Raw genomic sequence first — 70,832 nt, forward strand, 5'->3', positions numbered from 1 at the left:
TATTTTGCTCCTGCCTCTTCAGTTTATAGGGCAACTGGAGCACAGAGCACCAGAACAAGCTGAGCAAAGCAGCAGTTATGTCATTTTCCTGTAACTCACTTGTAGCCCTTATCACTTCCCCAGATAAACCCAAAGAGCTTCGTTGGAAGCACTGTTTTAGTCTAAGCTCTACCCCACTCTGCCCCCAAAAGAACCAGTTAATTGCTTACTCTGACCCTCTACGCATCCACAGGCATGAGGATGCGATCTGATCTTTTCCCAACAAACTAGCATAGTGTAGGTATTATTATGAGCATTGCCCTACAGCATGAGGAGGACATGGCTCCGAACAGCAGCCCTTTGTACCCAGATCCCCTCCCTTGCAGGAGTCAGTCTGGCTTGCCCTACTCTGGATAATGACAGCTTACACTCATCATGAGCAGATGCATAAGCTGAAGCCTTCAAGGTAGGGCAAGTTTAAAGTGACTCATGTTTAGCACCAGTTCTCAGGTTTACAGCAGCTGCAATCTCTTTTGCCACTGCTATAAGCACATTTCTAACTCCAACAAGTAGACTACACCAGCACAGCCAGGATGATGTGCTAGCAAGCACATCCAAGCAGTTCAGCTAACCAGGCACAGCAAATCACTTAGACCTCAAAAACATTCACATTACATTAACACATCTAAGACAGGTCAGGCCAAAACAACAGTTTATTTCATTTTCAACAACATTTCAGCCATCAAAAAATAAACTCTAACACAGATGGATGGAAGACTTCTCTACAGTGTAACTAAGTGGGCTCTGACCCAAGGGGTTTGAAATTGGAGTGACATTTTATTATTCATCCAATAAGTTAGGAAGCATGAGAATAAAGTGCTTTATTTCTGAGCTGGCATGAGGTCATCAATGGACTGGCCTTTTTCAAGGCGTTTTTCCATTTCAATGAGCAGCTTCACACCATCTACCACCATCTGCACCAGCTCTACCTCAGAGAAGCCAAGGCGATCAGCATTGGAGACATCAAACACCCCTCCGACTGCAGCTGTGTCCACACCACCTGGAGCAAGAGATTTAATGAGTACACTGACCACTGCCTGAACCAGTAAGTCTGCCTTTCTGCCCTCACCAGAAAGAGGTGGGAGCACAGAAAGACAGTTCTCTACAAGTTACCACTACCTCCCCTTCAGGGAGATAAAGCTGAATGCGATGAAACATGAACCACTTTTTAATTTTTAACTCATGAGTAATCTAACTGCACTCAGAAGTACTTGCTGAAGCTATATCCTAGCCAGAAGTTAAAAATCAGAAATCCCATTCCTGATTACAACAGGCCCACTGGGTTCACTTTATCTGGTGCTCACAATACCACATGGAAAGATATGCCTAAGAGTGCTCAGAAGCTGGATATAATAAGGCTTAAGCAAAGTACCAGCATCTCCATCTCTCCAAGCTACACTTTTCATGCTTGGTTGTCCCCTTACGCTTCAGAAAGGTCCCTTCTGGATGGTCTGTCAAGCACTGTCAGCATGAACCAAGAACAGCTTTGGCTGTAGCCAGGCTCTCACTGCTGTCTGGTCACAGGCAGCCTGCTTGGGGCATCACTTTATCACCACCTCTCACCTGTGCCTCGTTTCTGCAGCCGAAGCCTCTTGAGGACTTCTCCAAACTTCTCATGCTTCCCAAGGTTTGGTAGCTTGATGTGCACACCAGCACGGAGCCCTGTTCCAAGGTTGGATGGGCAGGTCAGGATGTAGCCCAAGTGTGGGTTCCACATGAATTCATAGTTTTTGGACTTGAAGAGAGTTTCTATCTATAAATAGAGAGAATGGATGTTTAGAGATTGTTCTCTGTCTCAACGATGTAGGTCATCCATTAAGTGCTCAGTTACAGCTTCAGTTGCATAGCAACAGCCACAACAGTTTGAGCAGCTATTTAAGTCAGTTACATAGGCCCCCTCCATTTGTAGAAGAGGGTCACCAGTGAGGGGCTTTTTAAGGCCTTAATCTTTCTCCCAGCAGCGAGACAGCCTAAGTTCAAGCTATACTACAAAGCCTGAAATTGCTATCTACTGTGAAGCTTGATTTACCAAATGTCAAACTGGTGTGTCTGTTAGGATTAGGGAAGGGGCTGGTAAAGCACAAGCTGATATCAAGACCAGAAGCTGAGAAAAGCATGTAGCCTAGAAACTTCTGTCTAATGTCACCCATCCACATTTAAGCAATTTTTCCTCCCACCCAGGGTCTCTAAATGCTGTGAATTATAGAGACATGTAGAGATCCTTTAAATACAGTTTGATAAAGGTGTCACATTAGGATTTATTCCAGATTTCATAACCATAATGCTTTGCCAGTACAGGCATTTCAGAGCCCTCACAACAGAGGATCTCATCAGGATGTTCCCAGAGACCCAAACTATGAAGCAGCACCTTGCAGACCAAAGGAGAAGGATGTCACCTCCTGTGTGCATGCTCCCAGCCTGGAAAAGCTTGTATAGTCAGCTCTAACCAGACTAATATTTAGACCCAGAGCTCAAGCAGCATTTGATTTACCTGTGTTAGCCCTGTACAGAAGCGAGTAAACACTTCCTTCATGTTGCCACCTTTCTGCATGGAAATAACCCTGAGGTGATCCTCCTCATTGATCCAAACAAGGAAGGTCTTGTTGTCATTGTGCCTAGGAGAAAAGACAAACTTATTGTCTCCTTTGACATTTTCAAGACAGATTTAGTAGCACCAAGTTACTCACTGCTGTAGCTTCCAAGAGGCTCATCTAATTGCTTCAAAGAAATTCATCTTCCTGTTCTCCATCCAAGCACTAACAAAATTAAGCTTGTACTTTTACCCTATTCTTTTCAAGAGGTATTTGGAAGTGGCCTGTATCTATGTCAGAAAGTAATAGCATGACATTAGCCAGTGTTAGAGCATCAAAACTGAGTAATTTTTCACCTCATTTGTGTTCAAATCCACAAATTTAGGAGATTTAATCCGTTCAGAGTTCACAGAAGGGCAATTAATACAGGCACTGAAGCAGACCCATAGACTGATGTTCGCACAGATACCTCGCTGACAGTGAATAACCAGAACTTAATGAGAATTATCATATTGCTAGGCTGCCCTTTGTGCCTTGTAAGAGAGCTAAGGTGAGTTTCCACTACTCATTTAGATCTGGGACTCTTCAGAGATACCATAAAAACCTCTGAATACCAAAGGTCCCTCTGCACTAGCTTGCAGCTGGTCAACATGTATCACACTGATGATTTCTCAGCTAGAATTAGATGAAAGCTATTTACACAGACTGAGACTCTACACTTCAAACCTGTACATTAGCCATGCTCAGATGACAGCGCTATCTAACATCTAACCTGGCAATCTGTAGCTAGATGATGCAATCTTAAAGGTGACCTACAGAAACAAAGCATGTTTCCTCTGCATTTATTGAAACAGCTACAATAGTAAGCTTGATGCATTCCAGCTAAGAACTAACCTTTGGCTTATAGGGGAGCAAGTTAATTATGTGGCAGAAGCTCCTGAGATGCAGTTTTATATAGGTGACCTACATGTGACAAGCAAAATCCTTCTACCCCATGCCCCTGCATCAGTCAACTGATGCCACTGAGTCTCTGGTGGGGGAAAAATACCACTAATAAGGTAACACCATATTAGTCTGGCATCAGTGAGTTTCTGCACACAGAAGCAATGAGATTACAAAGGAACAACTACGCATCTGGTATCAAGACTCAGTTAAGTTCATACCATGGTTTGTTACCTTAGTTACTCTAAACTCATGGTACAAGAGCTGAATATAGCAGAACGTTAACTCTTTTAGAAGTTATCTACTTCCTTAAGTTGCTCCAGTTATTGTTTGGTGCTTTGCAAACCTGTGCTGGATGGACAGGCTCTGGCAATAGGCCAGCCAAGCTGGCTTGTTCCTACCAGCCCAATGCAGTGCACACTAACACTTGGGGGGCAAGTTCTGCTTTCAGATATCACTTCCTCAGGGGATACCACACAGAAGTTCTTCATTAGATTCAGCAGCATAAGCTCACAACGTGCTGTTTTGTCCAACTATATCAGCCACAACCATAATTTCAAGACTTTTTTGCTGCAGGGATTTCATGCAAGTCTCCTTTCTGGGCACATACTCACCAGATACCCCTGGCATCAGGCCAATCTCGTGCCATCCCAGATGCCAACAGAAGAGGAGAAACGGGTTTGTCAAACAAGAAGTGATCATCAATCAGCTGCTGCTGCTCTGCATCGGTCATGTTCCTCAGGGCATAGTACTTCCCCTTGAGATCACCTCCCAGACTGCCCAGAGCTGTAAGAGAGGCACTTTTAGGATGGGAGCAGAGACTACAAACATTCCCAGAACTTGAGAGGTTGCATTCAAACTATCTGCTTTTGTTGGTTCCTCCTCTGCTTTCATCTGTAATGGCAATGACTTTGCGTGGCATTACAGAACTTAGGGCTGTATCAGATGATTTGTGTGCATCTTCCAGGCAGAAACAAGCAGTCTTTGTTCCATACACAGTCTTTGATCCCATACATAAAGTATGGGATCATTACTGCTGCTTAACTGTAGTAGTGAAGTGCTTTCTCCCAAGGAGAATCAAGGTCACAAATACAAGCAGCAGCATTCTCATCAAGGATGATGCCCTTGAGAAGTTTTGGAACAGTGACAGGATAGCACCTTGAGAAAGTATCTTTTCCTCTGGCTTAAACTAAGTGGGAAGCAACAGAAAGAACTGCAGCTGAGGAGTTCCACTGAGAACTAGAGCTCACTCAGAGCTGGACTACACCTCTAAGCAAGTTGAATGTTAATGAAAGTCAATTAAAAGAAGCCACAAAATACTGCAACCATGACTCAAGCCCTAGGGTTGCTCCATACCTATTACTTCTCAGGTTTGAACTGTGATGAACCAACCTCTTTCCCCACACACAGAAAGAAACTTTCAAGATCAGCAAAGGTCAACTTAATACAGTCCAACTTCCCTAACATGTGCTCCTGCTCTGAGCTACAAATTGCAACACTGATGCAACCATGATCCAAGCTGCCTTTTTCAGGGAAGGTTCCACATTCAAGTTAAGCCTTGACGAAGGCAGCTTCTGTCAGCCACCTCTGTTCTCCAACTGCACAGAGCACCTTTTTGCCTAGACAAGGTCAGCTTCCCCTCATCACCTGATTCAACACTTTACCTTCAACAGAGAGCTTTTCAATAGCCCGTCTCTCTCCCCTGCTGCAATGAGGGGGAAGGCAGAATCCACGGATGCTCCTGCCAGTTCTCACACGAGAGCTCAGCACATAATTAGGATCCAAGTCATCACCACCCTACAAGATCAGAAAATTAGTCAGTACTGCCTTGTTGCTAAGATGCTTACGCTAAATACACACAGGTTCTGTGCGCTTATATTTGACACTGACTAGTTGTGCTGTAATATGATGCACTTTAGGACCATTTTTTCCAGCTTTCCAACAGGTATGAGAGTAACAAACTCCTTGTTTTGAGGTTAAGACTAGGGCTACTAAGTATGTGCTAGAAGACAAGGATACCCATCTCAGACCCAGATCTCAGCTTCTGTTACTCCTCTCACTTACAATCTAGAGGTATTAACAGGACAAATCCTTGTTTAGGTAGGTGTTTACTCCTGCAAATGAGAATTATTCATTAATGTCAAAGCATTTTAATTTTTGAGATATAGCAAGATGGCAGCAGGAATTCCCAGAGACTGTAATAACATTTGAAATCTGCAAGATGGGTAGAAGCCTCTACTTCCAGCCATAACGATGGCTGTTCTATAACATGAGACTACTGTCTGATTTTTAGCATACATCATCTTACAGTAGAAAGAGTTGAGGTTTCTAACAGCCCTGGGACTGGGTTGTTTCACACAACTAGCACAGCCCAAAGAAATACATGCTCAACGTGTTTGGCATGACTTACATTGCAGAGCACATGAAGCAAGTCCTGCTTGTCAGCTGCCTGGTTCTACCCAGTTACTAACAACCTACTGCAGCAGGCTCTTGAGTAAGACTGCACTGGGCACAGTGCCTGTCAGCCAGTGCACAGTGAAAGAGAGAGGCCTAAACGGATTGCTCAGGCTCTGTCAACTGCTCACAGCTTTCCCCAGGCCTCAGATCAGTGGCTATCAGTAACTAAACAAGAGTTTATACCTGCAGGTTATCAGCATTCAGGTCGGTCTTGTGCTCATCAGTTGGTTTGTAGCCACCATGCCTGTCTTCAATAACTGGATCAAAGAGTTCCTTAAACACTTCATAGGATTCTTCGTCGCCAGCTACGCATCCTACTGTCATTATGAAGGGATGGCCTGGAGTAGTAACAAAGGCAGAAGAGCTAAGTTGGGTGATGCTCAGCCATACTCCAACACAGCACTAACCAGGCAAGTTTCTTCACAGCAGATCTAGTCACTTAGAAATGCACTCACTTAATAGCAGTTGGGAGACCCTACACTTTACATTTCATCCAGTTAGTCAAATGCAGTGCTATGGGAAACCATAGCAGTTGCCATTAAGCCACACTCTTGTCAAGCTTTGGTTTAGGGCAATTTTGCACAGCACATCCAATTTTACTAGCTAATGCAAACTCGTAGATAGAACTACACTTAAAACAACCATGCTTTGCTGTGAGCAAGCATGCATCGCTTTGTTCGCTCTGCTACAGACAGAACTGCATTTTCAGAGTCGGCTCATAAATACCACCTCCACGAGCTTAGCTTAAGTCACCATACTGAAAAGCACCGGTTACTTCAGCTGGCTCCCACAGAATATCTCAGCGCATTTTACCAGGATTATCAACCCCAGTCTGAATGACATCATCCAGGGTGAAGCCACTGGGCGTGACTCTGTCTCTCAGTTTCTTGTACAAATCCAGGGTTAGCACTTTGGCCATGTGGTTGTTGTGGGTGCTCAGGTCCGGGTACTCCTCATCGGGAGGCAGCCTCTGATTATTTAGTTGGGCCATTTTGATATTGCTAGAGTAAAAATAAATACTGTAATGTTAACACATATATGCATCTGTTCCCCCTTGTTTTCATAGAAGTGCTACAGAACATCACAGAACCTTTGGAATAGGATGAGCTTAGAACAGCCGGGTAAGCCCACACAGCTCAGAGAATTTTTTTTCCCCCCCCGGTTGCGTAAAAATTAGAACACATTTGAGCATTTGCTTTTTTTTTTTTTTTGGTTCGGATTTGAAGTATTTAGCAGAGCAGTTACATAATGGGAGCGCCTGGGAATTGCTGTGTCAGATTGCAGCGAGGAGCACGGCTCGACAAATCGTGGCCTCCTCAGCACAGCCGTCCCTTGGTGCGTGCGGGGTTTGCTGTCAAGGAGCACTTCCAGGAAGGAGGGGGAGCAGACTGCCCTGCAGTCCTAAGGGTGCAGCCGTTACCTGGGTTATCAACCCCGGTCTGAATGACATCATCCAGCGTAAATCCACTGGAAGTCTGCCTGTCCCTCAACTTCTTGTACAGGTCCAGGGTCAGCACCTTGGCCATGTGATTGTTGTGCGCGCTCAGGTCGGGGAACTCATCATCAGCAGAGTGCTTCATCTTCAGGAGGTTGTGGCTGTTTGAGAAGGGCATGGCTGTCCCTACCGCAGTCACTGGGGGAAGAGAGGGAAGCCTATCACCGGGGGAGGCCACCAGGCACCAAGCAAGGTCACCTTGGCTTCGTTTCCACCCCACGCATTCCACACCTTCGTTGCCACAACACCTTCCTCAAGGCCAAGCAGTGAGGAAAAGGCAAAAAAAAAAACAAAACTTTTTCCAGCTCCACAAGCCTTGCCCCATCCTTCAGCACCCCGGTCCGGACGCAGGGCGGCGGCCAAGGCGGCGGGGCAGCCCCAGCCGGAGCGGCCGTTGGGGAGCGCCGCGCCCGGCGCCGGTACCGGCAGCGGCAAGCTGGGGACCGGTGCGAGCGGGCAGCGCTCACCGAGCCGTTACACAACGGACGGCTCCTTCGGGGGACGTGGCTGGGGCGAGCGTATGTAACTACCCTGCTAAATACCGGGGTAAGCTGCTTTCAGAGCGGGGCTCCGGCTCAAGCTCCGGCCGCACCCGGTACGCACCTGGTACGCACCTGTCCCGCACCGCCCCGCCGCATCCCGCTCCCCCCGACGCTTTCCCGGCCGGACCGGCTCCAACCCGCACCATTAAAAAATACGATATTCTCATAAAAGATAAATCGCTTCCTTCTTCTTTTCTTTAAGCTGCAGGCGGCTCGGCTGCCCCGGGACTTACCGAGGGCTCCGCAGCCAATGTAAGGACCTCAGCGCCCGCTCTGCACCCACCCGCTGCCCAAGCCGGAGTGGAGCCCCGACTCAACCGCCGCGCCCATTTTATATAGAGCGCGACCCACCGCCCCATTGGCTGCTATTTATAGCCCATTCATTCCATTGGTCGAGTCGCGAGGGGGCGGAGCCAGCGACTCCTCCTGGCCGGTGAAGGCGTGCCGCCATTTTGCGCGGCGGTTGGGCTGCCGGTGGCGTTGGGCTCACGGCCCGCCTGCCTCGGGCCTGGAGCGGTGAGCGTCGTGACCTCGTGAACGCAGACGTGCGCGTACATCCGTTCCACCGGTCAGCCTGAACATGGCGGCGCCGTTAGGCACCGAGGCGGGAGCGCACGGCTTTTTGCTTTCACCCTTGCTCAGATCTGAACATAAGCTTATTGTGTAACGCACTGAAGGTCTCTTTTTGTCGTGTGCAAAGAAAGTACCTTAATTTTATTGAAGAAAGGCTGATTTTCCTGTGGGGACAGGAGCAGAAGGACACCTGGCCCATCCTAAACTCACATTGAGGCACTGGTGACTGTTGCTGCGCAGGGCTTGTCCCAAAGCTCTAATGCAGCCCAGAGTTCAGTTTTGGAGAAGTGAATGGCAATCTGGAGCTGCCCTTCACATAACAGTCTCTTTATCTTTCTCTGTAGTGCATTTATCTCATACTTCATCCCCACACTCGGCGTGCATTTAACTGCTGTGTTAGAGTTGTGTCAGAGAGACGGAGGAATCTTCCCCACCGTGTTTCTTCCAGCACCACAACCAATGCCCTCAGCACCATGACACCCATGCAGCTTACAGAACTGTCCAGCTTCAGGAAAAAATACACAGGAAACCCTTACAAACGAAAAAGCACAGACTGCCTTGAATAAAAATGCATCTGTGTTTGGCTGCCATCCAGGCTTCCCAGTTATCCCAGGTACAGTGAGAGCAAACGAGCTGCAGAAGTCGGGCTCAGCGTCTGTGCGAGTCTGGTCTCTTATCTCCGGGATCAAAGAACAAATCCTCTCTAAGTCCCCTCTGCCTTTTTAACCTCACAAAATCTTCCCCTACATCTCACTAGTTCCACGCAATGGTCGTTCTTCAGGACAGTGTCAGCTACAGGTAAAGCCCTCCTATGCAAGTATTCAATGAACATAAGCGTAAAATCATTCCCAGAGTTGTCAAAATACGTGTCGTATTCATGGATGATCTGAGTTACAACACTTTTTCTTCTTTTTGCCAAGTTCTAGTTATGTGGTTTTGTTTGTTCTTTTTAATGTAAAACACTCATCAGAGTTATTTTTAATGTAGAACAATACAAATAATACTAAGAACATATTGTAACCTTACGAGCTTATTTTCTGGTGTTTTTCTTCACCCAAAAAAAAGCATACTAAAGAGGTACTGAAGGCTCTGTGTGTTTCGTTCCATAATCTACTGCCACACACACAAGAAGCAACTGCTATTTACTTCTTTTATAGATTTGTGGAGACAAGGTTACCTCAGCAACTCACTTCTATGCACTGGAAACACTCTCCCTCCCCATCCTGCAGAACAGGGAACACCAGTTGTTACAGTTATTATGAGCTGGTTGTGTTCTCAATGTGCCATTCATTATCACACTTCCAACACAGACACCTCTCCTTTACACAGCTTTTGTCTGAAAGAAGACACAAAGAGAGCAGAGCCATGGTAGGACACCATCAAAATATAACTAGCAAACATGTTTAATGAACACTGCCCCCTCTACACCCTTTTCCTCACCGTTATTTGACAAATGTATAATACGCACTTAGGTCATATTTTGAGATCTGCTGAAAGCTGTGTGCAAAATGGATCCTACCTTTGTTACGGCGTCTCATTCCTGCTTCCCTAGTGGCTTAATTATAGATGCTGTGTTGTGTGTCAACAGCCTCTGATCAACTGCTTTATCTAGCTCATCTGCTGAGAGAATACTTTCCTTGGATCAGCCTGTATTGCCTGTTAGACTGTGATAGAGGCATCAGCATGTCCTTTCCATGCTGGGACAATACTGTAGTGCACACTGACTTGTGAACTATGATGCAGTTTGGCATTTTAGGCTGGAAAGGTGGGGTGATTACTCCAGAGATCTCCGTGCTGAACTTCAACAATGAAGAATGAAGGGAAGTTAATCATGGGCCGTGCAGTGAACACTTCCTAAAAGGCTTAATTATAAATGTTGTGCAGTGTACAACTGCAAGGAGATGTGTGTTAGCTAGGGAATGTGTCTTCTGAAATTGCTCACGTGATAGCAAGATGAACCTGAAGAATTTAGTGGAAACATCCTGAAAATCTAGAAGGATATTTCCAAATCAGGAAATAGCAAAAGAAAACATTTTACTATGTATAACTGCATTGTTTCCAATGCCTTACTGAGTAAACAGCACTTGAAAATGAAACGTAACACTCATGCATCAACAGATGAACTGGTTGTAGCTGCATCTGCTTAAATTCCCAAATATTTTCTTCCCATTTATTGCTTTATGTGTATCTGCCTTGTTATTATTCCTTTTCACATTGGTAGAGCGTCCTGTTGAAAATTATTTCAACTCCTACTTGAAGACTAGGTTCGGTCTTGTGTACAATCAGGCTCACAGTGATCTGAACAGCAGTTTTTTAAGGGAAAGAAAGGACACAAGAATATAATCTACAGCAAATGACATGAAAAAATGACACACACAAAAAAAAAAACAAGGTAGGTGCAGATATAAAGGCAGAATAGAGCTGTGACTGCCAGTCAGAAAAACAGCTGAGTAGGAGTCTGCAGTTTAAGAAACCTCTGAAACTGCATACATTATGTTTAGATGAGATGGAGGAGAGTTTCATAACTAAATAACAAAGACTTCTGCAATTATGATACGGGCGGGTCAATAGCATAACATAAAAATGTTCTCACTTAAGATAATGGGCAAATTTTCCCTCATAGCTGATGAAATCACATTGATAAAAAAGACTCACAAATGGTTACCTACACGGCTCTCGGCTAAGCATACGTTGATGGCGTTCTTGATTGTGGAGGAATGACTTTTTCTCCACTCCTGTGCATCTCAAGCCACTGGTGAACGCAGCAGCAGAGTATTATCTGATTTAGACAGAACGTTACCTGCGTGTCCGAGGTGACTCAGATCCTGCTGTGCCCGCACCCTCCCATGCCAGGTGGCCTGGGCTTGTTGGGAGCACAGCAGATGAGGCGATATTCTCCTCCTGGGCATCTCCTGACTCCATCCCCGTGCCACTGGGCACCTCCGGCTCTCCACATCACTGCAATCCTAAACACGAGACACAAGTAGGAGTTAGAGCCGTGCTATTTGGGGTTTCGATAATGATTCCGCTCCTTCTGAGCCCACACTCTGCTGTGGGTTTCTCCTCCAGCCTCCAGAAACCGGCACGAGGAGCCGGTTGGCCTCGAGCTGCCTTTCCCCGGGCTCAGCAGGGGGAATAGCTGGAAAGTTCTGGAAGCCGCCTGCATGGAGGCTCGGGTGGCAAAGGCACGGCCGTTCCTTAGGGAAGGGGCAGAAGTCAGTTGCCCGCGCTTGACGAACGTGAGATCCTCCCCGGGCTCGTAGCTAACCGCGCCCGTGGAGGTGCTCGGAGGAAAGAAGCCGGGAAGGGCCGTCCAGCCTCCCAGCGCCCGTAGGGACCTCTCGTTTCACCGCAGGCAGGGACCGGCCGCACGCCCCTCGCCCCCCACGCGGGAGCCACCGCGCGCGGGGCTCCCTACGCTCGGCCCCACTGAGGGACGGCGGCCGGGGCCGGCAGCGGAGGGCGAGGGAGAGGCGCCGGCTGAGGCGGGTACGGGCCGCGGTGACCGGCCGCTACGGGCAGGGCCGGCGGGGGCGGAGGCGGCGGAGCGTCGTCAGCATCCTGCGACCGGCTCGAGGAGGCGCGGGGCGGGCACCGCGTGTGAGGAGAGTCGCGCCGGGCCTGCTAGCGGTACTCGGCCGCGGGAGGTAACGGCCGTGGGACGGGGAGAGCCGGCGCTGCTGGGGGACCGCGAGCCCCCCGCCCGGGGCGAGGCCCTGCGGGGCGGCGGCGCCGCGTAGAGCCGGGCGCGGCGGTTACCGCGCTGCGCTGCTGCGGGCCGAGCAGCCTCCGCGTGTTATCTTTTGTTTGTGCTCGGCAACGCGCGGCCTTCGGGGAGCTTGGCTGGGGACACTAGGAGAGGGGAGGATCTCAGCCCGGTGCAGGGCCGTGCGTGGGGGACAAGAGAGTGCGGGGCCGGGTTCAAAGGAAGACGTGTAGATGAGATGGAATCAGAGCTGCTTCCAAATGATATTGTTCTAAATACGAGCTGAAAACTACAACTCGTAAATAGTGTCTCTTACAGGAGTGTTAAGAACATCGATATAATCCCATGGTGCAAGCTACAAAACCTCATCACTACAGTCTGACAGTGTCCGGTGTGTGTACATTTCTGAGCTGTTTTGCCATGTGCCCAGACATGCCTGTTGTGCTTTGCTGTACGAGCACCTACACCGCATGCCATATGCTTTGGAGTCATGGCCTACCAGCATGTCTGCTTCTCATTCTCACTACAGCAGCACATTTATAAATCTAGTTGCTGAACAGCAGATTGAACTCAAATTTGGGTCAAGAAAAAACAGGCTACAATTTCAGAACTAAAAGGTTTTTGTTTTTAGTAAAAACAGAGAAGTAGAACAAAACTTTTACACATTCAATATGAAAGCACTGGAATCAAATCATTAACAGGTTGCCCAGAGAGGTGGTGGATGTCCCGTCCTTAAAGACAGCCAGGGTCAGGCTGGATGGGGCTTTGAGCACCTGATGGAGCTGTGGGTGTCCCTGTTCAGTGCAGGGAGTTGGACTGGATGGTCTTTAAGGGTTTATTCCAACTCAAATAATTCCGTGATTCTATTTTTCTGTGAGAAGTAATGCTGCTTTTAATTTTCTTGTCCAGCTACCTGGAATCAAACTCCCAGAACCTTATGTCGTAGACTTTAATCTCTTAACTTGGGATCACCTCATTACACAATTCTTTCCACGAATAGATCAGCCTGCAGCTTAGGTTGTTAGCTGCCTTATCTGAAAAGCAGTGCCAGGTTTTATTGTAAGCTGCCTTCTCATTTCGAGGTTTTCTTCTCCAAGACAACAGCATTTAAGATTGTCGCTCTCAGAACAGGGGGCTAAAACAATACAAAGTGTTTGCATTAGCTGGCAAGTGATTGTTTACATTCAGCTGCAGCATGGATCACTTCCCAGACAATCACTTTATACCCCCCCGATGGCAAATTGAAGGCCACAGTGTTTTTTCTTTGTATTCAGTCAGATTTAAATTAATGTAATGTAATAAATTAATGTAACGTAAATTAATGCAGATACTACCTTTATCTTATCTCTGAAGCTTCACTTGGAAAACTTTCAAGTAAACTTTTGCTAGTGGCCCTAATAATTGGTGATTGAGATCCAGGCAAGTCACAGTTGTCGCATGCTGTAAATCACCAAGGGATAAGCCAGCAGAAGAAAATAAAAGTCATTTCTTAACAACATATTCTGAGAGCTTGTGAACTGGAACCAAACAGATTGCTGAAATGGATACTGCCTTGCAAGTTTCCCAGTAGCACTGGGGAGCAGGCTGTAAATGCTAACAGATTGGCTAATTTTTGCTTGTAAATGTACCGTACAATGATACAAATAGTGGTTATATTCAACTCAGTGAGATCTTCTTGTTGATTTTAATTGGGTGAGGAGTGTGTCGAGGGGAGGTCCCTGAGCTTCATGAAGTTCTCTTGCCAACATCTTGCTTGCACAGTATGTCTTTTTTTTTTTTTTTTTTTTTATATTGGGGAAATAAAATAACTTGTCTGTACTTATAGCTTCATCGTAACACCATGACATTGTCTTGGCATTTGTTCCCTTCTAGGAGACGACCACCAGTCCAGCACAAGACTCTTGCAATGAGTTTTGTTGAATATGGTGATACAATCAAGGATGGTGACACAGCTATTGTGTTCTTGGGCCACGAATCCATGTTTCCTGTGAAAGTCCAGCAAGGCAGTGTAACTCAGACTAAATATGGGGTCATCCGGCATTCCACGGATCTCATAGGCAAGAAGTATGGCTCCAAAGTGACCTGCAGTAAAGGAGGATGGGTTTTTATTCTTCATCCAACTCCAGAACTGTGGACTGTGAATCTTCCACACAGGACACAGATCCTGTATTCCACTGACATCTCTGTAATCACCATGATGTTAGAACTGAAGCCAGGCTCCATAGTATGTGAATCAGGTAATAATAGTTTGAGATCTTTTATTAAGAGCTAACACCAACACTTTCCATGGAAAACACACTTAGCTTTACATTTTGCAAAATCTCTCTTTTTTTTTTTCCATTGTGATACAATTTTCCCAGCCCACACATGGAGTAATTCTCTTTCATTTGCACATGCTATCAACTACTGCCTCTCCAACAAGCAATGTTGCTTCAGTATGCCAGCCTTATGTACGCATGCCTTTGAGTACATGATTAATTCATCTTAAATATATAAACAATCTTCTTTCCCTTATCTAAAACTGCTAAGTTATTCAGACATATTTCTGAAAACACATGATTTGAATAAAAAGGCAGACATTGGATTAGCAGTCTACAAGAACATCACTGAGGTGAATTAGTGAAAGATGGCAAGGGACTGGAGCTAGTAATATGGGAAATCAAGTGTCAGTATTTCTATCATGTGATATCATAGAATTATGTATATTTTGTTGTTCTCTTCCCAGCTGTGATCCACTTGTAGCACTTCAACTTCATGCAGAGCTCACTGCAGTGGCATAGTTGAACAGATGATGCATTCATCACAGTGCTGTGCATTGTTTCAAAACGTGGTTTAACTTATTACCAGCTCCATAATTTTACATAATTTCTAAGTAAGGAGGAGTTAGATTTCATGTAGATGGTTATTTTCATGGCTAGATACAGTTTATAATAACACTTTCATGATTTTGTTGCTGCAGGCAATATGAGGCTTGCTTGATTTCATTTGATCTCTGTAGTTTGCAAAAATGTGAACTGTAGATAGTTTGTCCTCGTTTTTTCTGTCTGTTTACTTTGAGTCTTTTTAGGAAGCAGTTTAATGTGCTTCCTTCTGAAGCATAGATATGGCAAAGTGACAGGGTTGTACTGCACTGTGTTAACTTGCATTTAACATTTCCTGCGCCTACCCAAGCATAATGCTGGGCAGCTTTGGGGTATTGTGGCTGCTTTCCAACACAACTGAAGTGCTGCTTATCTGCATCCAGTCATACCCATAATAAGTAATAAGTGGGCATGCTGGAAACAGACAAGGCCATGTAGAAGCTCCTGGCCCCTTTCTTGGGATAGGTGAATGTTAAAGGACAGAGCTGCATCATTACTGTTGTCAGTAATGATGAAAGATGAAAATCTTTGAAAGCTCATTTATCTGAATAGCTAAGAAATGGAAATGCTTGATGAGCTAACCGATCCACATTCTCAGAAATGTTGTGAGTCAAAAGCCATACAAACAATCCTTTCTGTTAATGGAAAACTGTTTCCAGGTTTATTTTAATGTCTGTGCTGTCCTAATTAGTGTTTTCACTTTAGCTTTCTAGGGAAAACAAACAGTTCTACTACTAACGTTGTGCTTGTACTGCCTGAAAGATTTACTGTTCACAAAGAAAGAGGGAGTACTGTGTCTTGAGTCATGAGTTAATCTTAAAGCAAGAGTTCTTACTGCAGGTTTGCTTATGACTGAATTGATGATTTGAATTAAAAAATGTTACATGTATTGACAACTGGAGCCTCCAGTATGATGATGTAACTTACTTTGGTGCCATCCAAAATTAGGCCACATTCAGCAATCGAAAATCATTAGTGCTTGTTTAACCTTGTGTGGCTTAGGAGGAGCTAGCCAATGGTGATTAACAGAAACAAGGCAGGAAATCTGGTCTAGTAATGGCATTTGAGTCTGCTTCCTGTTAGTCTTTAGATGTATCTTGAGCATTAATTAGCATGGAAGTCTGTCTTTTTATTATTTGAACATGAACTGATACACGTAGTTGCTGTGGGGCTGGAGGGGCAAAACAGGCCCAGTAAACAGGCCAGGCTCCCCTTTCCTTGTTGCTAGGCTCTGGCAGGTGTCCTGCACCTAGCTGGGGTGAGCAAGCAGAACTGGGGAGCAAGCTGCACAAGTGTACATAGAAAGAATGGGTGAAGTAAGACAAAATGTCCTTTGCGTCATGTTCTGATGTTGTGAGTACTGGTATATATTATCTTACATGTGTAGTTAGGAAAAATCAGTTTAAAAAGTAAGGCTTAATTGTATATCACTTGAGTTGTTCAGTTTAAATTGATTCATAATGATCTGTCATAACCGATACAAGCATATTAATACAGGTTTTACCATTTTTAATCATTTTTAATAAATACATAAAGAGTGAGCGGGTCAGCAACACATGCATAATTAAAATCATCCCAGCATTCTCTATTGAGGCTGTAAGGAGACTCAGCATCTGCTTGATGTTTCATGATGGAGGCATAGGAATATGATCCCTTTTCTGTCTCCTGCTAATTTCTAATTTATGAAAGTACGTTGAAATTCAAAAACTGCTGGTGGAGCTAAGATCTCTTGAAAGTATTGGTCCCTGACCTGAGGAATTCACCAGTTGGAAAAGAGTTTTTGGCAGCCCGATCTTTCCAGAAGTAAAGGACACTTGAGATAGCTGCTGCAATATCTGCAAGTGGGTAGTGTGAAACTTTCACTCTCATCAGGTAACTCTGATCTCACCTGTGCTCATTGCATGTGCAGTCACTGTTTAAGTAAAGGAATACGTTCAATCTCTTTTGTTTCACCACTCTGCAAAGCTCCAAAACTAACTTTGCACCATCTTCCAAGCCAAGGCTATCTTCAGTCCTGTGATTGCAGCTGCCTGTAGAGTAATGACTCCATTTGACAACTAATTTTTTGTTTGTTTGTTTTAAGATTTATTACATTGGAATAAATATGAAACCTTTCTGATATTGTTGCTAAACGTAAGTAAAGACCTCTTTTTTTTATTCCAGCACCTACTTATCTAGGCTATTTTACTGTCCTTTCTCCCTGGTAAGACCTAAACAAGTGTCTGTCCTTACTCTCAGAATTGCCCAGGGAATGCAGTGCAGCACTGTGAAACCTCGTTTAATCTGATAAATCTAAGAAATATTTTGGTTTCAACAGAGCATTGTATTTAGACAAAATGTAATTTAGTCAAAAGTATTGTGACCAGTATCCCACTGATCCTTCAGCCCTCGACAAAATCAGACTCACATGAGCAAAAACGTTAATTGGATTTTTGTTTCCCTTCAGCTAAGTCCCAAATTAAAAGTTGCTAAACCCTGTTCATTGCCACACAGCAATGGGGTTCCAAAGCCACAGATGGGATTTGTGAAGACTGAGAACAGTCCTCTGCGTTCCCATGGCTTCTTTGTGGAGGGGTAACAGGAGCCTGTGGCCAGCCTGCCTTACACTGCAGCTCCTCCAAAACAGTTATGAAATTTTCAAACTCGTGGTCTTGAGTGTAGATTTTGTTAGGAGTACGCTCATAAAAAATTAAGGAGGACTTAATGATTAATGGATACTTAATAAATGATTAATAGATTATAGTGGAGTCCCAGCAAGTCAGCTGTAGTGCTGTGACTTTTCTGACTGCTCATGTCTGCACCATCTCTGTGGCATAAGTGTGTGTAAACTCTACAGCTGGATCTTTTATGTACACAAAGCTTGGTAACTATTAATTTGATTTTGGGACGTATTCATATTAATTAAGTTTTATAATGTCTCCCATAACTGCCTCTTAGCAGATAAGAGAGAGAAGAACTCGAATATGTGATTCCTTATAACACCTTCTGAAGTAGAAGAAAAGCCTCATCTGTACCAACATCAGAGAGCACAGTATTCTCTTGGCATACCAGAGAACTGAAGTAGAACTGTGGCCATGTGAGGCATCTCTGCAATGGGTGCAGCCCTGTGGCTGAGGAATGCTGTTGGTACCCTGAAGTTCTTGTTTCCAGGCTTTCCAGGCTTCTTTTCACCTTACCATTTCATTTGACCACAAAGTGCATTTCTCATGCAGCTCTGAACTTCACAGTATCACCTCCATTTTGCAGAAGATCCCTCCCTAAAGAACTCTGCCTCTTGAATCTCTAAGAGCAAATTCTTTGCAGTTTTCACATTCCCATTCCTTTTGTAGGCAGTGCCAGCCTTGGAAACCTCCATGCCATCCTTCCCCAGCTCCTGAATCCAGTGAACAGTGGCCTTCTTTGGCCTCCAGCCTGCTTCCTAAAATGCCCATTTGGGCAGCATGTCCACAGCAGAAAGGCAAGAGAAGGAGGTCATCTGTAAAGGGAACTGCTTGATGCACCATCTCCTCCTTCAGTAGCCAGGCCATTTCCTTCTCCCTCTCCTCCTCCCTCCGTCTGTCCCTGATCTTGTAGTTTCTCACCTCTTTCACCATGATTTGTGCCCAACTGCCCTCACAGACTTTTAAGTTAGGACTATCAGATGCTTAAGATCTCATCATATATTCACTAAAACGTTTCTCCCATTACATAAACTTGTCATGTACAGTGAGCAGTGTTCCTCTGCGCTGTGTTTCTTCAGATACTGGCTGTGGAGTTTTTAGCCATGCCTAAAGATTAATTCTCCTTTGGTTGTGAGGCTCCATCCGTTCTCATGGCTGACTCATGACCCGTCTTATTATTTGCTAGGTTTAAGTGTGGTAGCTAGGAGACTAATAGAGCAACACTGATTGTTTTCTCGTATTTGCCCAGTTTAGAATATCTTGTGTAGCCAAATATTGCAGCAGATACTTCTATTCTATTAAAATGTTACTAGATACTGCATCGATCCAGAAATTAATGACACCACTTTTCCTGTTTTTGTGTTATATAAACCAATGTATGCACTTAAGAGCTTCCTCAGCTTTCGTTTGGATTACAAACCTGCCATAATAAACCTGGCAAATATTTTGAATAAGCACAGCTGTAAACATCAATGGGTTCGAAATCACAGTTTTACTTCCTTTCTTAAAAAGGGAAAAGCCACAGAAGGGAAATTTTGGGGTAGGCAAGCATAGAGAAAACGTAGTGGAACACAAAATCAGGTCTCTTGTGTTTGCAGCACGGGTGGGATTCCAGGAGGATAAGCAAATTAGAAAACCAGACTAAGCAGAAAACAGTGGAAGTGTGTTCCCTCTTATTCAGCTCTCCATCAAGTGCTGTATTTGATGCTGTTGGAATGCTTGTGTTTCTCTCGACTGCTCTCCTGATGTGTATCCACACAGTGTTGAAGTAGCAGGTGTTATTTCTGAAGGGGTCAGATGTTGTCTGCTGCAGCCTTGAAATGAGGACTGATGTTAGTGTGGATGCTGCCTCATGATGCTGAGATGCATGGAGGCTTCTGTGTGGAAAACGTGTCACTTGAATCAGCAGACAGTGAGAAGAACAAATCTTTTTGAGGTCGGGGGAATTGTTGGGTTGTTCATGTGATCAGTACTTTGCTGTCTGTAAATCAGAAACAGGTATCGATAGGTACTGAGCCCGAATGTTTCATCTAGGATATAAATCCTTCTAAATCTGTGCTGGTTTTGTTGTCTTGAGAGAGGGTAGAAGCACTCCTCTGAGCTTAGAGGTGTCAGAGATGGGTGGAGAGAAATGGAGTTGAGAAGGTGCTGAGAAAGCTCAGATGTTGAATATTGCAGATTTGCAAGGGAGGAGGTGAATATAAACATTAATTTCCCCTTCTGTAATATAAGAGAAATAAAGGTTTGAACCTGCCTTCTGTAGACAGCGTTAGGAGTTGTGCTTGAGTACAGAACTGTGCTGAACTGCCAGACCCCAGTGAGGATATTCCTGATGAACCACAACAAGTGTGTTAACTGTCAGGCGTATGAGAGCCGAGGGTCATCATCATTTCACAGGATTGGGTTCAGAATCTGTGATCTCTTCAAGAAAAGAAGAAATTTTGCAATGGTGGATGATTCATAGCCACCTTGTTCTTTGTTTCCTGCAGTTTTGAGAGTGTTGTCATGGAGGAGGCAGACAGCATCTTCAGAAATACTCTTCTCATTAGTGATGTCAGTGTAAAATGTGATGTGTTTGTATTATTCTCATGTTTGCAGTAGCCAGTCAACAACAAATAATTCCTGGTAACCTTGTTTGACAAAAGCTCAGTCTGTAATACACGCCCGCAAGCGATGACTTCCAGCATCCTGTTTTTGGTGCTGGGTTTGGCTTTGGAGTGTTTGTGAATTAAAAAAAGTACAGGAAAATAAACCAAAACAACGTAATGGGATTTTGTAGGAAGGAGACAAACTGTATCTTCTCTGGTGTTTTGAAAAGCAGATTAAAAATGTAAAAGATATGAACAAGGAAACTGGATACGTGCACAAGCTGCCTCTCTTCTGCATCCATCCCAGCTGTGCTGGCAGACCTCCCATTCACTCTTGCAGATGAGCTGAGAACAATGCAAAAAGTCAGCAGCACTGCCCGTTAGGAAGGTAAAATAATTACATTCTGTAGGATTGCAGAAGTTCTCAGTCATGCAGTCCTGCTTTCTGGTGTGAAACATAATGGCAGATTTCAATCATTTTAGCATCTTATGGGCATCCCTGCTTTTGTCATTACAAAAAAACAGTGAAATGCTGTTTCTTTGCTATGTGTGTACATTATTGAGTTTTTGCAGCCACGTGGCTGCCATGATACCATTAATTGTTTTGACCAGTGAAAAGTTTATGTCAATATTTAGAGCCAGCTGGTACCGCAAGTGGGTGATTTGTCAAGTGTGCACAGGTAACTGCCCTCTGTCTTCTGCTTGCTTTGTTGTGATACTGGTGTGGATGCATGAATTTTCACTTAAAGTAAATGTTTATATTCCAGTTTCACTCTCCTCTTGGACCTTTTTGGAGCCAGTGCTAAAATCTGAGGTCCTCCCTCCCATTAAAGATGGGAAAGTGCTGCTGTGCCTGCCAGGGTCAGGGCCCTCCCAGAGGGAAGCAGGGAAGTGGTGCCCATTCTGCAGAGCATTCGATTGGTCTCATGTCAAACGTGGGCCCTGAGCTCTTCATGGTCTGAATGGCTCCCTTCTCAGAGCTGTCAGCTCAAATCCAGTGCCTTAGCAATATTTCACCCCTTATGTGACTAGAGGGCAAGGACTTTGGATCTGTCACTAAACTCTGACTTCCTGTCCGAGTCAGGAAAGTATTGCTCCAATTAGGCAGCATACCAACCTCTGAATCCTCTAATTAATTTCCTCTCTGCTGGTTTCTGAGCTTTCTCCACCACTGCTGTTCTTCAGATTCTGTCCTTTGCAATAGTTTTTATGATTTAAAAGAACTTGCTTCAGGCTGAAATTTAGCTTGAACAGTCACTGAAGACAGCTAGAAATAGATTTTCTTTCTACAGGAAAAGTGTGTTCCAAGTACAGAATTATAAACCAATAAACACAGATAATTTGGGGTTGCTGTGGGGCTTTGAGTTTGGTGGGTTATTCTGCTAAATGCCACTTCAGTGAGTAATCTGCAATACGAGTTGGTATATGGCTGTTTTCTTCAGTGAAAACGTTGGTCATTAGTCATTATGTATTTAACATGCCAATGGATCATTAAAAATAAGTTTCCCAAATTACCAAGCTCAAACAAGGAAAAGTCTGTATCCTAATGGTTACTCTGTGACTGTACATGGTGATCGTACTTATGTACAATTTTGGGGATGTGGAGGATCTCATTAGACTTCACTAGACAGTGTAGACTTGTACAGTAAGCCACCTGTGCAGTCAGGACACTTGGTTGGTGTGACTGCAGGGAGCCCAGGGCCTCCATTCTGGGTAATTTCAGGGTGTGCTGAGGATGGCCAGTGTGTGACAGAGAGGCCTGGGCAAAACAGGTTCCGTGTCATGAAGGTTGGCTGTCTGCACAGATACCAGTAGGGTTTTCAAACATGGGCTCTTGCCAACATCTCTTTCTTGTTTTAATGAAGTGTAAGGTTTTGAAAATATGCTGAACTTTGCCTTCATCTCTTTTTACCCCAGAAGAGTCTTGCGCTTGCAGAAAAAAATCTAGGGTTGATTTTCTTTATATTTTCCCACTGCATTTAATTCCTGATGTTCTCCCATGGCCCTTACTAGGGCTATAGCTATATTGCTGGCCCTTGGCATTGTTTTTTCCTCACAGATTTTTAATTAACATTTTGAGAACCCTGAAAACTGTTTCCTGGGTCATCTGGTCCATCTCTCCTTGGGAGGGAAGGACTGTTCTCTTTTGTTAATTTAACCAATGGTTCCTGTTTGTTTTGTTTTTCATTTAGTGTTCTAATGAAGAAGATCTCTGTAGCAGTGCCTAGCACTATCAAAAGGCATTTCACAAGCTGCTTTTCTTTTCTAGGTACAGGCAGCGGATCCCTGTCCCACGCTCTCATCAGGACAGTGGCTCCCACGGGGCACCTGTACACAGTGGAGTTCCACCAACAGAGGGCTGAGAAGGCCAAGGAGGAGTTTCGGGAGCATGGAGTAGAGCATCTGGTCACGGTGACCAACCAGGATGTCTGCAAGAATGGATTTGGTGTCTCAGACATTGCAGACGCTGTGTTCCTGGATATTCCATCCCCATGGGAAGCCATTGGACATGCAAAGTCAGCCTTAAAAGCTGAAGGTAACTGCACTTAGCTCTTTTTAGGAAGTACTGTCTCTGCCTCTCAGCTATATGCTAGATTTGCTCCTTTCCATCATGTGATCGCTGTTCTCAAATGTCAAAGTCTCTAAGCATTTCAAAGGATGAAAAAGGGGTCTTCAATTTGCAGGGAAAGATTTGAAAAGAGCAGAACAACTTTTTCCTACAGGTCTATGATAGCTGCTACGATTATTGGGCATTTTATAAAAGAAAACAACATTTGAACCTTTGTCTAGTGCATTTTCTAGATCTGAGGTTGTGTGTGGGAGGCAGCAGCAACAATAAATGCTGAAAGCAAATTTCTTTGGCACTTCAGTGGAAAGGTGTTTGTATAAAAGGTGTTCAGAATCACTTTACATCAATCATTGCAGATTGGACCAGTTTAACAATGCTCCACATCAATAATGTTAAAGAAAATGTGGTTATACTTAAATATGCATCCTGATTTCTACCTTAAATCTCTGCTGTCAGAGCTAATGGGAAGTGTGATATTGGCTGCAGTAGGAATTGAACCTAAAGGGTGTTCCAGCTTGTGCCAGCTGCTCCTGGAGGACGACGAGTGGCGACTGCTAGTGCGGGATTGGATGAGTTTTGTCTGTATAATAAATCTTTTCCCTATTAAAAAGTAGGGAATAAACCATTCTCCTATCCTGAAATAAGTTTTCCCCTGATTGCTGTTCTGCCAGTGTAGCTGTGCTAGTATGAATCTGAGCTAACTTCTGCCAGGCTATGAAGTGGCTTTTCTAAGAAATCAAGAGAGTATGGAGTGCAGAACAGTGCCCATGCTGGGACACGACTTTAGCAGGATACAGACTTTAGGTAAATCGCTTGGTCTAAATCACAGGATTTAGGCTTGTTCTTAATGGTCACTGAGTGTGTTTGAATCAGGACCAACGCAGGCAGTGGGCTCCCTCCACTACCATGGAAAATTTTCAAGGAAGCTTTCAAAAACAACGCATTCTTTAAAAAGTAAATAAATAGAAAGAGACTAATTAGCACACTGTACCTGCAAGGATAACAGCTGAATTTGTAGCTGCTTTCCAGTGTGTCCTGGGAAAAAAATAATTTTCACTGCACTGTACAATGCCCTTCCCATGCTCAAATTATCTAATCTAGTGAGCACAACACTCAGCTGACTTCCCAGCTTAGAAGGCGCTGCATTGCGCAGCCCAATTTGAATTATTTAAGTGGTGCATGTTTAGAATACTGAGCAGGGCTGCTTGAGCAATTCCGAGGTTTGAATCCCTGTCTGACTCCAGCATTTGAAAAACAGATAAAAGGTACCATAGTAGCAAACTGACAGTACTCTTTGGCTACACCTTTCTGTGCTACAAGGTTACACCTGCTAAGCCAATATTAAAAATATTTAAAACCCTGCATTTTTTTTTGTCTGTAAAGTGACGTCGTGTGCGTTTCACCAGTCAAAGGGTGAAGCTGCTTACTGCTGTTTTCAAATATTTAAAGCTCTTCTGCAGTAAGAAGAGGTTGTGCATGTACTGCTGCTGCTCACCTCCATTTCGGTGATAAGGATCTCTGGAGAGAATGAGCCCTTGCACTTTTTTCCCTCCATATCCTCTCTCATGCATCTGGACAGGATCACGTGGCAGGTTTTATTGTGATGCACAATGTAAACATTGCATCTGTGCTGCCAGGTAGTGGTCATTCATTCGCTGAGGTCGTAAGGTAAGTAGGTTGAAGTCAGGGCTGAATGAATTCAATATATAGTATCCAGTTAACCTCCTCTTCAGAACCACAATATTCCTTATAGAGTTTTCAGCTGAGATTGCATGTAAGAGAGAGTTCTCGACCTTAACAAATGCTTATCAAATCAGTATTTTCTCTCCTACTTATGCTTAAGAACCTGAGTCTTGCAGCTCCTAGTAGGCTGAGTGTTAATGATCCTCTACGCAGAGTACATTTATCACTCACGTTATGCCTAGCAGTAGGCTGTAAATATGCTGCTTACAATAGCTTGGCCTCCCGTTTAATGCACTGCCAACTTGTGAAGAGCTAAAAGGATAAAAATGCACAGAGTGTTTTTGACTCAGAGGTTCTTGTTCTCTGGTGATATGATCTGCTGATGCTCAGGCTTGCATCTCAGCTGCATCCTTCTGTGCTCATTTCACCAGTCACGCTTTCAAGCAGAAATGCTGCTTGTAATATCTCTCAGGCACTGCTGCACTGCAGAACTTGCTTTTATTTCCAAACCTGCACTGTCTTCCTTTTGCAGCATCTTTTCCGTAGTCATAGCAGAATCTGACCTTCGTGGCTTTTTGCAAAGTTGCTGTTAACCCCTTCAGGCTAGATTTTAAAAAAAGAATAATTTAACAGAATGAAAAAAATGAGAGGTAACAGAAATATCCTCCACATCCTACAGTACTTAAATACCCTGAAACTTTTGACTCAGTCGTCTCCCAGCTGAATACTGTAGTGCTTTGATTATAATTCTGTACCCACCTACTCTGCTCTCTAAGTATGGCCTATTTCATACATACATACATATAATTGTTAGAGTTGGAAGGAACCTTTAAAGACCATCCAGTCCAACCCTCTGCACTGAACAGGACCACCCACAGCTCCGTCAGGTGCTCAGAGCCCCGTCCAGCCTGACCTTGGCTGTTTCTAAGGTTGGGGCATCCACTACGTCTTTGAGCAACCTGTGCCAGTGCATCACCACCCTTGTTGTAAAAAAGCTTCTTTCTTATGTTCAACCTTCATCTCCTCTCTCCATAAAGCCCCTAAATTATGAGTTTGTCAAATAGTGATCTGTGTGATCTCACCTGAATTGAGTGACACGTTCAGGTCTTTCAGGTCTCACCAAAAAGCCCTGCAGCGGAAGTTCCATCCTAACACCTCCTTGTATGGGCCTCTGTATTTCTGCCACTGAAGAAACCTTTTAGGAATACTCTGCTCTTAGAAGTAGTTGCTTTTCATTGCCAAAGTCTTTTGTTTGTTTTGTTAGTTCACAGTGGACTTAAAACAAGTCTTGCTTGCATTTTTTCCTCTACCATAGCCATTGTTGTCCTAACCTGCCAGGTTTGGTTCTTACAGTTGCTGTATAAGCAAATAAATAACACCCCAACCTCCCAGTAGCCTTTGGTGTAGGTAAGGGATTTAATTTTCATTTAGATTTGCTTCCCTCCTCCCTGGTGCTTTCAGGGAATACCAGTTCCATGCAGAAACTCTCACTGGCTATTTTTCCTGAGCCCTAGAGGGTTATTCATGGTCCCATTTTCAAACCACCCAGGTATGGCTTTGAGGAGCAGCTGAAATCTTCAGCCGCTTCCATGGCAGCTGGGTTGGGAGCCCCCCAGGCTGAACCATGCTGAGAGGGCAGCAATGTGATGCTGCTGCTGGTTGAACCCCAGCTGCCTCAGGAACACACAGGGAATGTGTTAGGGCAGGAAGTGGAGCCTGCCAGTCTAGCGTGCTGTCTGAACTTTCTTCCTCCACCCATGCAGGTGGTACTGAAGATTGTATCAATGCTTCCCATATCCATAGGAGGTTGTTTTGGAATAAATGAACAAAGCCATACGTGTCTGTAAAACATCATCACCAACCTTTATTAGTGTGCCACCTGCTTTGATTTGAAGCAGAGTTTGCTCAAGGTGAAGTTAAAGATAATCAAGGCCAGGCTGGACAGGTCTTTGAGCACCCTGATCTAACTGTAGGTGACCCTGTTCATTGCAGGGGAGTTGGGCTAGATGACCTTTAAAGGTCTCTTCCACCTCAAACAATTCTATGATTCTGTGATAGTTTGAAACAACCTCCCAGTGTTGAGGGACCATCTGGTCTAGCGCAGAGCTGCCCTGCTAGGATCAGAAGTAGGTGCTAACTCTCAAATTCCATCTGGTTCCCAAGCAGTGCTTGCTGAGCTTTGTTGGAAGGCATTAACCTAGCTGAGGTTGTAGGGATTTTTAGCTCAGGTGCACACAATGGGTCTGGCCCAGCAGCCTAAGCAGAAGTGATTCCCTCACCTGTCATGAGCTAAGCAGGTTTCCTGCACTGTAATCTATGCTGTGGAATGCTGGCCAAAATATTTGGACTTTGCACAGCTTGTAGAAAGAAGCTGGGGATGAAGGGAATCTTAAAGGAAGTTGTTAGATTTTCTTCATGAGTCTGGTGCCAACTTTTTTTTTTTTTTTTCATTTTTGATACATGCTTTTGCCAGTTCCATAGCAGTCTGTAGGAATGAATTGCTTTGGAAGGATGCACCTACAAACATGGAGGTTAAGGTCACATTTGCAGAAAATGGCATCGAGCTCCCATTTATGAGCTGGCAGTTGATTTGGGAAAATTTTTCTTTTCTGAATCAAGAAACATCCTTTAATTTCTAACAACAGCCAGATCCTCTAATTTCACTTGTCAGGGAAGCTGCATCAAATCGCCCACGAACACACTCATTTAAAGGACACTTTGTCCCCTTTTGCAGAGGCAATATTTTTAGTGTCCTGCTCGCACAGAGTAAATGCCATGGTGATGCTGTTCTGTGACTTTCCTGCCTCGCCCCTACATAATGATCGTGCCATGGGATCTTTGTAACATAATCTTCCAATTATCACAATGCACTGAAATCCCAAAACCCAGAGCCGTGTTCTCTTACCAGGAATAAAAATGCTGTGCTGCATTTTCTGCGTCACAGAACCATTTCCAAAATTATGGGCCCTTTTCTCAGGAACTTAGCAGTGCTGCACTACATATGTTCTTTTCACATCCTCTGAGTAATACTGTGATGATGAACAAACCTAGCAGAGCACTTGTGACGCATACAGCAACCTGCAAAAGAGAGGGCAGGTAACTTGGACACATGTTTTCATATCATGAGGATACATTGAGTTTGTGTCAATTGGGTAGCAGTGCCAAATTTTCCATGCAGGATACCTCATGCAGATTTTAGGTAAGTAGAACTGGTAGAGGTGTTACTCTTTGCTCAGACAAACCAGAAACACAGTTGCTTGGTGGAGTTGCACAGAAGCATACCAAGAACTGTGCTGGAAGGAGGAGCAACTTCCAAGGCACTGATCTCTAGTAAAGATAGCAAGGTGTGTCTCTTGATTATTAATTAGATACTTTTCAGTGCCATGCTTAAAAAAAATGTACAGTGCTTTGAAGATGCAAATCCTCTCTTTTATTTCTTCCCCTTCCCCTAAGCTCTCTCCTCTAATTGTTCCAATTGTACTTTAATTTTAATAGGCTCTTGACCCCACTGCTGGTTACAGTGGCTGCCAGGACTGTGTGGGCACCTTCCAGCCTACAGATTCAGATTTAACCTCTCCATTAAATGTCTCAAATAAACTCACTCTCTGTAAAATTGAAGGTGGAAAAAGAAATTTAAGTCTTTAATACAGACTCATTATTTTCTTTTCAACTTTAACACTTGTCAGAGGCATTATACATGAATAAACACATTTTTAGACAGCTCTTCAGATCAAAAAGCTCACACGGCTTCCCAATGTGAACAGGATTAATCTCAGATAATTGCTGTATCCATTTATGATGACACACAGGTCTCATTAAACAAATTTAGGAACGGTAGCTTTCCTAAAAGGAGAGCTCTGAGAGAACACGAACCTGGCATGCACCTAGAAATCCTGCTCCTTCAGCAGAAGAGCATGTCCTTCTCAGTGCTGCTTTTCTTTTGCTCAGAGTCCACTTTTTTTTTGCAGCTAAAAACACCATGGCAAATGAAGCGTCCCAAATCTATTTTAGGCAGTCTCTGTAAGTCTGGAGCTGCAATTTCATTTCTACCTTCAAGCCTTCTGCTAATTGCAGCCTTCCAACCTTTCCTTAACACCTGCTTAATGAAACGAGTTCAGCCCGTGAGTCCAACCCAGCCTGCAGGGTGATGTTGAGAGGAGACAGCAAAGAAGACCTCCTTCCTGTTTGACAGATGCCATCTGGATGTCAGCTATCACAAGCACCTTCTTCTCTACCCAGTGGCTCAGAAGCCCATTTTCTGTAGTCCTGCTTCCCTAAGCAGCCTGCTTTGTGAGGAGGCAGCCTGATAAATTAACACCAAGTTTGGTGCTGCCATGCTGTGCTCAGCTGACCATCCTGAGGCAAAATGAAGGTTGCTCTGGCTTTAATTGGAGGCTTGACAAGAGCCGTAGGCGGGTCTGCAGCTTTGTGTTGCTGCAACTGCGTGCAGGCTTCTTACTTTTCCTCTGTGAATCCACAGCTTGTGCCTAAAAATGTCTTGAAATCTTTGCAGTCAGAGTAAATAAGGAGAACAGGTTTGTTGTAAATGTAAATATGTTGCCATCTTTTGTTTCAATATGAATGCAAAAAATGAAAAGCCTGAATGAAATCGTAGTAAGTCTCAGATCTCAGTGCAGATTCTTTCTTCGCAGACAAAGAGTTACTGTGAACTGACATTTAGCTAAGTTAGACGTTTGTTCAGTTCCCTACACAGTAAGAGTATGGCATCGTTCTCTATGCCATATGGTCATTATAGTGACTTTCTAATTACGTAACAGAAATTTCTTCTCGAGCTTTTCTCTTTTATATCTACAACCATGGCAGTGTACTGCCTGGCCAGAAGGGAAGAGTTGTCGGATGCAGTTCTGGTAGTGCTGGCCATGCTGATAAGCATACAAATCTAATTTCATGGGAACTAACAGACCGGGTGTGCAATTAAATTGGCATCTCCAGAGTTGGTTAATAGTGACACAAACCAGCATTAATTTTGCAGGTGGTTATTAGATTTGTTCTTTAACTGTCACTCTGGGGAATTACTTGTCTGGGGTACTTTGTTCTGAAGATGCATGATAAGAACTGCTGGCTGTGGAGACTTTATCCCAGGACTAAAATTAAATCCTGCTTAGTGTGTGGTGGATTAATGGTCATGGAAAGTGTTCTTCCCCAATCAGTGCCCGGCACATCATTGCTGTGCAGTAACTGGAGTGCTACAGTGACACTCTCAGACCTGATGCTTTCTTTTTTTAGAGATGTGACTTCAGAAATGAGAAGGGGGGGGGGGGGCGAAGAAAAGAGTGAGTTTGAGATAAAGCAGGCCTCGTGTAGCCCCTGCATTGCCTCTATTTTTAGCAGGATGCTTTGCTCTCAGCTGCACGGGTTTTTTAACTGCTTAGACAACAGGGCTTGGGAGGCTCAACGGGATGAGCCTGGGAGAGGGCTGGGAAGGAATGCAAATTAGGTCAGCACACATTTTCATCTAATTGTAAGAAGTGAAACAGTGGCTGAAGCTGCATTGTCCAGCTCCTTCCCCCAGCACAAAAGCTTTTCAGGAAGGGCAGCGTCCCTCGTGGGACACTGTGTCCTGGGTGAAAGCACATGCCCTGGCTTTATGGCAGTGTCCTTATAATTCTTTGATCTGATTTGGCTGTGGCTTTTCAGAGTAAATCTGAATCATTCTATTCTCAGCTGTTAAGGTGACATTGTAGCCAGCAGAAAGTTGTAGGGAGCCTATTAGTGCTCTGAATGTGGAATCCAAACTGAGCCATGTGCAGAGGAGGTGAGCGTTAGTTTGTCACTAAGAGCCCTTCCCTCGTGGTTTGGTGCGTTTGCTGTAAAACTGCCCGATGTGGTATTCAGTAAATTTTAATGCTCAAGAGACAAGCTAGTCAGCTTGACTAAAAGGGTAAAGTCTTAACAGCACTCCATCTATGGCCTGGAGAGATTACTTTATTCTGTACACGCATACCATCGTTCCCAAATAAACACAGCCGCTTTTGTCAGAGCGTGTGTGCACGCACACTTAGATTCTAATGAAGGCAGCTCTGTACAGTGTGTGGAGAATGACTTCTGGCTTTGTGTAGTTGCCAGCTTCAGAGCAGTGCCTCGGCCCAGAACAGTGGATAGTGACTCCAAAAGAGGCACGGCCCTGAGGGAATTGACTTTAAGAGAACAAGTGACTTTAAGAGAACAAGTGTGGTGGGCAACGCTGGGTTTGGAAGATGAGTGAGTTTGCCAATGCAGTTATCAGAGTGTCTGATGCATCTTGTGAAGTCATCACTGCTTGATGCTGACGCTTTGATCCCAAGAGTTGCCTGATGAAGATTTTCTTTCAGAATTGTTTTTATTTTTGTATAACTCATAGAATCTTAGAATATCCCAAGTTGGAAGTGACGCATAAGAATCATCGAGTCCAGCTCCTAATTGTAATTCTACATGCAGCTAGAATTTGAAAAAACAGAAAAAGTGCCTCATTTGTGTTTTTGCTCTCTTACCTACTACCTGTCTTCTTTTGCAGGTGGCCGCATCTGCTCTTTCTCCCCCTGCATTGAACAAGTCCAGAGAACTTGCCTAGCAATGGAAGAGTACGGTTTTACAGAGATTAACACCTTGGAAATTCTGCTCCGAGTATACAATGTAAGGACAATTAGCTTGCAAATCCCTGACCTTGGAAAAGCAGCTGAGGATAATTCTAGCGCTGACTTTGACAGCAGCAACCCATCAAACCAAGGTAGCCCGGGCACTAATCTGCAGCAAGGAACGGTGCAGTTCAAAAGCGGCGTGCCACTGAGGGAGATGGTGGGTCACACTGGGTACCTGACCTTTGCCACTAAGAGCCTCTTCTAGTCCAATTCAACTTGGGGAAGTTCGGAGTGTTTTTTGTGTGTGTGTGTGTGCATTTGCCGTTTTCATGGTTATTTTTTGTAGGGCATCCAAATTTTTCCTTGTCAGGGAATTCCATATATAGTCAGATTTAGTTGGAACATGCTTTGTTTAAATAGCACGCAAGCATTCACCAGAGCAGCATCAAGGGAATGTTGGAACTCTGGAGCGGTGCTCCGCTTGCCGTCAGAAAGACAAAGTAATAGCAAGTGGCCATTCATTGGAATGTGTGGGATAGAGATTCCTCCTGATAAGAAAGTAAAACAGCACACTGATCACAAACAAGATGGATTTTTTTCCTCCTCTTTTCTGAATGACTTCCCCAGTTTGATGTTTTTATCACAGCACCACGAGACACTTCTCTTTTGAAACTTCTCTGGCGTGTGCGTGTTGCTTTTAGGAACGTGGAAGTGCTTCTTTGCTTCCTTTTGGATATGAAAGTTGCAGAGCCGTATGGTTGCCTGCATAGCAGGTCACAGTTTTAGTGTTTCCTTGGAATAGTGTAGAGCTGCACAGAAGGCTATTGGCAGCACTCAGGATCACAGCCTCTTACTCCATTCTGGCATCTGCAAATCACTTGGATTACACAGTTTGAATAAGTGTGCTAATTGTTGGATTTGGTCTAAAATGGTATTGCTATCAATTGATAGTAGAAAATCAGGCATGGATTTGTACTATAATCTTCTAACAGGTCATCTGCTGTCAGTGTTATGAATCCACTGTGAAAATGGATGGGGAATGTTATCTGAACTTCTCTCTGTGAGCAGTGTGGCTGAGGTGCAGTTTGCTTGGTGTTTTATGTGCATGATGGTGAGTTATCGTCCTACGGCTGAATGACAGTAAGATTGCTTTTGGCAGGCCTTGTCTCCAAATGGCAACAATAACGGAAACGTGGTAAAACCATTAATCAGCCTTATTAATTAAGTTTTTAGACCATTTACTCTTCAATATTCCATAAAAGCTGGTGGGCGAGATGAACTTTTTGAATGCTGGATTACGTGTTATTATTTACAGAGTAAAATAATTATGAAAAATGTTGAAGTTCCTCTTTTTATTTAATGTGGTTTTTTTTTTAACAATTTCACAGATATTCCAGCCACTAGTACCATCTCTGGAAATATTTAGCTGTGCCTTGCATTTGGCACTTTCATATGTTGATTGTAAGAAAAATAACCATCCATAACCTGCTGCCTGAGCAATTGAACCTGATATCCCTCCCCCATTCTTGACAAAAATAAACAAAGCTAAGCTTTTAACATGTTATGGCAGAATGCTAATCCATAATGGTTTAAAGAAAGCTCAACCGATCACGACAGCAAAGATAAACTGTTGAGCAGATTAAAGGCAGAAAGCAATTCTGTAGCACTAAATCAGTTATGTAAGCAGGCCTACCATCGTAGCTTTTCTCCAGAAATTATGTGAATGTTCTGTTTCTGCTGTTGTTAACTTCCTCCAGACAGGTTTGTGCTAAACTGCTGACACTGTTGATATGGTTTGGTGGCTGTGTTGTAGTGATGTGTGTGTAGGTGCATACGCACGTTTGTTGTGCTTGAACTGCCACCATGTAAATGGTGCTGATGGACTCAAATAAACCAGAAGAAGGCACGAGGAAATAGAAAGTTAATGCTATGAGACTGCTTACCTGGAGGTGATTCTCACTTTCTAACAAGTGGGATCCCCAACCTTCACCAGGGATAATATAGAATCATTGAATCGTAAGGTTGGAAGCAACCTGCAAATTGTATATAGATCATCTAGTCCAACCATCCTCCCATTACCACTGCTACCACAAGCTACTAACCCATATCTCATAGCTCCTCATCCAGATGCTTCTTGAACACTGCCAGGGACGGTGACTCCACCACTTCCCTGGGCAGGCCATTCCAGTGCCTGACCACTCTCTGAGAGAAAAAGTTCTTCCTTATATCTAATCTAAACCTCCTCTGGCACAACTCGCAGCCATTTCCTCGGGTCCTGTTTGTTGCCTGGGAGAAGAGGCCAAACTCCTCCTCACCATAACCTCCCTTCAGGAAGTTGTAGAGTGCAGTGAGGTTTCCTCTGAGCTTCCTCTTCTCCAAATAACTTCAGGGATTCTTTTTTTTTTCTGACATTCAAACAGGATTAAAGAGGAACAAAGTCACATTTCTGTCCTACAAATAGACATGGAATGGAAATACCAATGTGTCTTCGTGGAGTTTGAAACAAGACTGATGCTTCTTTGCCTACAAAGCCCAATTCAAAACTCCTTGAAATAAACCATTGACTTTGCATTGCCCATATTGATTTGATCCCTGCTGAGGAAAGGCAAGCATTGCGTAACAGGAGAAGGATTTAATTTCTGTCTTTGCAATATTAAAAAGGCCTCTGTGTCCTTGTTGCCAATTCTGGCCATAGCCAGCACCACAACACTTCCTGCTGGTGCTTTGCTGGCAGGGTCATGGGGAGCAGGCAGGGTCACTGCCCAGCATGGACCACCTCTTAGTTCTGCTTATGATTATCCACTTCTACATTCTGGCAATCTTTGCTGTCTAAAGTGGTAAATCAGAAGTACGGGTTTTTCCCATCACAGTGGCTGAATCTGCCTGGGCCACGCTTTCAATGACTCATCTTTCCTTTTAAGACATTTTAGTCTTCAGTCTAGAATGAGACACCTCTTCTCCCTGCCCTGCCACAGCTCAGTCACACATTGCCAGGCCACTTTCTTGCTAGCTGTGCACCTGCCTCCCTCGCTTTGGACAAGCACCAATACCCGCCTCTGCCTCACAGCTGGCTTCTGCTTGTCCCATGTGCTCCATGCCCTCCAAGCCAGCAGTAGCAGACACCTTGCAACCTACAAGGCAAACAATAATGACTCAGGTGAGGCTTGTGAAACACTCGAGAGGCTTGCTGTTGTTCACTGTCTAGCTGTGCTTTAATTAAAGCATCGCAGATCTGTATCTCATTGTGGTTGTTTCCTTCTTACTTGTTAGCACAAAACTTTTCCTCTGAAGATGTGAATATAAATTGTGCTTGAGAAACTGAAAGGGATCGTGTAGCAAAAGCAGTATGAACTTCCTCTCCTGCCTGATTTCCTGCTCTGTTCTCCTTAGGTACTTTGGGCTACGTGATGGTGAGGAGATGGCTCTTGCTTGGAAGTGTTCCAGAGATGAGGGTTCTGGTTCACACACTCCCTCGAGAGTACATCTGTGCTCCATTAGTCCTGGTGAGCGGGATGATTGCGGAAGTCGTGGTGACCCAGAAAGGCGGGGGCTCAGAGATGCAGCAAGTCTAGATCTGCTTGTAAATACTAGTGCACATCCCAGCTGCCTGCATCATTAGGTGCTCAAGCACACTGGCAGCACGTTTCTGCCATAGAGGTTCCTTCTGAATAGACTGGAGACAACTGTGCCCTCCTGGGCTGCAGTTCAGTGGTGTCCAGTGCCTCAAACTCACCTCTGATGCAGCTGGGAGCAGGGCACGCTCAGAAAAGGAGGGCTGGGGCTCTCAGAGACTATTTGCAGGGCTCCATCTCAGCTTCTGCTTGCGCAAGTATGAGAGGCACAAGGAGAGAAAAGTGGGAGAGCCAGTGTTGCATAACGATGATGTTGCACCAAAGGTACGTGCAGCTGTGAGTAGCTGAAGGGGGTTGCTCTTCTACCAGAAAGTTCTGTCAGTGTCACCATGAGGGAAAGCATTTACATGCTGCTGGCCTCCCGAGTGCTCCTGAGGAACCGTTGTTCAGATGCCAAAAGAAGGGAGCCAGACTGTTGTTTCCTTTTTCCCTATGTGACAGCTTCTGAACTAGAATGAATCTGCAACGGTATCAATGCAGAGAACAAACAGACCTTGAATCAAATTGTCAAATAAAAATAATTGTCCTCGCTTTTACCTGCATCTCTCTCTCATGAGCTCCCTGTCCTTTTGTTGACTGCTCAGGACATGCTGTTCTTCTCTTAGGGAGGGCAGCAGCTTTGAACTCCCAGGTGTGCTGGCTGACATGCTGATAGAAATGACTGCAGAAGGCAGCTGGGAGCACAGGCCTGTGGGAGTGATCACTGTGCCTACATGTTTCTCACCTGGTTCCAAGGATAGATGACATACAACTGCACCTTCCATACAGGGAAGTGGTCCGTTCCCCTTATCTCCCACGTGCCTTGAAACCCAAAAGTAGCAGAGCACATATGCACGAGCCCCTCCTAGTGCTGCAAAGCAACTCAGGTGGCACAGCCAGGTTTTTGGCAAGCGCCGGAATTTTTCCTGTTTGCTTTATAACTGCTGTCCCACAGGGTGAGGAGTAAGGCATCATTTGACACCCCAACCTCAGGCACGTGACCACAGAGGCTCCACAGACACAGTTGTTGCAAGGTGCTGTGTGTACTGCTGCATCCCACGCAGCATCCTGAGCATCCCATGGAGATGGTGTGTGGCTATGGCAGCAGCACAGCCTTGCTTAAGCTGCTAAAGACCTCAGCCTGAAGTTATTTCGGATGGGGCTGAGTAGGTTGATGCTAAATTTTGTATTCCTTTATTGTTCTTGAGAGGGAGATTTGCATGAATGGTTCCACTGAAACTGTGAATGACTCTCAGGGGGTCCAGATAGCTGCAGGAGCTGTCAGAGCCCAGGACCAAGGGCTTCCAGAGATGCTGGCTGAGCAGACATGGCTACCCAAGCAGAGAAAGAGCTTTTTGCATCTTTGTCCAGCTAGTACTGACACTTTCAGCATGAAATATGATGAGTCCTGCTGAGCCAGAAGAAACTGCTGTATGAGCAACCTCCCTTTGTATCAGACACTGTGCAGGACAGGGAGGTCTGCGAGGGAATTCCTCTCTTCGGTTGCTTTGGGAACTGAGAATCCCTTCTTCCTTGAGTCAAAAGAAGCTCGGCAGTCATTACCTCTAATGCAGGTGTGTGCACTCAGGCTAGCTGCTTGCTGGGCATATGGGATGAAAGTTTGTGGTGCCAGAATATTCGGAGCCAGATGTTCTTTTATTCCACTTGAGGGATGAGGAAGATGATGAAGTTATAGGCTCTATGTCGCTTTTTACATTAGTCTCTCATGACCTTAAAAATTGTCCATAAAGCACTATTTCCAAATATTAAGTCAGAATCAAGCTATTTGTAGGGATCTGAGAACCAATTCTGCCCGAAGGAAGAAATGGAAGAACCGGTAGCAAGGTAGAGAATGATTTATTGGAGAAGGTTTCCTGGACTTGTGCAGTGAAGAGGCAATTTCCCAGAGGGTTCCAGATGTTCCCTGTAAAAGTTGTGGATCAGAAATGCTCATTAGTGTGGATGTCTGTAATCTGGTGTTTTACTGAGTCAGTTTAATCAGGCTGTTTTAACACAGCACAAAGGCAGGAGCATTGCTGAGCTCAACCTGTGGAGTGAAAAGGTGAGAGGGAGAGAGCAGAAGAGGTTTTGAAAGTGTCTGCATTCATGTCAGCCTGCTGGATCGCATGTACACACTTGTTAGCAAAGCCACACTGCTGTCTGAGTTAACTGGGGTCTCATACAGTAGAATTATATATAATACAGAAAAGAATCACTCACTTCAGTATACAACTGGGCAAGAGCATGGCACAAGATATTTGATTAGCTGGGTGAGAAATTGGATTTAGAAACCAGTTATAATCTTTGCACGTTCTCTGTGGTTTTGTGTCCTCTGTCAAATACAGTGGAAGCATTAAAGAAAATCAGCAAAACTCGAGTACACTCAAGCAGAAGCAGAAGCACACTGCGCCTCTTGGGAGATGGACTTCAAGTTTCTACTACCAGTGCTCACAGGAGGATCATTCATTCTTAACATTTTCTCAAAGGTCTTAGCAGCACTTAAAAAAGAGAGAAAAGTGCTTTTTTTCAGTGAGAGATCAGAAATGCACGTGGTTGCTGATGATCACCCTGTGGACACGTCAGAGCAAGGATGGCAACAGTGAGCTCCCTAAAGTTTCTTTCTTGGAGACCGTAAATAGGACTGTACCCCCAGTGAGTTCTCATTGCATCCACAGCAGGGAGAAGGCAAAGGCATTTTGTGCCCCAGCACTAACTGGCTTTCCTTATTCATTTCAGCCTTTGGGAATCACACAGCCCTGCAATCATCATACTATGAGCCCTCAGTGGCTGATGCACGAGAGCATTGTGCAAGTCAGAGGCAAGGTGGAGAGCAGAGCCCTGAAGCTCCATGTCCTCCCCACTGCTATGCAGGCTGTGGCTCCTTTCTAAATAGCACTGCTCAGCAAGAAGCTCCTCTGAAGCAAAGCTGTTCCTGCCCTTGCCTGGCACCACGTCATGGCCCACAGGTCCTCACAGCACCTGGATGCAAGTACAGTTAGATAACAGCGTTCACCGACTGACAACCTACTGCCCAATGAAATCATGCAGCCTAATCAATCTTAATGATTTTCTGAAACTTTAATTCATTTTACTCTCTAGCCATTCTCATTTACTAGCTGAATTAATTTTATATGGATTAAAAATTCAAGTCAATCACTTTGAAACAGAAAAATGGCATTTTTAAATGTATATTCTGTCCCAAGCCTATAAATATGTCTGCCTCGCAGAAATCAGCTGTTTATGGCTGATCTTACAGCAGAGGATGACTCAAAGAGGCTTATGTGCTGCATTGTTTTTATCAGAGCTGAACAAAAAATACCCCTAAGTCCTCTGTGAATTATGGGGATCAGTGACTGTGGGTAGCTCCTGCGTTGTTTGCCAGCCAGACCAAGTGGCACAGCTTTCTGGTGCCCTGTGCCCAGTGCTGTGCTGCCAGCAGTAGGCAGTCACATTTTGTTACGCTTCCATACAACAACAGGCAGCACTTGATTTCCTCAAGTGAGAATTAACAAAGCAGAAATGGCTCATAGACTGCTGATTACTCCAAACATGGTTTCCTCCTCCCTTGCCTCGCTTTGTTACAGAGCACATACCAGTGTTGGATTGAATTATAAACCCCAAAATAATATTAAAAGAACGCAAGCAAGGCTGTAGAGCCAGCCCTGCATACATGAGGGGATCTAATAGAATTATAGTGCTTTTTGGAGCCAGTAGGTGGGAGATGAGTAAGGCTGAATGATGCCCTTGGGGATGAGAGCAGAAGTGCTGGGGGGGAGCAGAAGTTGCATCGGGCGTTGCCGCATCCATCCTGGTGTAACTCAAAGTAAATGACACAGAAATAGGAGGGAGCATCTGGCCAAGGAAGTCTGGTGGTGGGACAGAGCTATTTAGGGAAGGACAGGTTGTTAAGGAGGTACAGAAAAGCCTTACAGGTGAGGCCTTGTTACCACTGACTGGGCAGTGAAGCACTAGGGGTAAATGGAAAGTGCTACTTAGGTGAGGGCAGTACCCCTATCTGGTAATACAAAGATTGATGCCAGCATTCTATGGGGAGGACGAAGATGAGAACTCAGCAGCACTATTGCCTGGGCCAGGGTGAGCCCCTGCGTCCCCTCAGAGGACAGGGTGAGCCTCTTCCTGCTTGGGGAGCTGCTGTGAGCCTCTGAGCTGCTGGGTGCATGTCAGATTCAATTCCAGTTGTGTTTTTGACCTCGGTGATTAGATTAATATTGCAAAACTCCAGTTTGCCCACTTGTGAGATGGGAGGTGTTTGTTATGATTTTGTTTCCTAAACATGGGAAAGCCTTTGAAAAGCAAAGGGCTTGCTCAGCTGTGTCCATAAACATTCAAATTGCTCCTGATTTGTTTTCTTCACCCATGTTTACCCTCCTAGTTTGCTTGTTGCTGTTTAGCCAACGCAGCGATGCTGTGATCCCAGGATGGGAGCAGCCTCCTACCTGCAGCGTGGGATCAAACCTCTTGGCCCCGACTCCTGAATTTGTGATGAACCAAAGGGCCAGGCTCTTAAGTTCTGTGTTGAAATTCCTTTCTTCACCCCAAAAAGAGCCCATTCCCAGCAGAGTTCAGCTGACGATGCAGAGCTGGGATAAATGCGGTTGCCATGTGCCTGTGGCTCTTGGCCCATTTACCAGCACGGGGCTCGGCTGTGAGCAGGTGTCTGCAGCCCCATTCCTCTGCCAGGCAGCTGGAGCAGCCCGAAGTCCGGCTTTTACACTTGGTTTGGAAGGGAAAAAAAAAAAGCACTAAACACACACTACAATTTACATGATTTTTTTTTCCACAGCCGAGACTAAAATCAGTCTTTATGTGCTTGGAATTTGTTTAAAATAATTGCTATTTAGGCTTTTTTTTTTTTTTTTTTTTGGCAATTTACCAATCTAATCAGCATAATTTGTCTGTGCTGGAACAAATCTACAAGACTCCAGAAGTGCTCTGCAGATCATGCAGATTAAACATGAACTAATTAGTAGATTTCTGGATCTCTTAAGTCCACAGCTTTGGAAAAAGCTGACAGTAGCCACCAGCATTCCCACATGGAGAGGGAGACAAAGCCTAGACACACCAGCAAAATGGCTACAGATGTAGCTATGTGTGAAGTCTTTGCAAAAGAAAAAGAAATAACAACAACAAATAGAGATAATAAACATCAGCAACTCATTTCTGTGTTTTCCTAACTCATTTTGAGAATGAAGATCTTTTTTGTGATTTTAATTCACTCTTCTGTGGAAATTTGACATGATTCTCCTAGAACTGGTGGACATAAACCACCGCAGGGTAGGAAGGAAAATATAGAAGCTGTGAAGATGAATCCTGAGTTCAGCCATGGCCAGTCCGAGTGCATCTGAAAGCTGTGACGACAGCAAAAAGGAAAGATTGTGACAATTGCACTGGGAACAAACCCAAAAACTGCTTTGCCAATATGTGAAGGCTTCTTCGTTCTGAAAGTTTTCTCAGAGTTTCCTCAAGAGACCACAATAACTCTACACCAAATGTTCCAGGAGATGATGAAGAACAATAACAGCTGCTCTGAAGACCATTGCAAACAATGGAAAGTCCCCAGTTGATTTGCTCAGTCTTGAATCAAGTCCAAAATTCACAGAATTTCGGAATAGAAGTAAACCCAGCCTCTGGACTGCAATAGTAGCATTAGGGCTGGGAGTAAACTCGCATGACCCCATCACTTAAGTCCTGTCCTACAGCTACCACTGAAAGCCAGGTGCCTAACAAATGCTGTGGTTCAGTGCTGGTCCTGGGGGATGCTGCTCCCCATCCCTTTGCTTGAAGGAGTAGCATGAGTGTCCTTGGGAAGGTCTCTCCAGAATCGCATCCATCATGCATAGTGTGACCTTGTTTGCTGAATCTCAGTGGGACTGCAGTTTGGTGCCAGCCAGCACTCACAGGCTGCCCACCTACTCCCACCAGCACCAGGTTTATGTGAAACCTCCAGCTTGAGCTTGCTGGCACTGAGCCTGGCTGCTCCTTTCTCTCACCATCCTCCCCAAGAGGCTCAGAGCCTGCCAGGAGGTGAGAGCATGAGCCATTGTGTTGGCCAGAGCTTTGGCAGAAGGACACATCCCTCCTTCACCTCGCTGGGACCTGAAGCAAAACCAGGCAGCACAGCTGCGTGTCCGTGGGCTGAGCAGAGATTCCAGCTCCTGATCCTCATACTTAAACCCCCTCTGGAATTCATCTCAAAGAGCCACTTAGCAACATGGCAAAGAGCTCAAAACCCCCTGTCACGTTACTTGGAAGCACAAGCTCTAGCAGCTCCAAAGCATTTATTGAATGCTCACCCACAGCTTCTCATTCAGGGCTCATTTTTACGTGCCCCTCCACAGGTGCTTTGGGGCTGGTGCTGGGCACAGAAAGGCCTGTGGGCTTTTGTGGCCATGGCAACTCAGGGACAAATTCCCCAATGACCTCATTGTCTTTGCGTGTCCTCGAAGAACAGGGCAGGTCGGTTTGTGCTCCAAGAGGCATGCTGGCACTTTGGCATATGAAGGCAATGCAGTCAGCAGCCTCTACTTTATCTCATAATCACCTCCCCAGCCCTACCTATGTCACATGCTGCCACTTCAGACATGATTTCAGGGTGGCTTTTGCAGTGAAGGCTTTATTTGGGGAAAACAAAGCAGTCAGATGTTCACACAAATAAACATGTTCCACTGTGGGTACAGCCTTGCAAAGCTAAGGGTGGGCAGCAGGGTGCTTGCCATGTGCTTGCCGCTGTTGTTCACATTAAGCCTTCCAAAGTGCTGTTTTAATATTGCTTTCTGCTCTGCAAAGGCCTTATGGATCTGATGATAGATAATATACATAAGGCAAAGAGAAGGCTAGTTTGTAAAACTAGCCTTTTGGTGCTTTTTTCAGTAAATTAATGTCTTTCAGAATGCCTCTATACCTTGAAACAAGGATTTGCCATACATTACGTCATTCAGACCTATGATTTATGTTCAAGCTTTTTAAAAGCCAGGGAATGATCCACTATAATTTAACCCCATCTCCATGCAAAATATGCTCTCCATACTCTTTGTCGTCTTAGCAACATGAAAGCAAAGCACTCGGAGGTCTCTGAAGCAGAGCTGCAGCACCAAAACTCAGCTGTAATGCACAGCGTGGCAAGCCCCATCCACTGCGTCAGGGCAGGTAAAGACCTTAAGATCCAACCCCGGATTTTGATGCTCTTGGTTGTGTGATGGGCAGAGCCACCTGGCATCTCCACTGCCCAGGCAGGAGTTCACATGGGTGGCTCTCCCATCCAGGTGTCTTGATGTCTGATGCTTCCATGTAAAAAATCGTTTGGTATTTTTCTCCAGATCTTCCTAAGACATAGCTTGTTCTCAATCTACGTGTCAAGAACCTCAGACACTTTTCTTTGCAGCACACAGATGAATGAAAATGTCCCTTAGAGCTAGTACTGTTAAAAAATCCTAATGAGCGTTTCTTATTCGTAGCAATGCCTTGTTTTTAAAAGCTTGGCACTTCATATTTAAGTAACAGTTTTTAATGTGTTTTTTTTTGCGTCTCTTCAGAGTCGCAGCTTGCTTTCCTTCCACCTCCCTCCTAAGTCCCTGGAGCACAGCCTTTCACCTACCTCACCCCAAGGCAAGTCCAACAAACTACCAAACAGCAGCTATGAGGAAATACCTACACAGAAGCAGGGGAAGACGCACAGAAGAATGTGAAAGCCAGTTTGCACTAGCAATGGAAACCATTTGGGATCCCTGGAAATCAAACCCAGGGGGACTCAGCTCACACTAAGCCATTGCTGGGCTTTCTCTCTCATCTTCTGCTTTTAAGGCTCAGTCCATCATCATGTAACACAGACAACACGCTTCGCCTGCATGACAGCTCTCTGCATTTTGCCTGCCTGCAAAAAGATGAAGATTTGGCATTCTCAGTTAATTTTTTTCCAAGCAAGAACTGTAATATTATTTGTAGGTTTTAATGTCACTTCTGTGTTCTTGGGCACCCTGCTCAGTGCTTTTGAAGAGCAACAGTAGTATCGTTAACAGTGATAAGATCTTTATATGCCTGTTGTCCTTGAGGACTTTGATATTATAGTTGCATTGCATTTGATGAAAACTTTATCTGCAGACAGTCCTTCACCTTCAGCCTACCAGAAAACTCTATCTTTGACCTTCAAAGGCTTTTGAATTCACGTGCAGCAAAGAAATTGCAAAGCGAGCACCTGACGTGCAGTGTTTGCTAGACCTGCCATTGCCAGCTCATAACCTTCAGCTGCTGCTTGTTCCCTCCTCCCAAGCTCTCTGAAATGCCTTCCAGCCCTTCCAACAGTGGCAGTACCGTTGATAGAGACTAAAGGTCAGTGTGGGATGACATAGGAACTGTGGTATCTCTCCAGTTCTCTGCCGATATTTCAGGAACCAATTTCCTCATATATCAGGATGTATATAGAAAATCTCTCTGCCTTATGCAAATACTTCCTATCAGCAGATAAATCCACTTGCAGCACCAGGCGCATGCGATCACGGTGCCTGAGCTCGAGGTGACACAGTGGCAGTACATGGTACCATGCAGTACAGCAGGTGGACACCTTTTGTCTAAAAGTTACTTGTACTAACTAGAAGGAATGACTCACTGAGCAAAAAATAACCCGTTCAGCTCACTGCTGTGCAGAGCACCTCTGAGCAGACCCTCCAGCTGAGCCTACATGCACCAGGTCAGGATCAGGATGGGGGAAATGTGGCTTTAATACTACCTTAAGTGCTTGAGATGGGCAATATGAGTATATACAACATAAAACTGGACAGCCATGATAGAAGGTGCTACTGTGGCACACGGCTTATCAGCAATGCTTCCTTTTTTCTTAGGACAGCGGCTTGGAGACCACTTTCCAAGGCTGAAGTGTTTTTCTCAATAAACCCATGTCTGGGATTTAGGAATCCTCCCTATGTCAACTTCATCATCAGACAGGAGCAGGAGCAGCTGAAAGATCCCTTCTTGCAATGAGTTAATTTTCTCCCCTGCTGTACTTGTCGTCACTCATGTATATTGCCATTTGTTTCCTGCCCTCCTCCCGCTCAGGGAGCTGCTTAATCACTATCTGCCAAGTCCTGCCTTGCCATATTTCAGGCTGCTAATTTCAAAGGGTGTTATTTGCTCCCCGGGCAGCACGTAGTAAACCAGAGAAGCAATCAATACATGTCGTGAACCGGAGCTCGGGCTGCAAGCGGAAGTGTTGTCTCAAACAACAGGGGGAAGATAAACCTTGTTTCCTTCCCACAGCACTGTTGATGGCAAAATGTGCGCTGATTTGCGTCAGCTTCACACCCCACAGCCCCAGGCCCCAGTTGCCAATATCCTCTCCTCCCATTGCTCTTTAGGCCCTCTCAGGCCTAGGGGAGTCCGTGCCAGTGTGCTCCCCAGAGCCATCATTGTGGAAACTGGAGAGATTATTCTTCTGAGGTGCATTTAGCACTTGGGCAATGCTACAAGAATACAGCAAAACAAAAGCAAGAATTGGACCGGAACATTCCCAACTGCAGTTAAACATGAAGGCATTGACCAGGCTGGAAAGTTGCCTTCTGTTGGAACTCGTTGCTTAACTTGAGGTACCATGGCAGCTGAACTAGGGCTGTCAATTCTGCTGGTGACACAATAACTGATGAGCAAAAAGGATGGTGGTTGGAAAAGTGGTGGAAAACAGCATTAGTTTGAAAGCTGGCGATGGAGCTCATGTATGTGGCTGCCTTGGGCTGCTGCTCTGCTACTCCAGCAATTCCACCTGGAGCAGCACATGGGCCACCACATGTCCTGGGGCCTGGGCTGGTGTTCCTGTGCCACTAACATGGATGAGAAGCAGCATGGACACAGAACGGTGCTGCCCAGCCCAGCAAAGGGGCGAGGAGCATTGTGCCAACTGCAAGTGCTTCTAGGCTTGGGCCCTGTATTTAGGCAGCTCCAAAAGCTAAATGCTGATGTCTCGCAATTAAAAGGCATCAGCTGTTTGGAATGGGTTGCGTGACAGCTGTACTACCCCAGGGGCATCTCGATAATCACTACATTAATTGCATCCCAGCTTCTACACTTTAGCCCAGTAAAACTGAAAACAATATCTTATGCACATGAGTTTTAATTCTTCTTAAGAATTCAAGACCACGAGAAGAGTTTTTCTTTTCTATGGGTTCTGCCTGGGATGCTGTTTCTGTCCACAGGTGTTTCCACTTTCTTTCCTTACCATAATGCTTTCTTGCTGCTGGTCATAGCAATTAGATGTAATGGCAGTCTGTAGGAAGGGTGGCTTTTAAGAGCCTATCTATAAGTTCAAAACTTAGATCCTGAGTTGACCTATATGGAAAAACTAGGAAAATTAAGGCTGTAGAATGATGTTTTGCTTATGGATACGCCTTCTAGAAATGATTCAAATTAGAAGTAAACTATTATTAAACAAGCAGGGTGCTTCCCTGGGGGTGTGGCAGGCATTTCAAACAGGGAGCTGGAAGGGTTCCAGAATTCGGGAGCTGGAAAATACAGTTCATTTTCACTCCAGATCATGATTGTGCTTCATTTCAATAGCCTGAAGTGGCCTGATGGGTTTTCCTTGTTTTAGGACTCTGTTTTGGCTTGTGTTGAACTCTGGAGTGCAGCTGCCACTTAGTTGTTATATTATTTTGAATTTGCTACTTGTATTGTGATCATCACTGTTGGCCCAAGCCTGCCATGACCACTCTCCTACAGGCTGCAGGGATTACATACAAGCCCCTTCCAAAGCTCTCTTAAGGCAGCAGAGGGATTCTCAGGGACACCAGGGCAGATCCCAAGCAGATGTGTGATACGAGAGCTGCAAGTAATGGAAGGAGAAAAGAGTATAGGAAAAAAGTAAAGGAAACAGAAGGTTACACAGATTGCTCAAAATATCCTCTCATTCCTGCCAGATATTGGTCAGCCTCATCTTCAACCATAACATGTCCTCTCCCACAGTAGCACTGCTTTTTGACCTCCCTCTCCCTCTGCGATCCAATATCCTTTGCTGTGACACCGGAGGTTGGGAGCAGGACCTGGGCTGCCTCATTCACAGCTAAGGTGGAAAGAAAACCTTTGGGCAATCGTGACTAATCTACAGATATCTCACAGCCGTCAGTGGTGAAATGCTGGCTGCCTGTGTTGTTCTGTCCCATGCACACCCAAAAAACAGGGTGCACATGTGGAGCTAGCATGCAATTTTCACTAATTTTTCTTTCTGCCTCCACCTCCTCTTGCAGTAAACCTCCATCATGGAGCTCCTAGATCCAGCTGAAGTTTGAGAGATGCTACCGTAGCCCTGGATGGAAGGAAATACATTTCAGATGACAGTAAGTGTCATACAAAGCATCAAGATCCCAGACAGAGACCACTGTTAGTGTCATGGACAATAATAAGGACAAGGAGTGTAGAAGAGCGCATGCAGTCCATGCTAATTGCTCCCACTGCTATGAAAACAGTGAAGTGATGCATGATGTGAATAGACAAAAAAAAGGACAAAGTTGAGGAAGGCAGCCCTTCTTCCATGGTGGAAAGGGAGGAAGCCCATATTGGCACAACAAACCGCGAATAACAGTAAAAGCAGCTGAGCCTGAAGCTGAGCTGTCCATGATGTGCCCTTCGATGAGTCTGGATGATCTTCATCAGCAAAGCAGGGATGGGGCCTTCTTTTCCTGCTTAGCTGGTGTTTTTCAAGGTTCTCCTGCCACATGACCATAGCACACCGTGCTCCCACCTCCAAGCAAGATTCCCTAAAACCTAAATAACAATTAGCACCAGCTGTGCTACCTGGAATTAAGTGTAGAGCCAATGATGAGACTACTAGAGGTACTATTTAGGACCAGGGCATTGCCAGGGGAAGATCAAAAGTGTTGTCTTTAGTGTCCTTCTTCAAAACAGTCATCAGTACTGTTCAAGAACCCTCCTCTTTATATTTATCTTATCTCCACTTCATTATAGAAAAGTTCTGGCTGAGAACTGAAGTGCCCATGCAGTTGTAATCAAGCCACACAATGAGGGTCTCTCCTCTCTCATTCTGCCAGCCAGGGACACTCGCTGTCACACTGCATTCATGCTCAGGAACAGAATTGTCAGCTCAGCCCTGACTCAGGCCCTCCATGCCAGGGATGGAAGGGCTGTTTCACAACCTGATTCAGAGTCTCCTGATGGTCTGGAGAAGAGCTTGTTCCAGGCCTGATTCATGCTTCTATGATCTGATTCCAAGTCTCCTGGCCCAGTGGGGAAGTGGGATTGTGATTCAGACATCTGAATTCAGAGCAGGCTGACTTGGGACTCCTAGCTTGTGCTATCCCCTGGATGACACCTGCTGCCTAGGTGCTCTCAAGAGCCCTTCTGAGCTGCACTTTGGACCAGATCAATGCAAAGGAGCTATATGTTCAGAGATCTTCAGGCTGAAATTGCCTGCTGGGTGAATAGATGCTAATCCACCTGTGTGGGTCACTGCACTTTCTACCTGTTGGCACAGCCCCTCCTGACATGGTGTCACAGCAGATGTGCTAGATTGATGCCCTTTGTATCCTGCTCTGAAGAATCTAATGAGCTTTTTCAGTATCCACAGCACAGGGCTGCTGGGTTTGGGGCCTCGTACGTATACTTACAGGACCTGACAGTGGCTCTTGAATTCTTAATCCTTCTGAGAAGCAGACTGTGTGTTCTTTCCAACAAGGATCAATCTGGACTTTGCTCACTTGAATGTGCCAAGAGGAAGTGGCAGGCAAAATTGTAATCCTTCACAGTACCACTGGAAAGAGGACCCACGAATTTCACACTACATTAGAAGTGAACACCTTGGTAAAGCCCCTCTGGTTTCCTCCATGTTTCTCATTCCCCTTGGTCTATTTCATTTTTGCCTTTATGTTTAAAATGAAGGTGAGAGTGGACCACAGGATGCAAACTGCTGACGCAGGCTGCCCAGTGCCAATGGGTGTTCAACAGCCCCACAACTTCAGCATGGGGTGGCTGGAAGCTCCATAAGAGTCTTCACTGTCATCCATTGATGAACAGTGAGAAGAGCAACAAAGGCTGCTGGAGAATGGGGGTTTGAAGGGGCTGTGAACTTTGGTGGCTGATTTGGGACCATAGGACCAGCCTGGTACACAGAACTGGCAGCTCTTGTGGTTGCTGCCAGCTTGATTCAGACATCTGAATTCAGAGCAGGCTGACTTGGGACTCCTAGCTTGTGCTATCCCCTGGATGACACCTGCTGCCTAGGTGCTCTCAAGAGCCCTTCTGAGCTGCACTTTGGACCAGATCAATGCAAAGGAGCTATATGTTCAGAGATCTTCAGGCTGAAATTGCCTGCTGGGTGAATAGATGCTAATCCACCTGTGTGGGTCACTGCACTTTCTACCTGTTGGCACAGCCCCTCCTGACATGGTGTCACAGCAGATGTGCTAGATTGATGCCCTTTGTATCCTGCTCTGAAGAATCTAATGAGCTTTTTCAGTATCCACAGCACAGGGCTGCTGGGTTTGGGGCCTCGTACGTATACTTACAGGACCTGACAGTGGCTCTTGAATTCTTAATCCTTCTGAGAAGCAGACTGTGTGTTCTTTCCAACAAGGATCAATCTGGACTTTGCTCACTTGAATGTGCCAAGAGGAAGTGGCAGGCAAAATTGTAATCCTTCACAGTACCACTGGAAAGAGGACCCACGAATTTCACACTACATTAGAAGTGAACACCTTGGTAAAGCCCCTCTGGTTTCCTCCATGTTTCTCATTCCCCTTGGTCTATTTCATTTTTGCCTTTATGTTTAAAATGAAGGTGAGAGTGGACCACAGGATGCAAACTGCTGACGCAGGCTGCCCAGTGCCAATGGGTGTTCAACAGCCCCACAACTTCAGCATGGGGTGGCTGGAAGCTCCATAAGAGTCTTCACTGTCATCCATTGATGAACAGTGAGAAGAGCAACAAAGGCTGCTGGAGAATGGGGGTTTGAAGGGGCTGTGAACTTTGGTGGCTGATTTGGGACCATAGGACCAGCCTGGTACACAGAACTGGCAGCTCTTGTGGTTGCTGCCAGCTTGGTGGGCCCTCTAAAAGGACTGATACCGATCAACATTAGGTATGCACAAAGATGTCACAGCACTCGAGCTGTCCTCACAAAGCCATGGAGTCAAGAACTGAAGGAAGAGAGTGGGATGGCTCCAGGGTAGCCATCCAGCTGTTGGCAGAAGGCAGGAGCGAGGTGCTCAGCTCTCCAGCTCAAGGCTTCATGCTGCAGAGAGCCCAAACTCTGGTGTTAATGGCAGGCCCTGAGATGTGGTGAGATGGCGAACACTTGTAAGGTGGAATTTTAAATCACAAAATGCACACTTTCCTTCTTCTTTTCTAATTTGGCTTCTGGAGAGGAGGTTCTGTTTCAGAAAGGGAAAAAATGCCTGGCACGCCCGAGCACTGCTCATCATGGAAAGAGGCAGAGCTTGTCCCGGGCACTGCAGTTGTTTGCCTTGCTAAAAAAGCCACCACTGCTTATCTTAACTCTGAGCTCTCTGGCATTTTCCACACAACAAGCTGGGCATGTCCCAGGGCTGAGGGCTGCGGCATAGCTGCTGCTGGCCGGGTGTGAACAAAGCACCCGCTGTACTCAGGGAAGTACAATCCCTGCTCTATGGGCACCCAAAAACAGCCAGGGACGTCTGTAGGGGGACAGCACAGATTGCTGTGTGCTTTCCAGACAGACAAGGGTGACCCTCCTTATGTGGGATTTCAGGGTGCAGCAGAGCCCTTGGGATGGAGCACCAGCATCCAAACCGTTAACACAAAGCAAGTTGCAGCACAGTTAAGTAATTTTTTTTTTTTTTTTTTTTTTTTTTTTTTTTTTTACATACAGCTGCAATTTGTCCTTCCCTGTCACTAGAACTAAGGAAGCTGGAAGTAAATTGCTTTAGTCAAATCAGGACAGAGCTAAGTGACCAACAATCTGCCTCTGTGCCAGCCCTGGATATTACTTTTTTTTTTTCCCAGATAGCGATGCAGGCTGAGATGTTTGCATTTGCTCTCTCACTCTCATGTGATCAGCAATTGCTTCACCCTCCCAGTTTCCATCAGAAGAGGCATACTAACAGATAAGTGATCTATGCAGCCATATTACCAATTTCCTCATCGAGGAGAAGTAAGTGCACTGCACAAAATCATTAACAGTACAGAAATCTCTAACTGCGGGCTGCATCGACTGCAGAGCAGCAGTACGGCTTTGTAATATTTACAACACGTCCAGGCACATCCAGCTACCTTGAGTGACCTTGCTGATGGTTCATGCAATGCACGCCACTTACCTGAGCAACGTGCAAGCTGAATGTATACCTGCATACATCCAACAGAGCCTCACACAGCTTTAGTGAGAGCTTTGTATGTCCACGTTTCACTTTTTTCTTACAAAAACATTTCCTAGCCCCTTTTCAACAGGAGCAGAACTGGTAGATCAGGTGGGACGGAGGTAAGCGCAGTCCAGCTGTAGCCAGCCAAACAACTGGCTGAGTACGGGGTTTGTGCTGAGCAAATAGCCCAGGCCCCACTGGTCTCACTGCATTCTGCCAGCTCATAATGACTTTCTTTTAGGCTTATGTGCTCCGGGCACTTTGGCAGAAGGATGCAGCACAAATCCTCCCAATCCCCATCCCTGTTACCAGCTCTGCCCCCATCCCCACAGCAGCTACATGCCACCCTCTTGGCACCCCAGCCCTGAGAGGCTGTTGGCTTCGAGGGGCTTTGTAGGGTGCAGAGACCTGCTTGCATTGAAGAACTTCTCTGAAATTAACAAATCAAAGAGATAATGCTTTTTTATATTATCTGCTGCCCTGGTGAGGACACAGGAAGAGTAGTGTTGTTTGTGAAAGAAATAGCAATGTCACCAGAGTCTTTATCTGAAAGAGGATGAGGCTCTTGTTCCTGAATCAGAGAAACCCCAGCTTAGTTACTAATTCAGTGTCATCTTCCTTCACTTCTGATTTGTGTACACAAGTTTCCAGCCCCTTCTCCTGCATGACCTTCATGCATGGGCCCTGCTTAGAGCTGGCTGGGCTGGGCTGTGCCATGCCGTGCTGTGCTGCCAAGTGTCTCCCTCCCTCCCCAGCTGCCCAGAAGTTGATTTACATGACCTTTAAAAAAACCTTCCCCTGGACATTTCTTCTTCGAGTTACCAAACCTTTGTTTCCTTCCCACTGCCTGATAAGTGCTAATTATACACACAGCTGCTGAATATTCTCTTCCCTACAGCAGGTGAAGAAGATTCCTATCAGAGCACATGCTCTGAAACTCCTCAACTGTTTTCTTAAAGTCATTTGATGCTACCTGTCTTTAGCCTTGCAGAAACTGTGCGTCTGTATTTTGGTGGCATGCACAGAATTACAGGAATGTCCCTGGGAGGGGGGTAAAGCAATGAGAATTAAAGGAAAGCATGGGATCATAGGGCTAAACTGACTGCACAGCTGAGACAAGTGGTCCCACTTTCCTCCAGTATCAAAGCACTTCAGACCTGAGGGCAGAGGCTCTGGTAGGAGTGCCAAAGCTACCCACTAGCTGTAAGCCAGGACACACAGCTGTTATGGACAGGTACCATAGGTGCCATGAACACATGCCATACCTTTGTACCACGGGTACCATGTAACTCAGCAGGATGAGTCCAAGAGAACCATAGCATGGCTCAACCTTCCAAATCTGTGCAATGTCATGAGCATACTGCAGAGTGAAGTATGGTGGTCAATTTTCAGTCCTTAAAAGTTTTGCATTGCTTCTCATGCTGAGGAAGGACCAACCAACCCGCTGTTCTGTTTGCAGGGAGGTCAGTGAGCTGCCCCCAAGCAAATTGCCAATCTGATTTTGTCCTCTGCTGGCTTTATTGGTTTCATTCCAGACACTGATGTCCTACAGCAATTAGTTTTGATTCAAGTGCTAGCACCTCGTGCTCAAGTTCAGTGTCCTGGCATCTCATGTGAGACTGACAAGATGCATCACAGCTCAGGGAGCTATCTTAGTAACATTCAGCTGCCAAATATTTTACAGGGGTGTTGATGCTGAGGAGGTACTCTGTGTTTCTGCGTTATTCGCAACAGAAACAGCTTAGAGGACCCACGGCTCTGTAACACACATGGGTGTAGCCCTAAAAATAATAATGAAAAGTGCAGAATATGTACTGGCATGTCACCCGAGAACAAAAGGACTCATCCGCGGTGTTCCCTGAGGGATGAGCCACAAAGCGAGGCAATAACACCATATAAAATAATACAGCAAGGTTCTCCAAGGATAGCAAAGGGGAGGAAGTCAAACTAGAGCCATATGAAGCAGAGAGGAGTGTTCCAGTAGGAAATTAAGGAAAGCCTTCAGTGTGAGAAGAGGGGACTGATCCCTGGAGGGGAGCCGAAATGGCACAGCAAGAATATCAACTGCAACGTGACTGCAGGTGTGTGGGACTCAGAGGGTAGCAATGCTCATTTTGTGCCAGACTGCCAGGACATGTCTGTCAAGGTTTGTCCCTGCTGTGCCAGGCCAGAAGGCCGGTCTGTGTGCAGCACTGCCTGGTGCCAGTGAGATGGCTGCCAGGAGATGCTCTCACCTGGGAACGCTGAACGTGGGCAAGTGCTTATGACTGCATCTATGATGGTGAAATATCTACTGTAACTTAATGCATTACTGGCAACCCTAATTGCAAAAGCTGTTTTGAGTATTGGGCCTTGGAAATCTAGTACACATTAATATACCCTGAGCTGGTAAAAGGCAGTCGTGGCCCCACTGCCTCCCCAAGTACCACATGAAGAGGAGATCATTATTCACAAATGGCTGTACGCAGAGCCGTGTCAGCTGAAGCACAATCTGGGCTCGGTGTGGGGAGCTGCCCTGGCTACCACCACTCCTGGCTGCCCCAGCCCTTCCCTCAGTGGATTTGCATATTGGGTCAGAGCAGCCATTCCAGCAGCTTGATTTGCAGTGGATAATGTTATTCATGAAGCTGTTTGGGACTGCAGTCCTCAAATCCTTGGTTGCTATTTGTTTGCTTCTTTTTCCCTCATTCTTCCTTTTTACTCTCCTTGTCTGTTTAAAAAAAAAAAAAAAAGTTTCTCTTGGCTGTACTTTCACTAGGACATTGCAAAGTCAGGCTGAGAGCAGTATTAAATGAGGATAGATGCCAGGCTCCTTTTTTGCTACACACACACACACACACACAAAAAAAAAAACCCTACTAGAATAGCACCGAGAGCTGTAAATTAGGTCATCTTTGCACAAGAGCTTCCCAAACCTTTCCTCCGAGCAATGCTGCACAAGCATTTGGTGACAACTGCTTTAAAGCAATCTGGTGCAGCTTGTCTTGGGGACTGGTGTGATGCAGTGAGAGGGTTCCCAGGACTGCCCCATCCCCTGTACAGAGACATGAACTAGGATCTAGAGACATGAACTAGGATCTAGATCCACTCCTCTGAGGGTGCACAGTCAGGGAGAGGCATAGGAACCATAAGGCTAGATGTGACAGCCAGAGGAGAGAGTCAGCATGAGTATGGGGGGAGGAAAGTCTGCATTCAGGGAAAGTGGGTTGCAGAACCTCTTGGATAAGCAGCAAAAGGTTGGTAAAGGTGAGGAGGGAGCTTGCCTGCGGGACATTCCCATCCAGACCTGCATGGCTTCCAGCACACCACCACAGTGGCTCAGAAGTGCCTTTCCAACCCAAGACATTCTGTGATATTCTGATATTCTAAAAGTATGTGCAGCACGCTCACCCAGCCTCCACTGACCCACAGCTCAGGGACTCAGGTGACATCTGTGTTTAATAGCCCGAGGAGTACCTTCCTTGAGTGAGTCTGTCTAATTGCTCCTTGAATCTGTATAACCTTGGGGCAACGTGTTCCATCCTCTAAATTCGTGTTTGGTGAGCATACAGCCAGCCTCATGATGACTTTCAGCCGGCCTCCTTGCAGCCCTATCTGCAGCTCTTATCCTTTGGGAGGCTGTGGACTCACTTTTGGGGTGACTTCGTAGTCCTCTGCATTGTGAAAGACAGTGTGCAGGTTTATGAAAGCAGCTTAGAGCAAGGGAATTGAGCCAGACTACATTTCAGTAGCACAGTTTGGGTCTTTCTTTAAGTCATGCTTCCTTGAATCTCCTTCTGGCACTGCCCCATCACCTGCATCACCTTCAGCGCTAGGACCTCCGCTCCAGCCCCTTCTCTGGCTGTGAAGCCACCCCCAGAAGGCAGCTGCTGGGCTTACGCCATGCTGGGAGAGCTGAGAGCTGTGAGGGGAAGGCTGATCCTGGGAGCTGGGATTTAGAAGCCCTTCAGCAGCCCTTGTCCCTGCCTCATCCTATGTTATACCTTCAGCACTGGCTTCTTCTCCAAGGCAGGAATAGCTCCTGAGCTGGGGACAGGTACACCAGGAGCAGAAAATGGAGAAATGAATCCAAGTCTTCAACAATTAATGGATTAATCAGGAACTTGAGAAAAGTAATTTGTAACTTGTAACTTGGCATAATGCTTGGGTAAGCCAGAGAAGCATGTGGGGAGGAGAAACGGGTGAGAGGATAAGCTGGAGAGCAAGAGATCAGATCAGGCAAAAACAGAAAGCCCAGTCCAGAGCCAGGCTGGTGTCCCCTGATGGGCAAAGGTCCCCTGGCTGCACAGCTCACTGTGCCTCTCGTGGTGGCTTCAGGCACCTACAGAGCTTTTGGGGATCTGTGTGTCAGAACCTGTGGTGCAAAAGGCTTCAGAAGAATGTGAAATCCTTTCTAAACCCAACTGTACCCTGTACTGCTGCGGTCTCCACAGAGGTCTCCTGGATGGGAGGGCAATGGTCCCAGTGTCCATCCAGGAAGAGAACTGTGAGAGAAATCTTGCTCTGGCATATATTACAAGCATAAGAAAATAAATGTCAAAACCTTATCACTATCCTGGCTCTTAGAGGAGACTCTGGAAGGGTGCTTTTGAGATCTTTGTAAGCTGTGGGCTGGTAAGAGGAGAATGAGCTCTTTGCTAGGGAGATGGAGAGCTCTTTGCTGCCCCATGCTCACCTTCCTGCAATAAAGGCAACCAAAACTACTACAGGTGAAGCAGAAACTTTTTACCTTAACCAGCAACAGTCTTTGGTTCACATGCCTCACAGAGGCCACCTGGAGCTCCTGCAGCACTGTGGGTCGGGGTTGAAACCTACAGTCAGCAAGAGCTGACAGCTCGGGCCTCACAGCCCTCTGCTTATTTACATGGTGCTGTCCTGTTTGGATGGAGTTGAGGCAGAATGTGCTCTGTAGTAAATACAGGAAAAGTATATTTTCAGTAAAAGGGCTGGCAGTTGTTTCGAGTTTTAACTGAAGCAGCCCCAATGGAGTCCTCCCCATGTTGGCTGAGGAAGGCACTGAGGGCTCCCTCTGCACAGTGCTGTGGTGTTGCTGTGGTAGTTTGAGTCTCCAAACTATAGAGTCAAAGATATTTAATGCTAAAGGAGACCACAAATCATCTGGGAAAATATATGCATGGACTCAAACCCTAACACATGTCTTGATAATTTTCTTCTGCCTCATAATCGAGCACACATCTCAGTTGGAAAGTTTTGCAGCGTCAGTTGTGCACCAATCCTCATAGTTCAAATGTTGCTTCTTGGCTAGGGAACAAGAGGGATATTAAACAAACTCCAGGTTGCAGCCTCTGGCTCTGTAATTTCAGGATTCCCATGTTCAAAATGTCTGACAGCCTATACATGGATTTACCATATAGCACTGCCCCCTGCTGTGGCTTCACGATCCCCACACGTTTCCTTCACAGTCCCTCATGGTAGGTGTCATCTGCCAAACAACAACGATTTCATGAAATTCTGGGCTGCTCACTGTGTATTTGTCTGCTTAATGTCCCACAGGTCTCCCATAACGTAGAACCTTCCTCAAAACGTCGGGAAGAAGTGACAGCAGAACAAAAGGAATGAAGGAGGGAGAAGGAATTTGGTCGGCATATCTCTTTAACGGAAATCCCTGGGTGATACCTGAGACCTGGGGGCATCTGAGCAGCAGCAGCTGCAGTCCAGCCTTTGTCAGCAGAGTTTACCCCACAATGCAGCAGGTGGGGACTGATGGGGCACAGCTGCCTCTGCTAATGGGCCAAGCCCAAGTGAAGTGGGTAATTTCACTCGGTGATGTGAAGTACGGGTCTCTGAAGTACCATCTGGGCACAAGTGAGGCGCACTGGGTTGAATCCTCAAGCGCAGTGCTGGGGAGCAATGGTTCTGCATGGCAGTGGGAGAGGCAGCGTGGGGAATCGCAAAATCACAGAATATCCCCAGCTGGAAGGGGCCCACAAGGGTCACTGGGTCCATCTCCTGGCACCAACCAGGGCCACCCACAGCTTGCTCACTGGGAGAAGCACTACAGCAACCGGGGCCATCTAAATGCTACTGTTAACACACTCACAACATTTTCCCAGCCAGTCAGGACATAAAACTGCACTCCAGTGACATTATATTTGTGGTAACCAAACCCTCTTATGCAGTCATCTACCTTTCTGGGGCTCAGCAAGTTCTCTTGGCACAAGATAATTTCTAGCATGATTCTCTTTCCAGCATTGCTGATGCTGAAAGTCTCTCTAGCCCTTCAGCCGTGCTCAGGGTAGGCCTGGTAACTCATCTAATTTCTGGTAACTTGAGCTGCCTTTGTGTGACTGCTGTGCCTGCAGCTGTGCTGTGGGACCAACAGGGTTTATGGTGGATAATGGATTTCAAAGGTGCCCTCATGTCCCATGGAGGTGATTCTGTTCTCATTTCTGGTATGTGACCATAGTAGCTAAAGGCCCAGCCTTTCACCTGCTGAAATCCATCACAGTCTTGCCCTTGCCTTGAAGAGAAGCTGATATTGACTTTCAGTTAAAGAAGGAAAAGAAAAGATAGAAGAATGCAACAAATGCACACAGAGCATACCAGAGCCCTGTCGGCATCCAAGCAGCAGGAGGAAGAGCTGCAATTTTTGTAAACAGAGCACAGGGAGAGGACAGGAAGTTTTGGGAACTGCATAGATCCTAGATTAAATGAGATTAGCATGCGTTTATTCAGAATAAACCACAAGCTATCTTGGCAAAAAGTCTACCCTACAGTAGATTGTAAAGTACTAGATGGTAGGTTGTAAAGTGACTTGTCAGATAATTCCTTGATTGGCAGATAAGAGGTGGCTGTTGTAGCGTGATTCACAAAATGGAGCCCTGGGGCACCCTTACCTACAAAACAGCAATTCCACCCACACCACCAAGAAGCAGCTGAAAGCAAGAGAGTTTCTCACACAACCGTGATTTGCACCCTGGAGAAGCAGAGACCAAGATGGCTCTAAGAGGGGTGTGTTAAACCAGAAAGAATGCTTTTTTGGTTTACATTCATCCTGGGAAAAAACTTTGTGTTGTTGAACTGCCAAGGCCACTGGAGTCATCATAGCATTCCCTGTTGGTTTAAGAAACACAAAGCTTGATTGCACATCATGGCTGCTTCTTCGCATCGTCAGCAGCTCTCAGAAAATGGTGGCATATTTCTCTTTATACTGATGTCTGTGGCTCAGCTAGGAACAGAAATAACAAGTACTGAGGAACATCTCTGCAAGCTTGGAAAAGTCACCAAGGAGATGCACAGCAAAGCATATCTGCATCCTCTGTCCACTTTCCAAAGCTGCTCTTCCTAAGAAAGCAGGAATTCTTCTTTTAACCTCTTCTTCCATTTATTTTGTTGATGCTGCCAATAAATTAAATGTATCCAGTTTATAGGAGAGTGAAGTTTTGCAGGTATTAAAATGGGTTAATATTATGTCATTGAAAAATTACTTAGCTTGCCACTGAATCAACTCAGCATTGCCCTGCACAGATATTTCTGCCCAGGGACAAAAACAAGTCTGAAAGTCAGAAATGAGAAGACAACTGGCAGGATGAAATGAAGAAAGAGAGAAAGTCAGCTACCCCCTCTGGGGACCAGACATCTTTGAAATGAGCCTTGACAGACCAAACAGAAGTCCTGATGCTGGGCTCTAGCAAAATATTAGCAAAGACTGAATCCTGTACTCCTCAAGACTGTGGTATGTATATAAATGTAAGCTGAGAGTGATAGACAAAAGAAGAGTGTTAAAGCTGCCACTTGACACTAATGCTTGTATCTCACTGATCCATCAGCACATCCAAGGGAAAAGGGGGTGAGTCTGCCCTGGCCCTGAGGCTGGTCCCACCAAGGAAGGGGTAATTGCAGCCTCTCCCTGATGCCAAACCCCTGCCAAGGACGTATGACTGAAATCTCAAAACTAGAAGAGTTTTGACATGGGGTTCACCTTTTCCCTGCTGAGAGAGGATGCAAATCTGCTTCCTTTCAGCATGGCTGTTCACACAGGACAGGGGCTTATGCTCAGACTTTGTGCTGCCATCATTATTTTTACCAAGGCATGTATTTTATTGACATTTCCAGGAGTCAGAGTGTTACAGGACACTTAGTACTGCTATCCATATGAGTCCTACTGTGTCTGCTACACAGGAGAGATTTAACAACAGACTCGAGCTTATTTGCTCACCAATAAGTATTCAACACAGTAGCTGGTAAATTTCTCCTTAACCACTTTATGAAGTTACATTACTACCTCCCTACTGCATAGATTACACTGGTACAATTGGCATGCATGTTTTAGACTGGAAGAGTCATTCCATTTCTGCTCAGGAATAGCTATCCCAACACAGATGTATTTATAACAACACATCTGTGCCCACTCTAGAGGAATTCTTCCACTGTAGTCGTAGGAACACAGCCTTCCTGTGTGCACAGCTCAGCATGGTGGTATCTTCCAGTCAATAGAAGACATTAAGAATAATGATTACAACATGGGTTTTGCTCCAAGGAAAGAGCACCCTTCCTCCAGCAACACAAGGGTTTTAATAAGGTAGGAAAACAGGTGATTCCTAATGTCAAGAGAGATTCTTCAAAGAAATTGCATCTTTCCTTCAGTGAAGAAAGCTGTTGAGTACTTTTTTTTTTTCATGCAACAGCAGTGGGTGCAATTGAAGACAGCCAAACTTCTGGCTTGTCTTGGTTGCCTCATTGCTGACCCGAATAGCTGCCTTGTGGTTTGGTGGCATGAGCAGCCAGCCTGTTTTTCTGGGTGATGTTGGGTTGGGGTATAATGGATGAACAGCCCTCTTCCTGTGAATTACGCAGGAGATTGCTCCTTACCAACTTTGTGTCCATAGGGCTGTGGCCATCACTGCCCATGCCCAGGGACTGAGCCTCTCTCCCCATGAGCCCCCAGGCTCTTTCAGCATCTTACATCTTAGCAAGAGTTTTGTCTACATCAGTTTTCGTTGTTGTAATTTTCCTTCTTGAGATTTCAGAAGTGCAGCGCAGCCTTCGCCTCTTCAGCTTCCCTCTGACTTTAAAAAAGTCTCCCTGCATCACTAACCATCTAAACATTTGCAATTAAATTATCCATCACAGCTTCTTCTGCAGCAGAGGGAGTTGATGATACCGTCTTTATGGAGGATAAAAATAGCCAACGTCACATGCAGTAGCAGTGGGGAAGGCTGAGGCAAGGCGAGAAAAGGCAGCCAAACTTCTGCCTTGGTTGCAGTTGTCTCCTTCACCTGCAGCCATTGGGAATTGGGAAAAAAAGATTGAGTTCCTATAATTGATTGAAATATGCCCAACACTGTCTGAATTTACACTAAAGTCCTTCACATGGCAAGTGCTGGATACTGTAGGTTTCTCACAGCAGCCTAAAAACTCCAGCGACTCCAAATTGTGAGCGGTGCCATCAAAGAAACAAGGATTTTGCATCCATCTCCTTTCTGTTTGGTTTTGGAACAAGTATGTATGCTACTTGGACTGGGATGATGATTTCAGAAGAGGTTTGCTGATATTCTAAGATCTTCATAGCAGTTCAGTGAAAAAAAAAAAATCAATGGGAGCACTTTTCCCTGTAGGTATGCAAGTTCCAATATTTCTGGCCCAGAACTCTTGTTGCCTGGGGCTAAAGCTCTGCAGGGCTGCAGAACAGACCCCATTATCAGCTGCTGTTCAGGAGACAACAGAATACAGTGCAGGAATTTCACATAAGTAAAGACAAAAGTGTAGGCTTTGCGTAGTTGTCATATATCCTCATCCTACAGTGCAATAATTGCTTAGAAATAGATAAAGAATCCTTTACACTTCCCCAGCACCTTCAAGGCACTATCAGAAGTCACACATCCCTACAGACACCCCAGTGCAGCAGGCACATGCCAGGCTGAACAGGAGTGTATATATTTATCTGAGATTTTCTATGTGCAATATTAAGTTTCTGTTAATCAATAACTGGGTATCTGCAGCATGCCTGTCTCAGAGAAGCTCGTGCTCTGCTGTTTCAGTGCTGTGCACAGAGCTGATGGCCATCCTTCCCCAACAAACAGACATTTAGAGAAGCTTATCATAGGAAGGCTTGGGTTGGAAGGGACCTCCAAGATCATCCAGTCCCAGTCCCCTGCCCCCCATGGAGGCACCAGGGCAGGGAGGAGAAAATGCAAACACTCCGAAACAATCCCACTTTGCTAGAAGTTACATCTGCAACTTATAAAGTGAATGCCATGGTAAATAGCTATTAGTAAGGCTGAATCATCTCCCCATCCTCTGCACATTTTCGCTTTGACATTTGTTGTCCTTTTTCTTCTGTTTAATGAGTGAGTAAAATACATTTGAAACTCGTGTATGTGCATTGAAGCAGTTGAAAAGCTATTTTAAAGGGAAAAAAGCTAACATTTAGAATGGCTTAAAGCTCCTCAGTGCAAAGAGAGCTCATAGAACGATACTTTCAGTGAAATCCTATTCTACATTTTATTCTGGTTTATAGCAAATAAAAAATAATAAATCTGAAGACCAAAGCTATTGAAGCCTCATTTTCTCTCTGCCTTTTATTCCAGTCAGCTATCCTAAACATTAACAAACCAAATTTTACTCAGGTACACTGAGCTTTGATAGAATCATAAAATCATTAAGGCTGAAAAAGTCTGCTAAGATCATCTAGTCCAATCATCAATCTATCACCACCATGCCCACTAACCATGTTCCTTCAGCTTTACACACTGTCTATGAGATATGCCTTGAGATATTAAACATTTGTCTCAATTTTGAGATACATTATTCAGGAGAAAACTGAAGTTAAATGACATCTGTGAAAAAAAATAGTGAGCACTTCATACCAATGAGTTTTGCAAAGATAGCCATGTGATGGCCAGTTTCGGTATTACTAACACTCCAATTACCCTTTTTCCAACCCATTACCAGTACCAGGAAAGAATGTATCTTTCTGCATAACCTCCATTTGGGTGCAATCTTAGAGAATTTCAGAATCACAGAGTATCCCGAACTGGAAGGGATCCACAAGGATCATCGAGTCCAACTCCTGGCTCCACACTGCACAACTTAGAATCTCACCAAGATCTTCACAAAGCAAAATACCAACCACAAAGAGCATCAACCGTTGGGTAAGACAAAACAACCCAGTCTGCAGTTGTGTATCCTTCACATACTGTTGGCAGCAACCAATTGTTACAGGTTCAGAGTCAGAGTTGCTGCTTAGAAGGTGATGACTCTTCATGGGCTTGCAGAGCTTGCACCAGAGTGTGGCACGATAAATCAGACCTGAAATCTGCTTGGTATTTGGAAACTGGATAAAGGCTTCAAGGGAAAAAAACAAGTATGCCTCTAAAATTATTTCAAAATTAATTTAATAGGATGCAGAAATACAACATAAACCTGGAAAATCTCAACAGTCAACTCAGCTTTCTACAGATAGACAGTGAAAGCAGAACAAGAAGCCTGCCTGTTTATCAGCACTGGGAGCTGACCCTGGAGCCCTGTAGGGAAGGCACAACCAGAGCCCAAGACATGGTCTCAGTGATGCTTCATTTTGCACAGGAGCTGTGTTGTGAGACACTGGTTCATGCTCTCAGCTACATAGAAATCCTTGGGAGAGCAGCAGGATGCTTGTCAAAAGCTGCAAGATGTGTTGGGAGTATGAAAAATTACTCTGTTTGTTATCCAGTGACAGGCTTGCCTGTGAGAGCCACTAATCTGCTTTCACAGAGTCTGTGAGATGATGATTAGAAGTGTCACTGAGTGCTGCATGGATGCTGAATTTGGGGATTAGTGCCAACTACTGAATTACCTGTTCCAGCAGGTAAAGCAAATGCACTGAGCTAATTGCAGCACAGTTTTGGTGCAGCCAGCCCAGGAGAGCTGCGAGGCACTGGAACACAGACAGCAGCCTGCTGGCAGGGATGCTGGTGGGAGAGAACCACATTCCCTGTGACAACTGTCCTGACAGCTGTAAAATTGGATATGTCCACAGAGGTTAACATGAGCAGGTGGAGGAGGGGATGGGCAAGGCATCTGAGCCAGCTTTTGCTGATACATTTCTGTATGAGAAGCAGAAAATGTGTGCAGAGAGTTATAGCCTGGGGGGTTCCTTTGAGTCATTCCTGGCCAGCTTGATGTGCTGGGAGGACCTCAACCTGCTGACACATCCATGTCCTCCCCAGAGCTGCTGTGAATGCAACGTTCCGTGCTCCCTGTCACATCCCCGGGCCTCCTCTTGCACAGAAGCACCAGCTGGGTAACGAGGGGCAGGATTTGCCAACAGCACTATGTGAAGCAAAGTATTTTCCGTTGGCAATTCTGTTCCTTATGCTCAGGCTGCCCTTTTATTTCCAAGGGAAAGAAGAATATTTACTTCCTGGGGAAACGTGGCAGTCTGATCTTACATCATCAAGCAGGGGAGGCTGGTAATTACTCCCTGAACAGAGATGCTCTTTGCAGAGATGCTCTACACTGATTTATTTTCTCGGTGCCCGAGGCATCAGAGTTTTTCAGTGATATCAGCGCTGGCAACATGTTTATCCTGGAGCTTGTTGGGCTCTGCGTTCATAACTCACAGGTATCAAACCTTCCTGGTGGCTTCCTGACATTTCCAGCCAGCACAGAATCCTCCCAGCTTAAAAAATGAACCCAGCTACAAACACTTTTGTAACGGTGACAGTAAAGTGCTACTATTAAACAGCCAGAAATGCCATTTGTCCTAACCTGGTCCCTTGCTTCAGTCTTCAGGATATTTCAGGGCGATTCCTCTCCATCATGTCACTTAGGCAGCAAAGGGGAATCTTTTATAAGCTGAGAAAGGGCTGCGGTGGCAGCTGATGTGATTTATGCTTAATAAAGGCCCTTTAGCACCAGGAAGGAGAGGCCCTGCCAAATCTCAGGCGTCTCACAAGCCGCTGCTATTGTCCCTGGGTCAGGAGCGCTTTTTAGGTTCCATCTCCATCCCTGTGAACAAAAGGACAGCTGTATGCTTGGCTGGCTCCGGACGTGGCTCTTTGTGTGCGATTAGTACCCCGCACACATCATTCATAGCTCTTGAATAAAGATGACCTCTCGCAGGACAGAATGGGGGGAAAAAGGCCTCTCTATTCAGCAGCGCTCAGATTAGCATAAAGACAACTAAAGCGTTGCTTGGAAGTCACAGGAAGAGATAGATAAATAAATAAGCAAACTACAGGTTTCCTGTAAATGCTCTATGTTCAAGAGTTGGATCTGGAAACTAAAACACACGTGATGCTCATGGCCTCCAATATATGTGCTCCTGCAGCCGAGCCATCCATGTTCAGCTGGGAGCACCACATCACACAAGCTGTGGCCCAAAGGAGGGAGAAGTGAAGCATGCAGCATGTCAGAAGGGAACTGGTTTTCATCACCTGAACTCCTGAGCTCCTCTCTCAGCACAATGCTGTGGAGGCTCTCACTGCATCCATGCTGGCTGTGGATTTATTTTTATGTCTGGGTCCTGTGTGCACGCTGGCAGGTCAGGCAGCAAGCTATGCGGGCAGACAATGACATACCAAATTTTTTCACATGCTGGGTTTCTTGGCTGATGAAAGGCAGTTCGGCAGCTTATCACTATGTATGCCGCTGCAATTAGGCGCCTGGGGAGCAAAGTGAAGGCAGCCCTCCTCTTCAGCCCCCTCTCCCTCATCCCTCCCCCATGCCATAGGAACAGCCCGTCTCCCACCACCCACCTCACCAGCACAATTGCAACCCTTATTCTCAGCACTGAGCTCCACCGAATGTGCTCTGACTGGGCTGTCAGGGGCATTGCAATGTGCACCAGTGTGTCCTCCAGACCCAGCTTTCACATCACATTAGTTTTCAGCTGGAGTACCACTGTGTCAACAGTAATGGCCCTTAGGAACATGAGTTTCTCTCCTGGAAGGCTTAGCAACGGCAGAGTTATCTTGGGAAGAAAATTAGCTAAAGGCAGCAGACATGGAATGAGATGAGTTTTAAAATTAAATTCCAAACCCATATTTAATGTAGTGCTGCTGCCTTCTTTGGTTTTATCAGTGCTTACTGTACCTGCTGTTTTTCTGCCCGTCTCAGCACCTGAAGCCTCCTGAGACTGTATTCTGGAGAACTGAAGGCTCCTTGGAGACATAAGAGTGGCCTTTCAGTATGTAAAGGGGGCAATAGGAAAGAAGGGGACAGACTCTTTAGCAGGGTCTCTTGTGACAGGAAAAGAGGAAATGGTTTCCAACTAAAAGAGGGGAGATTTAGACTGTATATAAGGAAGAGGTTTTTCAGAATAAGGATAATAAGACACTGACATAGGTTGCCCAGAGAGATGGTGGATGCCCCGTCCTTGGAGATAGCCAAGGTTGGGCTGGAGAGGGCTCTGAGCACCTGATGGAGCTGTGGGTGTCCCTATTCACTGAAAAGGAAGATGGTCTTTAAGGATCTCTTCCAACTCAAACAATTCTATGATTCTATGAAGCTGTGATTCATGAAGAAAGCCGAGAGGCCTGATGTCTTGTCCCAGTGGTGTGGCTTGTCACTGGTAGTTGGACGTGACCGTGTACATGGATGTGTGCCCACAGGTAAGAAAATGCTGTGTTGAACACTTGTGACAGTGTGTGACCATGGAATGTTGCTTGAGTAAAGACATTTATGTTGTGCATTAGTCTTTGGGCTTCAAGTGACAGAAAAGGAGTCATTGGAAAGTTATTTCCAGGAAAGTCACTAGCACGTTGCTCTCACTCTTATGTTTATCTAGCTCCCTTTGCTGTACCTCACACACATCTTCTTTGTTTCCATTTGTTTCTGATGGGAAAAGAAGAACACTCTGAGTTTAATGGAGGGGGCTGCATTTAACATTTCCCACTGGTATTTCACATATGTGATTACTAAGTGCACAGTTAATAGCCCATTTGGAGGTGCAGCAGATCAATAAATGAGTCCATAAGGGACTGAAATACAATAAAAGTCCATGAATGGGGCTGTAAGAAAGCTCAAGGAGCTCTCTAAAATGAGAAGCAGTAAAATTGAATGAAGAGACTTCTAAGAAGAACAGTTAGTGGGAAAGGATTATCAAAAGTGTTTGTTAAGAATGTTGTTAATAGAGGGGAACTCCTGCCATCCACTGAGGTACTCTGCCTCTCTGCTTCATTATGGAAATGCTTCCCTCAGGCTCCATCTGTCTAGTTTTCTGCGGCAGATGACGCTGACCCAAAGGGAATTCATTACCACACTTCTCCAGTGACAAGCAAAGCCTGGCTACAAATCTGACAGCGCTGCCTGATGAGTGCTGCCCGGAGAGGTTGTGACAGAAGAGGTTGCAGACAGGACTGCACCATCAAAAGGACCCTCGTGGGGCAGTTTCTGCCTCCTTCTCATGCAGCTGAGCATCCTGGCAGGCAGCAGGAGCTTTGGGAGGGCACTAGATTACTCATGCATGGTTTTTTGCTGGAAGCATGCTCCAACAGGACAGGAGTCCCAGCACATACTTGGATCACTGTTCTGGGTGCAGGCTGGAGGTGAGAGCTGTGTGTGAGGGAGATGTCTCCACTGGAGAAGTCAGGCAAAATGCTGCAGATCTCAAATAAAGGAAATAAAGGTATATATATATATATATAAAGTTATATAAAATTATATATATATATATATAATTCATGTAATCATAGAATTGAGTTGGGAGAGAACCCCTCTGCAATGAGTAGGGACACCTACAGTTCCATCAGGTGCCCAGAGCCCCATCCATCCTGACCTTGGTTGTCTCCAAGGAATGTCTCCAAGGGGGTTGAGGCCCAACCTATGAGTAAAGCCGGGGTCCACCTGAACATCAGATTGCGTGGTACCTCTTAAGTACGCAAGTGAGATAGATAAAATGAATCATCTCATGTCTCCTATGTGTCATAAACCCAGAAGAATAGAGGCAGCAGGGAGCTGCACGTGAAGCTTAGACTTTATGAGGGAGGATTAGCACAGTGCCAAGGGTTATTTGGCAATCCCCATCTCAGGTACGGCCGAGTTGGATCAGGCAAGCAGTTAAATCCATTTCTTGCCAGAAGACTCAGCTACATAAAAACTGTCAGTAATGTTGCACACCCAGATGAGTCAGGCTCAGAGCATCTTAAACCTTATTCCACAATAGAAATGTGAGCCTCAACAAGGCCCTCACAACTGTTACAGGAGTGTTTATGAGGGTACATCATGCTGCAGGTTATCCTGGGTACCCAGCAGCCCAACTTAGCACCAGCTCTCAGTTCTTCAGCTGGGATAACTGGGCCTGAGGAAAGGGGATGCTCAACATTTCAACCTAATAAAAGCACTCTGAGCTACAGGAAGCCTGGGAATGCCTGAATACAGGCTTTTTCCAGCCTGCTGTCCTTAGCATTGCCAAACCTGACCTTCAGCCCTTAAGGAGGTTTATCAGTACTTGAATTCCTGGCCAAGGTCCTCCTTGTGCCTTGGCTGCACTGCAGCAGGCACACTCCCTCTGCAGGAGCAGTTTCCACTTATTTGTGAAGCTGACTTGCTGGACTTGTGATTTTTTCCATCTTTATTAAACCAGGGAGTGACTTTCCACTGCTCTCCAGAAGAAAGTGGCAGGAGATGTGGTCCTTAGGTGCACGTACAGCCACACATGGTTGGAAGGAACGCAGCTGCACACAGGGTAATGGGGCACATGGATGGGCAGTGGTGTAGCGATGGAGATTTCAAGTGCTGGCTGTGGATTATAAACCTCAGTGCAGCAGGAAGCCCTTGGCTCATTGCCCATCTCCTGCTGGTGACATGTGGGCACTCTCCACTTGAATTTCTAAACTACTTTGTGCTTAAAAAGCTTCACCTGCTTGTGGGGCTGCAGGCTTTGGTTCACAGCACAAGAAGCTGCAAAAGCTCCAGCATAGGTTTGAAGGCTCTCACAGCTGCCTTTGTGGTGCTTACAGACCATCCTGCAGATCTGAAGCTTCTAGATGGAGCAGGGTTTTGGACTGGGTGCTGCACAACTTGTTCCTCTGCCTCCAGCTCAGCAGGAATGGTCTGCAAAGCGCCTCAGAAGCCAGCAGGGAGGAGGCTGTCCTTTAAGGGAAAGGAAAAAACACAATGTGTTTTTTCATGCAGTTAAAAAATCAACAAATCCCAATTGCTGTAGTATGGTAAATTCCCACCATGTTTACAAACATTCACAAGCATAGCATGGTAAAACAAATGCCACCAGTCCTCAGGCAAAATGCATCATTCTGTATTTATTATTTTCCCTCACACACAAATGTTTGTGCAGCCTTTGTCTTTGCAAACTGCTGAGGGAAGGCAGTGGGACAGCCTCTCCAACAGTACATCCCAACAGTGCATCCCGCCCATGCGGTCACTGCAGTGCCTGGAGTACTATCTGTGCACAAAGATAACCAAAGTGGTCAGGCTGGGACCAGCCTGGTACCCAAAGTGGCAAGATGGCCCCTAAAATGTAATTATGTGCAGGCTGCTGTGTTTCTGATGGCTGTGTTTGTTCCAGATAAAGCCTAAAGGGTCTTCTTTTTGCAAAAAAAGAATAAGTTAGAGTTTATAGCTTCTCTCTTTGCCTTGATAGATATAGATAACACTTGCTTACTCTGCCCCACAGTGTGCCAACCAATTCTGTGGGGTGGGAGCACCCCTTCCAGCAAGGCAGCCTGTCAGGAGCCACCAGCTGCATGCAGTGCAGATAAACACAGCAGTGGCTTCCTGCCAGCCGAGGCATTAGTAAGGGGTTCTGGCCACAGGCAAATGGCATAGGAATATAAATGCTCTTACAGCTCAAAGGAATCTGCTGCATTACCTCTGCCACCAGCCCCTGTGTTAGGAAGCTCCTTTCTCCCAGGCGCTCGCCAGGGTAGGATTCACATGACGATGTGGCTGCACAGAGCTTTGGGCATCCTTAGGCAGCTCCACCCGAGGAGGATCAGTTCATGGGGTTACCTGAGCTGGCCCAGGCCTGAGTGCAGTGGCTCAGGGGCTCCCTCTCTTCCCAGTGTTTGCACAGACAGAAACGCTCAATGCTCCCCTTGGCATGTTGCTTGTAGGCCGGATGCTCACAGCACACAGCCATTCATGCGAGGAGTGCTGCCAATGCATACACTGAGCCACATGCAGCAGTGAGGGGGCTGGTGTCTGGCCCTCAGCAGACGTGACAAAGCAACAGGAACACATGGCACATGGAGCTCTGATTTACTTCCCCTTGCAGGAGGTGCACGTGTTGGTGATCAAGGGCACAGCACTCTGGGCTCAATGCACAGCCTTTTCAATCCAAGCCCCTGGGACTAATAAAACATTTGACCTAGTTACTCCAGGGCCTGCCAGGGACCCACAGCCCTGGATGGGGATTCCTTGCTGAAGGGGCTGGGTCATGTTTGTCAGACACGTTGGTTTTTATTTCCTATCCACAGTGAGCTGTGTCCAGCTCCCAGCCCATATGCTGGCTCTCTGGCAGCCCGGAGCACCGTGTGCCCAGGTCAGATGGCAAATGGCTTCACCCACGCAGAGGAGCAGCTCTGAGCTGTGTCTTCAGCTGCTGGCTCTGCCTCCCCATCTCCCATGTCACCAGCCTGTGCCACAAGACAGCCCCGCTTATGGCTTCAGGCCATGAAAAGCATCCCCTGTGCAAACAAACCCGAGCATCATTCACAGGGGGCCTCTACCACAGAAGGATACTGAAATCACAGAACCTGGGCTTGCTTTGTGGCCCTTCCCCAGCTGCAGCCCCAAGAGAGGCGGCCCGCTCACTTCAGCCAAATAAAGGAGTGAGAACAACCGGCCCTGATTAAAAGCATTTTTCTAAAGCGCTCTCCGCATGCAAAGATTTGGTTCAAGGAGCATTAAAATCACTGCTGTCAGCTCAGAAACAAGGGGCTGAGGCAAATCTGGGCCGCTGGCATTGTGTGAGGGTTGCCATGGCAATCTCCCAGAAAGGCTGCTTAATAGGCTTTCTTCCCAGGAAACCCAAAACTGCCGCTTGCGCTCTGCAGAGCAGCACGGAATATTTTCATGAATAGCATCTCTGTGGAACATTCTGTGGGCTGTTTAGGGCCTCCCTTCAGTCATGGGGTGGCAAATAAGGGGTTGGAAGATCACCTAGCGGTGGCTGGGGACACACATGGGGACAAGAGGGCTTCCTGCCGCAGATGTTCTTCCACAAGAGCAGAATGTGAGCTGCCTACAAACACGTTCTTTGCACACAAGGAGATGCTTTAGGAGAGGTTGTCCCCAATCCTGTGACTCTGCACATCCTACCCTCAAGTGCAGCTGAATGAAACGTGCTGCTGTCTCCCAGCTCTTCCCTGCAGCATTTACCATTGTGAAATAATAATGACATCAGCTGAAATATTCATGGCTGTTACTGATGGCGCTCGGCTTTTCTAATGTGGGAGAATACTGACGACTTAGAGCTTACCTGAAAAAAAAAACCAACAATGTTGTGGATTAAGGAAACATTTTATCTTAATGAAAAGAAAAAGAGACACAGGATTAAAATATGAGACAGAGGGAGGATACCTCTCAGTTCTGGCAGAGCTTCATTTCGTGATGTCTGGAAACACATCAATTCCCCAACCTTCTGTTCCTCCGTGCCACCTGTGAGCTGCTAACATTACAAGGACTTATTTACTTTCTTGGATACTACATGATTTAATTATTTTGATGCTCTTGAGTGCACGTTAGCGACAGAGTATGTAATCTACCTTAAAGGACTGACTGTCAGATATGTGCTAGTGAGTGTTATCAAGAAAAGCAGAAGTCGCCCCACTGTCTGGCATGTGGCAAGGATGATTCTCCTTTCTCTAGAGCAGTAGTACTTTATACTTTGGAGCAAAAAGACATGAGTTTCTCTCTGCTGAAGCCAGGAAATTCCACCTTATCTCACTGTGTAGCTCAGAACTCACCCACAAGACTTAAAAGGTCATGAGTGAGGTTTAATCTGCTGTACTCTTTGCTGTAGCTCTGTTTTCTGTTTCATCTGCAGTCCTAGCGCTGCTGCCTCTTGGCGCAGTGATAATTAGAGCTCAGTTTAATATAACCTGTGTGCATTATAAAAGACAGCTGTGCAGCTGGGAGAAAAAAATAAAACCAGAATTACGTTACATCTAACGATGAGAAACCGTACAAAAATGACTTCAGATGAGTCAGTATAGGAAACAATGGATGCAGATCTGAAGGCTTCTCTCCCCACCAAGTACTCTGCCGTCTGGCAGAGTTTTGCCATTTCCCCATGTTGCATTAGGAGGAGAAGCTGAGCTACTGATTTTTAGTTTCAAATCCAGGCTCATTATGAAATTGAAATTAGAAGAGTGTGAAGACCTTTGTAACTGTGGTGTTTTTTGTAGGCTGTTCTCAGGGAAGTTTCAAAGACCAATGTCGAAAAGGGAAAAAATGGCCAGCATACCTTTTGATTTGCTCAGCTATTGCAGACAAGAACGGTGTAGGAAACCCCAGAGAAGCTATAGCAGCCCTTCCTATGTCATTAGTGGACTGTGGTGTGACTCCTCTGTAAAGAATTCATCAAACCATCATTTGGAATGGCTGAGAAGAATGGAAATGTGGTGGAGCAAACCCCCAAGGTCCCAGAGCAAACCGATGAAGATGCCTTCCACTTCGACGCTGAATGTTTTCTTGAGTAGGTTATATAACTTAACTAGGTTATGCAATGCTCCAAGTCCAGAAG

The 70,832-nt window shown here is 45.6% G+C and overlaps 2 protein-coding genes across 4 annotated transcripts; one reads left to right on the forward strand and one right to left on the reverse strand.

Moving 5' to 3' along the window:
* Window positions 1-674: 674 nt before the first annotated feature.
* CKB (creatine kinase B) lies at window positions 675-8,388 on the reverse strand. 2 transcript variants are annotated; one of them, XM_010711953.4, is made up of 8 exons: window positions 8,240-8,388; window positions 7,390-7,602; window positions 6,153-6,307; window positions 5,177-5,309; window positions 4,127-4,298; window positions 2,531-2,654; window positions 1,603-1,792; window positions 675-1,039 (listed from the first exon to the last, which is right to left on the reverse strand). In XM_010711953.4, the coding sequence occupies exons 2-8, from the start codon at window positions 7,580-7,582 to the stop codon at window positions 861-863; spliced, it is 1,146 nt and encodes a 381-aa protein (XP_010710255.2). In that variant the 5' UTR covers window positions 7,583-7,602; window positions 8,240-8,388; the 3' UTR covers window positions 675-860. The 2 variants fall into 2 exon arrangements, with proteins under 2 accessions (XP_010710255.2, XP_085081826.1); XM_085225700.1 differs by lacking the exon at window positions 7,390-7,602 and adding an exon at window positions 6,783-6,970 and having other exon boundaries at window positions 8,240-8,372.
* Window positions 8,389-11,561: 3,173 nt separating this feature from the next.
* On the forward strand, window positions 11,562-32,559 carry TRMT61A (tRNA methyltransferase 61A). Of its 2 annotated transcripts, XM_085225702.1 has the most exons (5): window positions 11,562-12,226; window positions 12,604-12,676; window positions 14,158-14,522; window positions 22,664-22,930; window positions 31,161-32,559. In XM_085225702.1, the coding sequence occupies exons 3-5, from the start codon at window positions 14,192-14,194 to the stop codon at window positions 31,487-31,489; spliced, it is 927 nt and encodes a 308-aa protein (XP_085081828.1). In that variant the 5' UTR covers window positions 11,562-12,226; window positions 12,604-12,676; window positions 14,158-14,191; the 3' UTR covers window positions 31,490-32,559. The 2 variants fall into 2 exon arrangements, with proteins under 2 accessions (XP_085081828.1, XP_085081827.1); XM_085225701.1 differs by lacking the exon at window positions 12,604-12,676 and having other exon boundaries at window positions 11,573-12,226.
* Window positions 32,560-70,832: the final 38,273 nt, after the last annotated feature.

The sequence above is a fragment of the Meleagris gallopavo genome, chromosome 5, assembly GCF_905368555.1.
Source record: "Meleagris gallopavo chromosome 5, MGAL_WU_HG_1.1, whole genome shotgun sequence".
NCBI lineage: Eukaryota > Metazoa > Chordata > Aves > Galliformes > Phasianidae > Meleagris > Meleagris gallopavo.

Excerpts from the sequence above, each read along its gene's own strand:
- CKB (XM_010711953.4), bottom strand. The coding sequence starts at position 7,582 with ATGCCCTTCTCAAACAGCCACAACCTCCTGAAGATGAAGCACTCTGCT. Across the intron at positions 2,655-4,126 it reads CCTGATGCCAGGGGTATCTG|GCACAATGACAACAAGACCT; the intron begins GTGAGTATGTGC and ends CTTTTCTCCTAG. Across the intron at positions 1,793-2,530 it reads TCTGTACAGGGCTAACACAG|ATAGAAACTCTCTTCAAGTC; the intron begins GTAAATCAAATG and ends CTCTATTTATAG.
- TRMT61A (XM_085225702.1), top strand. The coding sequence starts at position 14,192 with ATGAGTTTTGTTGAATATGGTGATACAATCAAGGATGGTGACACAGCT. Across the intron at positions 14,523-22,663 it reads CTCCATAGTATGTGAATCAG|GTACAGGCAGCGGATCCCTG; the intron begins GTAATAATAGTT and ends TTTCTTTTCTAG. Across the intron at positions 22,931-31,160 it reads GTCAGCCTTAAAAGCTGAAG|GTGGCCGCATCTGCTCTTTC; the intron begins GTAACTGCACTT and ends CTTCTTTTGCAG.